Here is a 72,089-nt window from a genome sequence, read left to right on the forward strand (position 1 = left end):
TCCTTACTTTCTTTAATGAGTTCTCATATTGCACTTACTCTATATGGGAGTCTGAGGTCTGTTTGGAATTTTATTTTTTAAAACACGTTTAACTGCTCTTTCTTACTTTTAAGGCTCCCACTTTACCCTTTATTATGAATCCAAAGCTCCTGTTTCCCGTTATTCCTTTTTCTCCCCCTCTCTGTCTATGTGTGTGTGTGAGTGAGTGACGCTGTCGTCTCCCGCCTCTACTCTCTAGGCGCCTCCTCCTCCTCCTCCAAACATGGCGCCGGCCCGCAGCTGTGCTGCCTCCCCGACAGACGACGTAGAGAGGGACAGAGAGAGGAGAAGAAGAAGCGGATAGAAACTCATCCTGAACGTGTTTTAAAAACTTTTTTTTAAAACGAATACAACTTCACGCTCTTTAAGGTGTCCATTGGAGACTTTACGTCCAGCTTGTGGAGACGTTTAAGCGTCAGGCAGTGCGCGTAACGGAGAACCCACCTGTCCGACGAAGGTAGATTTCGCTCCGTTACTTCTAGGATGTGAACCTCCCTGATTTATGTGAAATAACGGGGCAGACCGAGCAGACAGACGGGCAACTTGGGGTCAGAGCTGGCTCTGGTAAAAACATGTGCAGCCCTCTGAGGAGCAGAAACACAGAGGCTGTAGAGGACTGAGTCTTTCCAGGGGAAAAAAAAAAAACAACAACTTTTTCCACTCTTCCACACCGAGAGGATGGATGGAGAACATTCTGCGCTGTCAGGAGTTGAGAGGGAAAGAGAGAAGCTTCCACCAATTTACAACGGCTCCCCTCCTGCTGTAAGAAAACTGAACTTTTTCTTTATTTATTCTCCAGCCAAGTGATTTTCACCCTAATTTCTCTCTTTGTTGCACAGATATATAATTTTCTTTCGTTTTCCAAAATGTGCTGAAAATGCATAGTTCAATGAGCAAGTTCAGGTGTTTTTGAAATAGAAAACATACTGCACCATATGAACTTGAGTTACACAACAGCATTATCAGTCTAAATATTGGCAAAGAAAACAATAGTGCTAAACAACATGAATCCTGACTCAATATATTTCATATTTTTGATGCAGAATAAATAATTTATTTAAATAAATAAATAGATAAATAAATAAATAAATAGGCAAAATGATTTGATCAACTGCAGAAAAACAGGCAACCTTATGTTGATCCTTTTTCAAAATTAGAATAGAAAAAAAATCAACAACAAATCATTTTTGAAAATTAGTATTTCAGAAAACATGAATAATTAAAAATAAAATAAAGGAATAAAACCACATGATAGTATCCCTGACCACACTATAAAAATTTGAATGATACTTATATTTCACCACTGAGAAAAAAAAAAGAGCTCATGATGCCATAATTTTAATTTATTGAATTTGTTTTACAGTTTTACAACATTAAACAACAATACAAATATATAGCCATAGTTCAGCACTACACCTAAGTTGCACATGTATCTCATTTTAATGCACATTTGTAATGCCCAACGCCACTCCCTCACTTGATTCCAAACCATTCTACAACAACATGATGTTCAACAGATCCTGCTGATAACTTCCAGTGTTATAACTATATTGTTTCCAGAGGGAAATCTGTCTTGCAGCTAGGTGAAAACACACAGACTTGAACATAAGATGCACGCCAGTGACTAAATACATTAAACATGAATGACAATAACATGTTAATATGTAAAACATGTAATAAAACCGATCATATGCATAAGATAACGTACAGTTAAGGGACAGTGAACTAAAAAAGAGTGTTGTTTCCTTGCTCTTTGGAAAAAGTGATGCCCCTGTCTTACATAATGACTCCTGACATCAGCTCTCCAGCAGTGTCCGATGATGTAATCATCGTGTTTTTAAATGCAGAGCAGGGAGTTGAGGGTTTAGACTGTTGGCCTTTCTGTTGGTGTGTTTTCGGTTTAGTTCTCAGTGTCACTATAGACCAGACTTTTTGGGTTGTATGGCTGGTTGGTTGATGTCATCTCCATTGTGTCAGGGAGCAGGAATTTGCAGATCAGATGGTTTTGACCAATAAACAGTCTGTCATAGCTCAGACCGACTCTGGTTGTGTCTGGAAATGCCATAAAGTGGCTGCATGCATTCTCTCTCTCTGCAGCTCGTTTCTTTGGGACCTCAGTGAGACTGATTCTCTGATTCCTCCTCAGAAGTCTCCTGGCCCCTCAAACTCAGTGAGATCTGAGGAAATTCAGGCTCACAGTTTGGATAGAAAAGGTTTTAGAGACCATGGGCTGTCATTGTATTGCAGACCAAACAAAGTAGAAGAATTGAAGACAGCTGGTGTGCACTGAAGAGAAAAGTTTTTTTTACCTGGATAGTTTTTAACTAGTGCTGCTCTTTCTGGGGGCTACCATATGACCTACATAAATCCCATAAATCTCATTAAAACAATTTGCTTGATGTGATTTCTCAGATTCTAGAGTTTTCAGATGATGGTCTATTAGATTAGATTAATAGACTTTATTGTGCACAAAAAAATGACAACATGCTCTGGTTCCAGATTTACTGCTTGTTTCACTGTCAATTGAACACCTTTGAGTTTTCAGCTGTTCTGTTCAGTCCTTGTCTTAAAGTTGTTTTGTGTTAGTATTCTTTAATTTATGAAATAGGGAACTGATAAATTTGGGTACAACAGGTGTCTCGGTAAGGTGTTGTTACATCATGAGCCTCCAGAACAGCATTCTAGCGCTATTGCTATAGATTCTCTAAATCTGTGGACACCATTCTTTAAAAAATATATGCTCTCATTTGGTGCTGTCAGTAAATGTTCAGTTTCTGGCTTAAAGACCCATACACAGTGTGACTTTTGCATTGTCAAAAACAGTGCACCTGTAAAGTTTTCTGACTTATTGTATGTTTCTTTGGACTTACTAATAATCTGTCCTCTTGTTTTCCCTGATGCATCCATAAATGAAACAGCATAAGAAGATATCACCAAGTCCAACGTGAGGGCTGTGTAGAGTCAGCTATCTGCTAGGATATATGACTTGTAATCCTGTGGCAAATATATAAAATCACATTAGATAATCTTGACAGTCTTAGCGCTGAATCTCTTGACTATGGGGTTTAAAGGCATTAAACTAGCAGCTAGCCAGCAAAACTGAAGAAACCTCTTTGAGTGGAAAAATGTGTTTGGGTTTAAAATTTTAGTCTACCCTGACTAGTGTCTTGTTCTTTTATTCAGTCTGGTTCTGTTATTCCTTGTCTGTAATTTCTTCTGTATGGTGTTATTCTCTCGTCGCACTTTCACACCCAGGCAGCCAAAGGCACCAACAGTGGCCTAAATCTGTCACGAGTTGTTGCCAGATCCCAGACTTGTTATGAATGATGGACCAAAACCAGCTCAAACCTACTCAGAGCTATCTCTGGCCCAAAGCTGGCCCGAGCTCTGCTAGCGGGAGCTGATTTTATTTTATTTGTTTTTTTTTTTCGGCCTAAATCAACCCAAATCTTCAGACCCAAACCCAAGTCAAATCTGGCAGCCACATATGAGCAAGAGTCAGCTCACATCTGGTCCTCTGGTGCCAGAACTCGACCAAATGTGCAGACACTCAGCCATACTCAGCCTGACTTGATGAGATGTAATGGCTGTGGGTTTAACACAAATTTGACCTGTTCTGAACAGACTGCTGGTCTCAGTAAATACCTGATCATCATGTTCTCACAGACCTGCTCATCAGCTGCAGGTCTGTCTGCCTGTCTGATGATTCATCAACAGCCACTCCGGACAAGAACTTCAGCCAAAATGTTTGACAGATAAAGCAAAGACATTAAGAAACATTTGGGCATGGCAGATGTTAAAATCCCTAGGAAGTTGACAAGACAACCACAAAGATATTCTTAGAAAAAACATTTCTACCATCAGCCATGACTGACACAAACACACACAGTCCCACAATAATCTACAGGATCTGATTAGAGATTAACTGCTGAGACAGAAGAGGAGTGGCAGAGCACAGTGTGTGCGTGTGAGAAAGAGAAAGTCAGAGTTGAGCTCTTCTTGGTGTGGTTTCTCTCTGGATGACAGCATTTCCTCTCAGACTTAATGACTGAGCAGAGTTGGACAGAACTGACATCACAAGACTCACTGAGATAAAAGCTGCTGCTAAAACTGTTAATTGTTGTCAGATGTGAAGCAGGATGCAGTCAGCGTTTGTTTCATCAAGGAAAACTACAATGAGAAATATTGCTTAAATATTGTTTTTTCTCCTCAGTAACAATCAGGTTATCACTGGTTTAGATGTAGTCTGTATTTTGTTGCTTGATCATCATTGTGGTGTCTCTGCTCCTCGTTTCCCAGAGATCACCTATCAATCAGTCGGTGCTGGTGAAGCTGTGACGTTGATAATGAAAGAGTGAGGAGAGAGCAGTGCTTCACTGAGTATAATTATACATGCACACTAAGTGTTAGAATGACACAGGTAACCAACCCCAGATGAATAAGACTAAAATTCTGCGGCCATGTCTGTGAGGCTGTACACCAAATTAATGGATACTTTGGAGCCTGAGCAACGAATTGACCAAACCAATATATCACCTATTAGCCCATTTCAGGTATGGTACTGTGCAAACATTTAGTCGTAAACAAGAAAAAATTAAATCAAATTAGTATTTGCTGTGACTGCCCTTTGCTTTTACAGCAGCACTAATTCTCCAAGGTACAATTGCACCAAGGTACTTGGCAGGTAGGTTGTTCCAAGCATCTTGGAGAATTTGCCAAAGTTCTTCTGTGAATACAGGCTGTTTCATTGTCTTCTGTCTCTTCATGTAATCCCAGAGTGACTCTGTGATGTTGAGATCAGGGATCTGTGGGAGCCAGACCATCTGTTGCAGGACTCCTTGTTCTTCTCAACTGTGAAGATAGTTGTTTATGACTCTGGCTGTCATTCTGGGCTCGTTGTCATCCTGCAGAATTGTTGGGTCTCTCTCTGTAAATATAATAATATAAGGAGTACGGTCTGGTCTAGAACCTGCTCTATATGGAAAGTGCCTTGAGGTAACTTATGGTGTGATTTGGCGCTATATAAATAAAACTGAATTGAACTGAATTGAATTAATTTAGGACCAAACAATCCACTGGAGAGTTTATTTTTCAAAAATTTTTGGCAAGTATATGTTTTGGCTGCAAGTGTTATTGCAGTTGTTGAAGAAAATTAACACCAGCCAGTATATAATCATAAAATTATTTCAACTTTTAACTGTCAGTACTGGCATAAAAAAATAAAAACAAACTGTATTGATTAAGCTGTTGGACATAACTGATAGGACATACATTTTGACCTGATGATGGCGCTGGATGAAAAGACAGTTCATCCTAAGGGGAACATTAATGTCTGTAGCAAATTTCATTCAATCCAATAATTGTGCAGGTATTTTACGTAAAAACCAGAAAGGTCTGGAGATCATCAAAGTCAGCAGGATTCAACCTGTGGGGACCATGAAATGTAATGGCAATGCATCAGATAGTTGTTGAGATATTTCAGTCTTGATTGAAGTGGCGGACTGACCCACCAATGTTGTCGCCTCTAGAGCCATGTCATTAACGCCTGCACATAGAGTCAAATTAAGATTCAATTTGAAATTTCATTAAAAATTATAAGAATCTTCTTCTTCTTGTAAATGTAGGTCATAATAAATGGACCACTGCACTGTAATTGCAGTTGAAATTGTTGCTTTTTTTTAAAAACTTGTCATTGTTTTTAGCTGTGGCATCCAGATGAACTTGATGTATTTCGAGTTGAATTTGCAGGTATTTTTCTTTTAACAAGATCAGTCGACTGAGTTTCTAAAACCTCTCTCTCTATTCATGTATTCACTCTGTTTTGTGTGCAGTTGAAGCAGGGTTATCAAAATCTGTTTGATCTGATCTGAGTGAAGGACCTGTTGTATTTCATTAACGCTCTCGCAGGGAGGTGGAGCTTCTATTCAAAGGGACCGTATGAACGTGCGTGCATGTGTGTGTGTGTGTGTGTGTTGTATGTGTATGTTTGTGTGTATTTTGCGTTACAACTCCTCTGAAGACGTGACCTGTCACTAAGTATCTGAGAACAGTCCCCCTGAGACAAACTGTCCTTTGTTTTGTCTGTCTGCGTTTGAGAGAAAATGATATAATGATATGGAAAAGGTAGAAAAGTGTGTGTGTGTGTGTGTGTGTCTGTGTGTGTGTTAATGTGTGTGGGCCGATGCCAAGACTAAGATTTTGTTCTGATTTTTCCTGTGTGGGTCATTTCTGTGGAAACTGATTCATTTTAAACGGCAGATTAACCATCTTCCTGCTCCTTCTGTTTTGTAGCCCCCTGAATACATAACTCTGTGTGTGTGTGTGTGTGTGAGTGGGTGCGGGTGTGTGTGTGCTGCTGTCAGGAGCGGCTGCTGTGCATCTGTTGATCTCTCATCTCCCTCCACTTCTCATTCCTCCTCTTCTCCTCGTCCTCCTGTGCTCTCTCTCCTCTCAATCTATCCTTTAATTTCTTTTTCTTTCCCCCACTTCCTGTCTTCTTTCTAATACCCTCCTTCCTCCGTCCTCAATGTTTTTCTTTGTCTTTCCCCATTCTATTCCTCAACTTCATTTTGTCTTATCTGCATCAATTTCCTTTCATTTCCCTCTCTTATCCCTCCTTTCCTGCTCTTACTTTCACTTTATTGTCAACTCTCTCACTCTTGCCATTCCTCCCTTCCTTCTTTTCGCCTCCTAATCCTACCCCTCTTGTTTTTTTGTTTCACCCTCATATCCTCTTTTTCTTGCCTCATCTTACTTCATTACTTAACTCTCTCTCTCCTTCTTTTTGTCCTGTAATTTCCGTTTTCTCCTCCCTCCTCTTCTAAATCCCTCCTTCCTCTCCTCTTCACATCTCATTCTGCTTGCACTTGTGGCTCTTCTGCTGTATGCAGAGACCTAAAACTTGTCTCAAAAGGACCAGAAGGTGGTTAATAACAGACCATTTAGAAAATACTGTGGTAACACTAGGTCAGTTCAGTCACTGTCTGTTCATGCAGCTGAAAACCTGGACTGATTTAAGAAATTCCCATTCTGGTGAGAAACCTCAACATCTGAGAATGCAGAGAGTCAGTTTAGTGAATTTCTTAAGTTGTTTGCTTACTTAGTCAGCCACTGGGAAATTTCTAGGTACTTGAGCTACTTGGTGTTTGATATAAGATATACTTCAGGAAAAAGGAAGTATAAGGAACATTTACATATTAGTGTGGTATTCAAAAGGTTACTGGTATTATTTGCTTATCCTGGATATGTCACAGCTGTTGGTGCATTTGTTTGCAGATAAGTAAAAAATAATTACAGTGTAGTAAATTCCATCAGTACATTTCTGTTTACATTTTTCATTTATTGTTACCAAGGGGTGTTCTAATTCTGAAAGTGGGACTGAAACTGCAATACAGACATCTATAATACTGTATCGCCATATGAGAAGATGATAACGCAATATTTAACAACATGGTTACACATGTAATTGACATTATTATTCTGGTTAAAGTTAGATCAAGCTTATATTTTGTTGATATTATACATTACACCTATTTTACTGTCTTCCAACTGTGTGTGTCACATGACTGTTTTGGTCTATTCATGATTGAGTGGTCATGTCTGCAGTAATGGCTACTCTAATTAGCTCAAGATGAATAATATCCCTCAGACTGCAGAGCCCCCGGGCCCATTTAAGTCAGTTGTGTGGGAACATTTTGGTTACCACTACCACCACCACCACTCCCCTCCCCCCAAAAAGCCAAGGTATGAAATGAACCATGGCTGAAAAATTGAGCTGTGGGTTTGAAGAATCGTTACGCCCATAATTGTTACTGTCAAACAATTGTTTAACTGGAAAATACTCTGCACCCAAAATGAAATTGTAAAAAAATTCAAACTACATTTGAATGAAAGAGTTATTCAGAGCAAACAAGTCTGAGAGATTCATGCCTTTTCTGTCAGTTGTATATTTTACTGATAGCTTCATTTTCCCTGGTGTAATTACCTGCTTAGTCACCAACAATATCTGAAACTGGTTGAAGCTTTTCGATGTCTACAACATCCAAAATACATATATATAATACATATGTAGATATACATATAAGCAGAAATTCTACTTCTCTGTTCCTCATGGTGATGATGTCATCTTCCCGTGCCAGGGTTTGGGGCGAGGAGCCAAGCAGCCGTTTCCATCTCTAGGCACCTTCATCTCCACACTGAGCCAGAGGAGGGACGTGGGGGGACGGGGCTTGGCTGGCGGCTTGACGGGCACCCTGAGCAGCACCCTGGGGCTCAGACACGGTGAGGTCATGTCCAGTATTTTGGAAAAAAAAAACCTGACTCCATGAGATTTTGTGCACACAGATTAGCATGGCAGTGAATATAAGAAACACAGATACGCTGTGTGTTTGCAATGTAACTTGTTGCATTTTTTTTTTTGTTGAATTTAACTCATATTGGGCAACAAGCTACATTACAGCATCTTCAGATCTTTATGTAGTCCATTATTTGTACATTCACTTCAAAGCTAATTTTAGTCCCAAAACATCAGCTTGTGTCAGTGTGTTGTGTTCACTGTCTGACTGCCTTTGTTCACTCAGAGACACCATGGTCTCCGTCTCGTCTAGGATGTAATGATGTGTTACTTCCTCTGTTTACAGTACGCTTGATGTATGTGTTCAGACTGTTTATGTTGAGCTGCTAGCAATGACGTTGGAGCAGCAAACTCTTGTCTCCAGAATGGAAGGTTTTCAGGAAGGAGAGGAAAAGCTGGTCGTGTTTTCCAGTTGATGACTGAGCATTTTAAAAATCTCGCCTTGTGCCGAAAATCATAGGATTACACTTCTAATTAGAGAGTTGCAGGCATTTTTATTTGCAGCAATTCAGGTCTCGGTTGACTCACAGTTAAAGCTACTTTTCTCAATTTCCTGCCATTTCATCTTCATGGTTGGAGTAGATTTAAGAGTTGAAATCAATCAGTGAACAATAATTTCAGATTCTGTGTTGAAAGGTGTTTGGATATTCTTCCTACTCTGTAAGGTTCATACAGGAAATGACTCAAAAAATGAGGGTTTACTTATGTTTTATTGAATTTAGTTTCACTGAGGTCTCACGATAAATAACGCATTAGAGGGAGAAATTGAGTGAAATCAAAGTCATGAGTTATGAAACAGTTTCAGAGAAAAAGATGCAAAAGAAGACCAATCAAGGTGCTGAACATGTCTTAAGTTCTTGATGGCGATATTGTGTATCTGTTCGAGAGTGTTTTGACATTGAAGGGAATGCTGCGTCCTGTTAAAGGCGAGGTTATTTCTGATTGCCGTGAGAACGCAGACCCAGTGGAGTGCTCACCAGCCCGCTTTGTCACCACGGCTACTGATGCCAGAATAATTATGCAAACCTCCGCCCCAAATGAAAACCATATGAAAGTAAAAACACTTAACTCACACACACTCACGCATAAGACAGTGTACTATTCCTCAAGCCCGTTTCAGTCGTCCAGCCTGTTGGATAATCACCACAATTTGCTATTTCACCTGTTAAGTATTACAGGAGGTTTGTATTTTCTTTTAATATTGTCAAATATGATTTTCTGTGCAGAACCTGATGTGAGTTTCGTTTCAGGATCAGAAAACACTGATACCTTTTCTAGAAACACTGTCATGATAGTATAGCTTGTTGTGGAAAAATATTCTAAACTTTATTGATCTCAGCAGTGAAACTGGGGCACTGCAGCAGGAAGTAGTTAGTCCACTAAGGCACAACAATATTATTATGAATAGTCTCAGTGCTACACTTGGTATTAACATATGATCTGTATCTGGATGTGTTATCTGGATAATGACATCCAATCCATGCGTCTCTACATTTACACCTAGTATTGTTAGGCTTGCTTGTTGTCTCAAGTCTGCCTGCACATTGATTGGCTCTCAATATGCAAATTAGTCAGGCAAGGTTGGCAGACTTGTAAACAAACATGGCACATCTCTATTCAAGGGGAGCAACACCATGGAGAGCTGTTATTCAGTGACAGGGGAGACTCACCAGCTACTGTTATGACTTGTACATTTTGCAGGGCAGCTTCAGGTAGCAGAAAGAGGTTGAGTTAGGTGACCTCTCATCTCGCTGGATGGATTTTACGCCTGGCTGAGATCTGATCACCATCGCTTACACATTCCATTAACATGAATTTGTCTTTATACAGATAATGTATCCAGATACAGTTGCATTTTAATGCCAGGTGTAAATAAAATAAAATCATCATAATACACTTTCTTCTTGCAGATTGTGTCCTCAACAGCATATGTGTGCCAGTGCTAGAGTGTGGCTGAGTTTTCTGTCCTGCTGTTTTTTTATTTATTTAATAAGCAACCCAAATGGAAAACTCCAGTCTTTTAATAAGTGACCCTAGCTGTGAAATTCTCCCAAATTAAAAGGATTTCTTATCCTGAACATGTTGAATTTTGTAAGAAAAAACTCCTTTCGTTTCCTGTCACGCTGGTTGACCGTACATGGTCATCTTCAGTGTGATGTTTGAGCACTGTTCCATTCATAAAACCTCAGCAGGAACAATATCATGAATTAATGGACAGCATTAGATGACGACACTTGAAGTAGAAAACAAGGCTGTCCTCTTACCCCTCGTCTAAAGACATCAAAGGCTCTGTTGAAGTAAACTTTGATGAAGGAAAGAAGAGGAGGAGGAGAATGTCCTCAGAGGTCTCTAAAATGACTCTTCTGATTAAAGGGTGTCATGACGACCAGGGCATGTTGCTGTCAGGACTAAATTGTGAGACGCACAAGCTGACAAAGCAGTGGTAATTAAGAAGCAGTGAAGTAGGAGCAGGGAGGGCATGGGTGCAAAGGTGGAAGGATGAGGGTTAAGAGTGTTGTTTTCTCCTCGATCCTACTTTGATCGGCTTTTTCCTCCCTTTTGTTTGTGGCAGTATGCTTCAAGCTAAACAGCTAATTAATACGTTACAAGTTTCTATGAAAATTGCTGAATATTTATGATTCACAGTGATTTTGGACTGTTACTCTGCTGTGGCAGTACTATCTGAACAGAAATTTCACTTTGATCCATGACAAGGTGTCAGATAATGGCCAGATTTCACTGAAAACAAAGAAATATTGATAAATGGAAACACATTGAGGCAATGAAACAATTGGTAAATCAAAAACATTGATGTATTGATAAAAAATGTAATAGCAAATAATACAAACACCTGTATTTGAACCTTTGACCTTTCCTCTAGTGCCACTATCAGGCCAGTATTTCTACCCACATATTTACACAAATCAAAATTTCCTGCACACATTCCTGCTCCCCAGAGGATGATGTCTTTTAATTTTAATGGCCCCATGATGTTTTCTCTAGCGCCACATTCGGGATGAACATTACATCTTTGGCTGCTCTGCCTCAGAGAAAATAACATTTGGATTCTGTGATGTAACACCTGGTCACGCTGCCATTTATCCATCTGTCCGCCTCTGTATTTGTGTCGCTTTTATCTCCTGCTTGTACAATCTGCCCACGCCTCCAGAATGAGCATCTACAATGCACCTGGACTGGCCTGCTGCCGGTGACTATTGTTGCTCTGGTGACAGAGACAATAGGAGGCTAATTATAAACAGAATGGATAGATGGTCAAAAGTGTGGGAGGATGGGTGAACATGTCCATGTGTGTGTTTCTGAGCAACTGTGTGTGTGTTTCTGCATCACGGGGAATTGTAGTCATGTAGTGCAGCCTTGCCTCTGTGATTACACACTGATTGGGGTTACAGGTACTGATTGTGCATTTGTGTTTGTAGCAACATCATCAGCGACATCTCTTTCTCAGTCAGACTCTCTTTTGCTGTCTGTCCTCCTTTCTCCCTTTGTCTTGCTGCATATTCGCTGCACCTCTTACATGTTTCCAGAAAGAAACAATAAAACCAGTTCCCATCTCTGTCTTGATTGCAGTACTCTTTTTTTCCCCTTTCTTTGCTTAATCACATCTGCATTTAAAGCTCTTTTGAACTACACATCTGCTATTGGCAGTCCTCCGCAGTTTAATGTTTCTATCAAAGCGCTGACATCTTTAATTGTTTGATTAATTTATAAATCGTTATTCATTCTCCATAACTGTGGTCAGGGTGAAACATGTTGTCACTGGCAAAATCACAAAATATACAGCCACAAATTGCAGTCAACAGACTAAAATAACATTTAGAAAGTTAAAACGAAATCAGACGTCTTTGATTATTATCATGATTTTGATGATTATGAACATTTTGATCCAGTTGAAGTTCTCATCTGAACTGTATATCTTTATTTACATTTATATCTATAAGCTGATGTACATCAGAAAGCTCTCATAGCTTGCTGTATGCTGCTTATGAATCGGGTTTGGCAACAGAGAAGTTTTGGGTTTAAATCTTGTTTGGATCCTAAAATATACTTTCCTGATTGTACAAAAAGTTATTTTTCTGCACAAGAGTCAAGACAAGAACATTTCACAATCCAGTGTGACCCTGGCAGTGTGATTTTAACCTCTGGAAATCCAGCCTTGATTGATTATGAACTTAAAACCAAATAGATTATGAACATTTAATGAAAAAGCCTCTGATTAATATACAGAATCTGAACTTAGAGCTGCGTGAGTCTGGACAAAATGAGAATCAGGATTTCCTTGCTTGGAATTGAGATCAGGATTCTGCACGGGAGAGAGAGGGGGGACAACATTGTACCAAAGGGTCAGCTGGATTTGAACCAGGGCTGCTGCAGTAAGGACTCAGCCATGATATGTGGTACACACACCACCAGGTGAGCACTTTACCTGATACAGGAGGAAATGCAACAAAAAAAGATGCTGTTGTCTGATACAGGATTAGCATGTCAAGTTTGGACAACAGAAAGAGAACACTACTTTTTAGTTGAAATTCAACAGCCTCATGAATCTGACACAGAACATAAATCCAATCACCTTCAGTCTCTTGTCCTTTCTTATTTGCACAACCTTTGAAAGCACTTTTCTGTGCGACTTTTTCATGTAACACTGTCATTCACCATTGTCTCTCACTCGCTCTCACTGGGTTTATCCTCCTTACTGCTGGTTTCTGCTGCTCTGCATCACGTGGTGTAACCCTACATTGTCATTTGTTGAGGAAGAAAGTCGGGGTGCTTGTTCTGATACATTGATGCCCCTAATGAATGTTGTTATTATGTTATTCAGCAACGTTTTTAATATGATTAATCATGCTGCCCTGAACATGACATAATTATTCTCTGTGTGAGAGCCGCTATAGCTCTGCAAGATCTCATATAGTTACTCTGATGGTCAAGAGACAGGTTTGGTAAGAAAGAGGATGTGGGCTCAACATTTATGTAAAGAAGTTTTTTTTTACTTTTTTTCTGAACAGATGATTATAGTTAGTAATAAATGGTTTATTGTCTTTCTCTTCCAGGGAGAGAGCTGCCTCCGATCTGTAGTGATGTTCGTCAGAAGCAGCGCCTCTCCATCGACACTCTCCCTCCAGAGGTCAAAGCTCCGTTCCCCTCCGATCCCATCATCCCCCTGCGTACCAAGACCACCAAGGAGTTTCAGTGAGTCGCCAGTCCCCCAAACTGGGACCCAAAAACATTAAAACTGTTATTAGTTCTGTTCAGCTAAAAAATCCGGAAAATCAAACCCAGCTCACTTTTTTGCCGCACCAAAGCAACTAAAACAAACATTAAGTTCTGAGCCAAGCCTGGTTTGTGTTTTGAGCATTGTGTGTGTGTGTGTGTTTGTGTTGCCAGGGAGGATATGGAGCGTGCCGTCCAATCAGGTGACTGGAGGGAGGTCCGAGAGTTTTACCTGACCACCTTCGACTCCTTCATTGAAATCAACGCTGCCTTCAAGGTAGAATACATAAACACAAACACCCACACACACACAGAGTACACTGTCTGGCTCTCAGCAGAATGCCTGTTGTGAGAAAACTGTTTTGGGTGCTGTTAAAATTTCACCAGACGCCATAACTGTTTTACGATGGGAAAGCATTTTTTTTCCTCTCTCTGCTGTTTTCCTCCTTTTTTCTCATGGCCTCTCCTTCCCTTTCTTTCCTCATTGTGTTCCCTCATGGCTCCCTCCTTTCCCAGCGAGAGGCAAACGGATCGTTTAACACCATAGACGACTCAGGAGTCAACGCCAAGTTTGTCAACACTGTTTATGACGCACTGCTCAGCACAGTAAGTGTACACAGCGAGAGGGCACCTACAAACACACACATACAAAAGGTGTCAATTTGAACCACCAGCGTCAGGCAACAAAGAGCAATGTAATTCATCATGACATCAAGTCTATAACTGAGTTTATAGCCTCTATTTAAGTTTGCGTACATTCTGTAAAACTTAACATACTTGCTGACTTGATGAGCTGCTGTATAATGCTCCAGGCTGTACTTGTAAACACTTCTGTTTTAAGTGACCTTTGATGTAAAAGTTAGAGAAATGTGGTGACCAGTGTTTTAATTTCTCCCTGTGGGTCTCTGACATTCAGGTCTGTTGATTCAACCTTCTGATGATTCTTTCTGTTTTGGACATTAAACGTGTTTTTGTGTGTGTGTGTGTGTGTGTGTGTATGTTTGTGTGTGTGTGTGTGTGTGTGTGTGCTTAGCCTCAGGACATCCAGAAGTCAGTGTTGAAAGGGATCATCAACAGCTTGCTGAGGGAGTGGAAAGGGTGAGAAGACCTTTGTTGCTTCTGTAAACCATTTCCAAACAATGCAAACACAATTCAGATGATTTGATCAGTCAAACTTATGAAGATGGATATGGTTGCGAAGCAGGTTGATGCAATAGAACAGTCGTAGAGGTACTCTCCAGTGTCTTAGGGAATTAACTTGCTAGATGAGAAGCAGTTTCATCTGATTTTTCTTGGTCTTTAAAACTCAAGATAGCACAAATACAGAGCTAGCCTAACTCGACTGTGTTTTGTAGCAGTGAATGTCTGATATGACTGACAGGTTTTGGTTTTGTGTGTTCTGTTCTCAGGCCTCGGACAAAAGATGACCTGCGGGCTTATTTCATTCTGGTTCAGGTGAGACTTGAAAACTTTGAGACAAAGTAAAGTCAGTCCAAGGTGTTCTGTTATATGAAAATAATGGACAAGGTACAGGCATTGGTGTTGACTGTTCTACTCTATCTGGTCTATGGACACTTGCCAGTTGACAAGCTTATTATCTTTCTTTTGAGTGTGTTTGCAATCAGTTTTAATGCCCTGCACACTGTGGACTAATTTAATGTAGTGGTTTCAGGTGTCCTGAATGACCATTTAACAGATAATAAGCACACATTTTCTGTGATCATTTATTATTCTTTTTTATACAATATGTTTAGTGTCCTGTACATACTGTTTCATCAGATGTCCTAATAGTGTGTCTTATAGTGTCCATTAGTGTCCCATAGTGTTTCATAATGCCCTACAGTAACTCTTAAACCCCATATAGTGTCTTATGCAATAATGCAATAGTGCAGTGCTCCATTCAAAATGTGCCTGTCATTAGGCTGACTGCTTGAACCCTCAGAACCATGCACTGAAAAGACTTGGTTTGCTTGCGAAAGGGACAGTAAATACAGTGTTACACAATGAAAGCATGGATCTTTTTGGGCTGTCGCTGCTTAATTCTGCCTTTAAGAAAACCCTGGTATGTGCATGTTATAAAATGTCCGGGTGCTGCCCTGTCCTCCCACCATAGTTCCGCCTTCTTCTTAATGTCAAGTGACATGTAGAAATACGACATTTGAAGCTTTCTCGAGAGCCGCTTATCCAAAAACCTCAGGTCATCAGCAATACACCAGCAGCGTTTGAAGTCCATTGGTTATATAGTTGTCGAGAAAATCAAAAGACAGACAAACAGAAATTCCCCCATTCATACTTGGGTGAACTGATTTTGATGGTATTTACAGTAATAAGAGACAACCCTTTTTCATGCTGTCCTTTTTTCTCCAACACCTTTTCTTCTTCTCCTCTCCTTTTTTATCATCAGCAATCTTTCCCCCATACCTCTCTCTCTCTTTTTCTTATTTCACCCCCAACTTCTGTCTTTTTCTCTTTGTGGGTTCCTATCTTTGATCCTTCTTTGATCCTATTTCTGATCTCTCTTTCTCTCTCTCTCTTCCTCTCTTCCCTCTCTCTTTCTCTTTCCTCTTCTCTCCAGTCTGATTTCCATATATGGTTTTGAGAATTAGAATCAGATAAAGACAGGAATCTACAGTAGTTCCACTGTGGTTCCATGCTCCATCAACACATACACACACACACACACACACACACACCACACACACACACACACACACACGCCTGATTTTGTCCCATTTTACTTTGAGGACTCGCTTCGTCTTCCAACTCTCAGGAGAACACAACCGCACACACACACACACACACACACACACACACACACACACACACACACACACACACACACACACACACACACATACACACACACAGGCTGGGACTGGGTGAGGTCATGTTGGAGTTGAGGACTGCTGGTTTCCTGTCTGATGACGACTCTCCCTCCTTTATAGGTTCTGCTAGCTACACATTCAGCCCATCTCTCTCTCTCTCTCTGTCTCTGTTAAAACCCTGTAGAGACTGAATGGAGCTCTCTGGGATTATCTCACTCATTATGTCATTTGTTATTATTTTTATTGTATCCAAACATCAGTCTAACAGACAGAACTTCATGTTCTCAAAGTCAAAGTGAGTCATGTTTTTTAAGAAAAAATAGAAGAAAAACAACTTTAAAAGCAGCTTCAGTCATCCAGCCAGGCTCCACAGTATTCATGGATGAGAAATGAAGTTGTCTTTTCACTTGAAAAAAATTACAAATCCTCTCCCTGCAGTATAACTCTAGTTGCTAACCAGGTGGTGGCGTTATCAATTTGACAAGCTGATGGCCTACCCTGTGTGTTGAGCATGTCCATAAAGGAAAATTGAACATTTCAAGAACAATTTTGGAATTTTGGTCCATCTTTTCTTTCAGTTAAAACACTATAATCTTCCCTTAATGAGATCTGATTTGTTTTAATACTTTTTTGAAATACTTTATTTTGTTGATTGTTTGAGTGTTTTTTTCATACCACCATACATCTTATAGTGACATTGCCACATTGCTGGATTGAAGGAGTTAACTTGGAGAGTGAAATGTGATTACTGGTTCAAGTGATGGACCAAAACAAACACACAAACAAATAAGTAAAAGAAAATAAGATCCAAATTGTGAAAAACCAGGATTACTTTTTTAAAATCTGTTTTTGAGAGTGGTATCAACACTTTTTGTCCAACAATGCGAAACAGAAATGGAGAGGATCATTTAAAAATTCTGAGCTGTGCTCCATAGACATCATCTGCATGTGTCCCCTTTCAGGAAATGGATCTTCTAAAATGAGATGTTTCTAGACAAAATATGTGAGAGGCTGTCTGTGTCACAACATGACTTATTCTGCTGTGTGTATGTGTGTGTTTGCATAGAACCCCCAGTATTCAAGCACCAGCACTTATGTGATCTACGCTCACCTGCTGAGGCAGATCGCAGCTTTGTCTGAGGCTGATCACCACTTCCTGGTTCACTGGCTCAAGAAGTAAGTCTGAGAGAGAGTTTGTGTGTTTGTGCGTGATCCGTTCACTGATTTCTACATTTCGCAACTGTTTGTTTTCACCAGGTTGCCACAGCTTTCTCTCTTTGTTATTGTCTGTTTTGTTCTTCACACAGAACTTGTAACAGAACTTAACAAGTGAATCAGGCCCTTTTGCAGCAGAGTTCATTTTTTATCTTCATATGGGTATTGATGCAGTGTTTTTCCTCTTTTGAACTGGGTCTGTGGATTTACTTTTGTAGGCTGAACAGATTGTGAAGCCGTCAGGGAGAAATTTGCGATTTGGAGCTCTGTAAATAACTTTTGAGTGTGTAGGCGGATCAGTTCTTGTCCATCTCATCCTTGCAGCAGGGTCAGCAACTGATTGATTGTGAGATGAGAACGTAAATTTGAAGAATTTCCATCTCTGTCTGGAAATATTTTGCTATGACTCACTTTCTCTATGCAAATATCACACACAGCTTTGAGATCTCTTATGTTTCTCTGTGTGTTATATGACACAAACCCCAAATACCAAGAGATTGCAGCAGTTCTATTTGTTTTACCGACCAACTTGTTTTTCATCTTCATCATTGCTTTCCCTCTCTAATCTGAGGAGGAGGAGGCAGAAATACAGGTTTTCATTTACATAAATATCTGTAGTACCTTAGTATCCACTGGCAATTGGACTGTGTGGCAAGTATCAAAGTTTTGAATCCTTATACTAATACATGCTACAGCCCATGCATGCATTGCTCTAAATAAAGCTGGGGAGAATAAGTGTACTAAAATTCTGTATCTGTACTAAAATTGAATTTAGGTATTTTATTGGCACTGGGACTCAAATGATATGCAGCCGTGCAATTAAGAAGACGATATATTCTGATCTAACCATGTTTCTTGTCTGCTGCTGTGTCATGCTGCTCTTAATTTATGCTTTCACTGGAGGATCAAAAGAAAGAGACTCTAAACTATTGTGTGTTTTTAGGTAAAAGCAAATGCTAACAAGGTCAACAGATACTTAATCTATAACACAATATAAGCCCTCCATCTGTCCCATTCTTGTGACCGCAATATGTCAGTAACGCCTTGAGGGAATTTCTTCTAATTTGGTACAAGCGTTTACTTGGAGTCAAAGATGAACTAGTCAGATTTTAGTGCTGGAAGGTCAGAGGTTAAGTTCACTGTGACCTCACTTTAGTGCGAACGCGATATGGCAGGAACACTCAGAGAGAATCTCATTACATCTGGCACAAACATTCACTTGGACAAGGAAGAAATTATCAGAATTTAGTGGTTAAAGGTCAAAGTTCAAGGTCACTGTGACCTCACAAAAAATGTTCTTAGCTAGAGTTTTGGCCTGGTGAATACGATTTCTCAGGAATGCCTTGAGAGAATTTCTTCAAATTTGACACAAACATTCACTTGGACAAAAGTGACTAGAATTTGGTTGGTCAAAGGTCAAATGTCACCGTGATCGCACAAAACATATTTTTGCCCATAACTCAAGAAATCACACACTTATTAACTGCAACTGGACTGGTTGGCGGAGGCATACAACCACAAGTCGGTAATTCTAGTTTCAGGCTGATATATACTAATCTGTGTTGTAACTCTGCTACTGTGTCTCCATGATAATTTATTATGTTATTCCTACAGTATATTTTCAAAAACATTATCCACTTCTGGACGAGTTTATCAACTCTTGTAGCTTTTAAAACTTGACACGCAGCCTACAAGTACAAATGTAAGCCAGCTTCCGAACTCTTTGCCTGAATGAGAAAACCTGAAGAATCCATGGTGTTTATGGTGGTGATTTAAATGCGGGCTGCTTTAAATTACAAGTTCTGTTAAGTTCTGTTCAAACCATTTCTGCATCCAACGCTGCTATTTTTTCCTCTCTTGGAGTGCAAGTGTCTATTTTTGTGCAGATGTATATTTCAGGGTATGTACAGTTTTCACTCTGCCAAGCTGCTGAGGTGAACCAGTGTTAACTTCATATGTATGTGTGTGTGTGTGTGTGTGTGTGTGTGTGTGCGCGCATCAGGCTGTCGGCAAGGCGTTTCAGGCAGTTGGTGGAGCGCCTCCTGCAGTTCATCTCCACCCGCCTGTTTCCTGCAGAACCAGATGAACTTCCTCCTCTGGCCAAGTGCTCCTGGTGGATTCCCTCTGCTACCAAAGTTCTCAGCCTGTTCAGTGAGTTTCTCTCACACACACCCAAACACATATCCCTTTAACAGTGTAGTACAATGACACAAATGTTTTAAATGTTTTATTTGACTTTCCCTCTTCCTTTCCTCCCCTCAGATGCAGCCAACAGCGTCTCTTCTCCTCCCATCATGCCTTTCACTGACTTTTACAACATCACTCTTGAGCACATAGACTTCATGGAGGAGTACAGGACCTGGCAGAACTATGGCAACTCAAATAGGTCAGATAATTGTCCATCTCTTTTTATGTACAGTATAACCATTAAGCTGATTGGCTTTTCCAATTGACTTTTACTAAAATGAGTGTGTCTAGAATGCCTCATTGATGAAAATATTGTTTGATTTTTGGCTGAACAGTTGTTGTTGTTGTTGGCAAGTTATTTTTTTCCACTTGTGAACAAAGTTAGGTTTCAGTTAATTTCAGAAAAAAGAACCATTTGGGCAAGTTTGAGACTGCATCCATAAAAAACTTTATGAGCAAGTCCCAGAGAGCCTTTCAGAGAGATTCGTCCAGTCAGAGAGCTTCAGAAGTAACTCTCACAACTTTGACAAAAGCTGGCAAACACCTGCAGGATAATAACATTCCAAACAGCAAGTTCTAAAATACATCAAAATGACCATCAGTTCCCAATGTGACACATCTGAAACATACTAAGCATTCAATCTTTGTTCTTTATTTCAATCAAATGTTATCACGACAAAATGTTCATATTAGTTGAGACAATAAGAAGTTTGTCTGTAGTCACTCCTTGTGAATGGATAATACATGATGGAACAGTGGAGCGGACAGTGACTAGTGACCTAATGCTAACAGATGTTATAACACATTAGTTTGACTAAGCACTTACCCATGACTGAGAGTGAGGTTAAAGCCGTCTGAAGATTCCTGAAGTCAGGCTGAGTATCTCCTCCCGAACAGAGACGAGGTAACGTTCCCACAGCTGCAGTCTGCTCCAGAACCGTGGAAACCCTGTCAAGAGCCGTGAAGTCTCTTTCACGCTGCGTCACAGCTCGTTAACGTCTGATAAAGGAAATGGATCCAGAGTTTAGAGTTCAAACGATCGGCCTGAAAAGTTCCTGGCTGCTGTGGTGGGGGGATTCAGCTCATTATGGGCTTGGAGGGTGTGGATTTTCAGAACCTGCTCATTTGGGTTAAGCATATAATTTCAAAAACACTTGAGAGTTGGTCAGGAACAAAGTCGTTTTGTTCTGCTGACTTTAAAGAAAATATATTTTTGTAACTGACGGTAGCAAAACACATTAAAGAAATACCTTTTCAGGTTGATTAACTTTTCATATTTCTTCTTGTCATCTCTCAGATTTTCCTTCTGTCAGTTTCCCTTCATTCTGTCAACGGTGGTGAAGAAAGCCATCATCCAGAAAGACTCTGAGCAACAGATGATCAGTCAGGCCAGGGTGAGACACACACATACACACACACACTCACTGTCTTCAGGACGAGACAAAAATGTCTCTAATTTAGAAGGTTAACGATAACACAGACAAATGAAAACAAGAAAACAGACACAATGTGCACAATGGGACTTAATCATGTGTGTTTGTGTTTTACAGCAAAGCCTGGTCAGTAAGGTTTCTCGCAGGCAGAGAGTGGACATGAATCTTCTGTTCCTCAACATTAAAGTACGACGAGCACAGCTCCTCAGCGACTCACTGGATGAGGTTAGTGCACAAACACAACCTTGTACGTACTCGTGTCTGCCTTGTGTTTCAGACCGAAGCACTTTAAAAGCTTAAATACATAACAAGGTCTCATTATATAAGAAAATAATGAGCACGCCTGAGAGGAAGAGTCATGTTTGCTCTGCTGAGAATTCATTATTTTCTGTATCAGGGAGTTCATTCTGTCTCTCTGAGGAAAGATAATGAAAATGGAAAGAAGTCAACAGGCAGATGTCTTGGGTGGAAACTGGAATTTTGTAAAGCAGTGTGAGGGTGGGATGACAAGTGTAAAATCAATTTCTTTGAAATGTGTTTTGTAATCAGAGAAAAACAGGCAAATTTGTGGTGTGGGGACACTGGGAGAGGGCGGTGAAAACACATAACCTCTCATGAGGATTAGCAAATATGCCTTTAATGTTCCACATTCATGTGTCAACCTCAAGCACTTATTCTAGCCCTAAACCTAACTGTAAATCTGATTCGAACCCTAAAATCTAAGTCTAAATTATGTTAAATGTTAGTTTCTTCAGGAAGTGAGGTTCAGCCCAAATGTTTTTGAAGATTGTCAACACAGTTCTGTCCTTAGATATCTGCTCTGCAGAAGTTTAGGAATAAATGATCCCAACATTTTCATACTTATGTTTGAATTTTATGGAAACATTTGTGTTAATTATGTGACAGTTTTTCTTATGAATTATAGTGGAGGTTGAAAATATTTTTTTGCAACATCCCAGGCTTTTTTTTCACATGAATGCAATTAGTTTTAAAACCGTTTGTTTGAAACACACCATAAAAAAACAACAATAAAATTCCATATAAACTGGTTATTATTTTTTTAACCTTTATCTGTCTTGTCTCCCCCTTCTCCCGTAGTTGACGAGGAAGCGGTGCGATCTGAAGAAGAAGCTGCGGGTGACGTTTGTCGGGGAGGCGGGGCTGGACATGGGTGGTCCTGACGAAGGAGTGGTTCCTGCTGCTGGTCCGACAGATCTTCCACACAGATTACGGTGAGACGCATCTTCAGTTCCCAGAAGTCAAAGCCCAGAATGATAAGAATGAGACATCAGCACATCTGCAGTGTAGCACAGAAAACTGTGGTGGTCTTTTTTTTTTTTTTTTTTTTTTTTTTTTTTTACTGTAAACTATGTCCATGAAACTGCCTCGATCAAGTGTGAATAAGGACCAGCAGGTCTGCAGAGAGCAGCTGGCAACAACAGATAATGCTAAGAATCTGGAGGGTGAATCCTGTTTAATGCAAAGTCAATGGAAGGTGAAGCCATACTTTATTGAAAACCAGCGGAAAGAAACTCAGATATTTATTGGATTGAAATGAAAATTTTTATTAGATGGAGGTCTCAGAGGACATAGTCTGCGTTTTCAGGTCAGGGATCTGCAACAGGAATAAGTGTCAGATGGCTGAGAAAAGAGGTCAATGTTGGTTTTGGAAATTCAGCAACAAACTCATCTCAGTCAAGAGTAGTTCTTATTATCACTGTCTTCTTTCACTGTTTCTCTACTCAGTTTGCTCTGGCTGTCACTCAAATTATCTCTGTATCTCATTGTCTCTGGGTCAGTCTGTTGGTGTGCCCTCATCTCTTTCTTTCTCTTACTTTTCTCTTTCAAAAAATTGATCTTTGGACCAGTAGTCCCCCTGCAGTCTTGAAATGTGTCTCTAAAAAGTAAGGATTTTGTAGGGTAGTAAGTGAATTTGAATGCATGTACTGACAATGACCTCTGAACAGATATGAAAAACACCCAGATTTTTACAGTAATATTCACCTCCTCTCTGCATTGACACAATTTATCACAAATGTAACAGCCCCTCTTCTCAGTCAAATCTAAGCACACAGATGTCATAAATTCACTTTTTACAGTGGTTTCCCTGTAGGATAGAGACCCATAAATTTATTTAGAAATCATATTAATAGAAGGTGCTCCTTAAACTTCATCAGATCTTGTCTCATGATAATCAGGTCCAGACTTTTTCTTCAGTTTCTGAGTAATCCAGTTGATCACTGTCTGTACAGTGTGAACAGGAACTACAAGTAACCAAAGCAGCCAGACTTTTCAAGATACAACGTGTCAGAATGTAACAGACTAAGGAGAATATAATATTAAATTAGCCAAATTAGACAATGTTTAACAATGGCTAGTATAAAATACACCCACTGACAGTGTGTGATCAAAATCCAGATATTTCTGTGACAGATACAGATGATTACAATAGATTTAGATTCACAGTGAGGAAAATGTGTCGAAACATCCATAGAAACATCTCAAACCAGTCCTCCGGCTTTTTCTTTTTTATCAGTGCATATGTTCAGTGTGTTCCGACTAACCATTATTTCCAATAACTTATCTAATACATCACTTTGTCTTGCAATGTCACCTCCTTATAGCTCCATAGATCTGCCTGAAGCACTGCAAGGTTATTTGGATCTTACTAAACATGCAGCTCACAGATGGAAAAGTGGTTAATGCTGCAGTTCCTTGATATATTTTTCCTTTTAGTGTGGGTCACCACAGAAATCCATGATATGCTGACTGTCCAGCTGTGCTTACACCTAAACATGACCCTTTTTAAAGGACCACACTGTTATTAAACAGCTATTTCCCATGAAGAAAACAAAACCGAAAATTTGTCATCTCTCAACATCTCACCCTGTCTGTGACGCTCAGCTCCACGATTGATTCCTACTGAACACATACATCTGTAAAAACATCTCACAAATATCTGTGTGTAGTTTCAGTGTTTTAAAAAAAGAACCAGTAATTTCCTAAAACAGCAGGATATGTAGTTTTTTATCAGATGTTAATCAAACAGGAGGAAATATCGCATATGCTGGGGACTATTTTCAGCAGCAGATTAATCCACATTTGGTGCTCTAGTGAGTATTTGGGGCAGCAGGACAGTGTATATGGGACTAAGTCAAAATAAACTACAATGTGTATGTTTGTGGTAATGAAAGAAGATGTCACCCAGTGCTACAGTGTAGCTCACTGCTTTTGGACAATAATGGAGCTCTATGGCACAGGAGAATATATTAGGCTTTGGCACACACACACACACACACACACACACACACACACACACACACACACAATACCTGTTAGGATTAATTAATTGTTGGTTTAGACCTTTTTATGGGATTTCTCAACAGTAACACCAATAATATAACCAGTTTGATCCTATTGCAACCCAACGTCCTGATTTAACATGCTAGTCCCACATTCCAGTTGCTTATATAAGCAGTGTGTCTTTTGTTCACCACTCTGAAATTGGTGGGTCTTTGCAGATGTTTGCTATCTAGTGACTTTTCTCCTCTTAGCCATTGTTTTTCATTGTGTTTTTTCATATTTGGTTGATCAAATCAAAGAAATAAGTTTAGTAACATTCTGAGGCACCAGCTAATATCCATACAAGGAGTGGAGTGGATTCACTCTGCGAGGATGTGTGGGAGCTGGTGGTTGACAGAAACGATTTTGTTCCAAATCAAAATTGAATTTATGTGAAATGTGAGTAAAACATTTCTGTTCAGCAAGTGTGTTTCCATCACCGTTGCTCCAACATTTTCCTTCAACCGCAAGAAACATTCATGTGAGGGTAAAAACCTTTTTTTTTAATATTGATATAGAAATTTCTCCAAGATTTTGCTGTTTCAGTTCAACTTTCTTAAAAAAAAATACTTGAATGGAAACCAAGGAGAGGTCTGTCTGTGCATCTGCCTCTTCTCCTCTCTCTCTCTCTCTCTCTCTCTCTCTCTCTCTCTCTCTCTGTGTGTGTGTCTGTCTGTGTCTCTCTATCCTCTGGTCGAGTTGTTCTTTCCATCGTCTTTCCATCTTTCCGCGGTCGTCTGTGTTTTTGGTGCCAGGAGACATCGGCCCAAAGCAACACACTCAACGAAAGCTGTGTTCCCCTCATTAGCGGCACGGGGGAAAGCCCCGGCCTCGCACACACAGACATACATACTCAGCTGCACACAGGCAGGTGTACACACACACACACACACACACACACACACAGGCTCTTTTATGCATGAAGTGGTGTCAGTTTCTGGTGTTCGGAGATGTGAGCGGTCCAGATGTGTGTCTCCGCTCAGAACAGACTGCTGCTGTTTCTCGCAGTCAGAGCTGGAAAAGCTTCAGCGCTTCGCCATTCTGTCCAGTTTATTCTACTTAACAAGCTGCTCATAATCCTGCTTTTTATCGCGCTGACACTCAGCAAAGACGTCAGCAATTTAACACACTATGAATGTTGACAATGTGTTAACAGATGATGCAAAGAGAAAAACAACTTTGACCAGACTTGTTGACCGTGAAGGAGTGATGTTATTAAAGGTGAAGCAGCAGCTTCTTGTTCAGCTGTGACACAGCAGTTTATAATAGCCTGATTGACCAATCACGATGTAATGTAATAATGTGTGATGTGAATTTTAAGTCATTTACTTCTCTCTTTAATTCAGTCTTTATTTAATACATAACATTGGTATAATATTATGTATCTTTCACCCATCTTCCCTTTGTTTCCTCTTCACCTCTTTTCCTTTCATCCTTGCCTCCATCTTTCCTCCACTCCTTCCCTTGTCATCCATCCCTTTCTACGGAATTGTGCCAAATCTAATCTGAGTAATATGTTTGTTTTATTTTTTCAGGAATGTTCACCTACATGAAGGACTCGCGCTGCCATTGGTTCAGCAGTTGGAAGTGTGACAACTATTCTGAGTTCCAATTGGTTGGGACCGTATCCTTTATCAAAAACAACAACAACAAACAAATTAGGGCGTGCAGATACAACTTAGTTTGTCTCTTGCATGTAATGCATGTTTTTAAGGGACTTTGGGTTCAAAGAGTAATTTTATATTGGTATTTTAGGAGTTTGAAGAGTTTTAGAGTCTGTGGCTTTAATTTGTATTGGAAATGGCCCTCACTCATTTATGAAATGAACAATTATGCATCATTCTTTAGAGGTTCTATTGGGCATATTTAGCTCTTAGCTGTTTACACATCTAGTAATTCCATAGCGAACACTCTGTAGACATATTATTCACTGTATTCACTGTACACTGTTCAGGGGCTTCACTGGATTAACAGTGAGATGGAGTTAGATGTACATTCTGTGTTAAATAAGAGCTAAGAGTGTGCTAGGGGACATATAATCAAGACTGTACATTAAGGTTCTACATTTAGTTTGTTTGTGTAATTCTGATCTTTTTCCATAAAGAGTAGCACGCTTAGCATCTGCACAAACAGACCACATTAGCATTTTAATAGTCTTTCATTAAATCCATTATATTCATAGTTCCTCAGTGGTTTGTTTCCTGTTGACAAAAGGGCAGTGTGTTGTGGATTAGACTTCAGTGTGTGGGCACAAATACACACACACACGTGTGCATTTTCTTTTTTATTCTCCCCTCCTCCCCTCCCTCTCCCTCTCACTCACTATAAGACTCCTCTATTTTAAACCACAGAGGACAAAGAGATACTATAATGTGTGTTTTCAGGCTGTAAATCTGCACTACTAACTAAACTAACTAACTAAATTTCTCATTTTCTGGTCCAATATATGAAATAAAACAAAGTCTTTTAAAAAATAAAAAACAGTCAGCACTGCAGGCTGTATGTGCTGCTGGCAGTGCTTTAATGTGAAGTGAATTTTTGCTGTCGGGCTACAAACAGCCAGTGCGCTGACAGAATACAGATGTTTGGTTAAGCTAGCGAACACCGCTCACTGACTTTGTGTTCATTTGTGTTCATCAGCGTGGAATCAGACTGATTTCAAATCTTACCAAGCTGTTTCCAGCTGTTTCTGTTTTCCTGTAGTTTCTCTCCTTTTTACTCTTTTCTCTATAATTTGAAGCATACTCCTTAATCTTCAGCAGTGAGAAACAGTGCCTAAACCATTCAGCGTTTGGGGTGGTCAATCATGTGTAATAAGTAACTGAAAGCACAAGATCCTAGCTTGTAACGCAAAATACTTAAAACTTTCAAAACATTGTCACATGCTATCTGACAGGCAAACCTTGTCTCCTCGAAATTATGTATATATAATTTGGGTTGATTTTAGAGAAGTGCTTTATTTCTGTGCTGCTTACAAAGTGCAGGACATAGACACCAGAGACTGAGGTTTGTGTCCTGAGCCCTGCATGTGGTTGGATTTAGGCGACAGAAGCACTCTGGCTAAGATCAGGCAAAGACTGTGGCTTTGGTTAAATCTGAATATATTAAACACGTCGTATCTCATGCTTCAAGTCACTTTTGTCTTTTATGGGATTAAACCAAGACCATGATCTTTCTCTAACTAAATGCTGTGAGTGCCCATGCATGGCTACAAAAAAGTTTATTAATGCTTTTTTTTGCTACAAGTGGCTGTTGTTTTGCAAGAACAGACACTGTGTGGAAAACAAATGAAAATATATGAAAAAAAGAAATAATGGAGTACCATTATGGTTCTTTGAAAACAATATTTGCTGTTTCAGATTAGTAGTGTACATATTTAATTTCTTAGCAACGGGGTTGTGTCCAGCGTCCTTCCAACTAAAGACTGCATTATTCCTCAAACAGCTGCTGCACATTTTCCCTCCTCTCGCAGCTTGTTTGAGGAGGAAATGGGCCTATTTTGCCCGACACTTAAAATAACTACACCATGTGTACCTACGTTCAATAGGAAGTCACAGTACGGAATAATCAGAAATGGTAGACAGGTGGGTAGGGGTACAGCATGCTGGTATTATGTACTCCACACAGAGGGTTGTGATTAGTGTTAATTTTTCACTTGCTTGGATGCATCCTCACCATCTGCTTGCATCTCTCCACTGACTTTCTATGCATTCACATCGCCGTCAAAATCCTCTTGGTAACACACCCACGGTCTTGATTAGATTTTGTTCAAAACAGTGCGCAACAACTTTCAGCCATTGGCCAACCTTTGTTGGTGATATAGTTGCTGTTATTGATTCTAAATGAGGTGGACAGAATGATATTTCTTTGATATATGTGGTAATGAATTTCACTTTTGCATAGTAGCTTTGCTGTTGTTCTGTTATTTGTAAAATGTACTTCCAGGACTATGTGCATGTGTGTGTATATCTTACTGTGTGTGTATGTACACTGTATGTGTGTGTAGTATGTGTGTGACTAGAGAACAATCCAGCAATTTAGCCTTCACTAGCCAGCTGGGAACTGTCAAAAGGTTATATAACCTAATAGCTGCCTGTTCTTCGCCAGGTTATTTTGTGTGAGTGTGTGCGTGTGTGTGTTTGGTTTAAGGCTGGAAACAGTGAGTGTGCAAGGAAAAAAGTCTGAGAGAAAGTGAGATAGAGCAAAGGAAAGTAGGAAGTGTGTGTCTTAATGCATGTGTGTGTGCTTCCTGGGTGTCCAGTGCATGTTCCACATGTGTGCTTGCGCTAAGAGCTAATTTATCAATCTCCCTTGTTCCTGTTCAGTCGTCATGGCAGCGTTGCGTCACTATGGAGATGGAGCAGTGGCAAGAGAAGGAGGCTTGAGAGAAAATGTGTAACAGAGAGAGAGAGAGAGAGAGAGAGAAAGTTAGAAAGAGAGAGAGAGAGAGAGAATGAAACCAACAGAGTGAGACAGAGATAAATGAAAAGCAGAAAGAAAGTGGTGCAGTGGGGGTGTAAAATGGAAAGTCATTGTATAAACAGATGTAAACAAAATGGAACAAACACTCATGAGAGGGAGGTATAGCCAGGTTAACCTCATGGGGACACCAGGGGCAAAAATGAGTTGCCTTGAACTACCCTGTTCCCCATGCTCTCTGAGCTGGAGCATTATATAGCCACAGGTTTGCTATGTGGCAATTGGATTAAACACAAATTAATGTGAATTTGCAACATCTGAGCACAGTAACAACTGAATGAAGTAAAACTTTAAATAACAACTAAAGAGTACTAAAAGACAGCAATCTAACTGGTAATGATATGTAATGATATATATATAATGATAATAGTCATGATTTACATTAAGCCTGGGGCTTTTTTTAGGCCCCTGGGCAGTTGCCTGTTTTATTTAATTCAGCTTTGGACAACAAATAAAGGAGCAGCCAGTAATCCAAAGTTTGGTAAAGAAATTACTTACAAATGATTAAGGATGAACAATTGAGGAAATGATTGCAAGGTAATCACCAGAGGTGCAGATGCATACAATTTTTCCATCTTAAGGCACAGGCCTACATACACCTACATCTTAACAAGGTGCCAAGCATGAAATATGAGTATTATGGTCTTAATAACAGGTTTTGGAGTATCGTGCTTATGTTTCACTCATGTAAACATCTTCCTGGTTTCGGAAACCTGGATAAAGGCTTTTTCCCAGTTTTGAGAAAGCTGGATATTTTAACTGGAGTACTCCTTTAGAAACCAGGATGGTGTGGCATGTAAACACTTGACCCAGGTTTCTGAACATTTTTTGCTTGCACAGAACACTGTGGCTAAGATGGTGACAAATCAAGATAGAACTTCCCAAAAATGAGCCTGAACACTGTTATGATCATGTATACAGCAATATGAACAATGAGGTTGCTTATGTTCCTTGTAAACATCATATCCTAAATAAGGCCAAAACCAGGATACAACTCAAAACCAGAATAGTAGTGCACATGTAAACACATTGCAAAGTAAGTGGGATGGACAGGGCTTAATAGGGTAGCATCTCAGTTTTACCTCTGACCACCCTAACAGGTTAATACAGCTTTGATTGTCAGATTAACCTGAATTACTTAAACTGTTGTTTATGTTTTTTTGTAACTTTGATATTTGCTAAATATCATTGCAGAAAAGTTTGTTGTCTGTGGCTTGCCTGCCAATGAAGCAACACTACCAGTCTGGCAAATAGAAGGAAGTGGGTAGAAAAACAGAGACATAATATGAAACAGAGTGGACATGCAGAGAGAGGTGGATAGAGATATAAAGAGAGAGAGAGACAGAGCTTTATTCATGCCTGTCTCATAAAGTGAAGATATATAAACGAGGGCCTCCAAATGTGCTCTCTCTTTGATATCTGTGTGTGTGTGTGTGTGTGTTTGACTTCTTAATGACCTTAATGGTTGTGGTAATTGTGCAGTTTATGTATATTTTCATGTCAATGCCTGTGTGTGTGTGTGTGTGTGCGTGTGTGTGTGCATGCATAGAGGGCGATTTATTTATTTGTGTGTGTGTCACCTACGTACAACCTACGTTCAATCTACACATACAATTACACCACATATGGTCACCACATGTGGCAGCTGAGAACACTTTGTGTGTGTGTGTGTGTGTGTGTGTGTGTGTGTGTGTGTGTGTGTCTGTGTGTCTGTGTGTCTGTGTGTGTCTGTGTGTCCGCATGTGTGTATCCGTGTGTGTTGGGTCACCGCCCCTCGGACATTAATGGAAAAAAAATTGCAGGTGGATGGGATATTCAGTACTTGAACCCGCCATAGCCTGGCCACACACACACACACATACACACACACACGCTGAAATTACACAATGAAGTCATTCATCTACATTAAACTCTGCTGTACAAGAAAAAAGACTGGCACACACACACACACACACACACACAGTGGCTCAGCAGTTTGTCAAATGAAACCTGAGGTCAGATTTTACTCTGCCTTTCAGATTGAACACCACTGGATGAGACGTGTCTTTACTTTAGCTGTTTTCTTATCTGATGTTAACAGTTTTAGCAACTTAAATTGTTCATTTATGCTGAATTTTTAGCTTCATTTTTTTGTAAAGAACCTGTGTCTGCTTCTGTTTCACCAGCTTTTATTTGCTGTATATTTTCACTGAGGATTTCTCCCATCAGATTTTTTTTAATCTGAATCATGTTCCTGAGGTTTTCTCTTCATATTCTGAAATAATCTACTGATGGACAGTTACATCTAAACATTTTGTCATTTTAAACAGGATTAAACAAATATCATATTGTTGCTCTCAATAAACACTGTATGTATCCCATGAGTCATAGCCAGAGGTTTTTGATTTGATTTGATCAACTTTATTGTCCACCTAAGTGGAAATTTGTTTTTGGCTTCTGGCAAAACACAGTAAAAGACTTACATTTGCCATACATAACACATAACACTCCTTAAGAAACATCCATCATACACAATATACAATAGTGCAACAAGCAAATAGCAGCAAATAAGGTGCCCTCTTAAACCTCATCTAACTTGTCTGGTCAACAGTGTGGCTGCCATTGGCCGTATTATATTTTATCTATCTGGATTTGATTGATGGAGGTTGTAGGTTGCAGGCCACTACAGACTCCTGGTGATGGTTTTTGTCAAAAATGTCGTTGTGTTCACCTATGGATACTGTATATTAATGCTTCTGTGTTGACATAGAAACTAAAACATACGTTTAAACACATGAAGAGCACAAATCATCATCAACCTAACTCTATGGTGATATTGATATTTAACTTTCAGGTGTATGCATATACAATGTGTGTGTGTTTGCTCTGCCAGTTGTTACACCCACCTTGACCTGCTTTGTTATCAGCTGATGGGCTTAGCAGTTTACAACAGCATTGCTCTGGACATCCACTTCCCTCTCTACTGTTACAGGTAGGTGTGGCTGTGTGTGTGTGTGTTCCCATTTTTTATACCCTGACTTTCTTCAACAACTGCTGCAATGGATGCTAGGTTGTTCAGAACAGGGCCATATTGTACATAGCAAATGTTGCTGTTAACTACTCTGTCTGCATCACAGCACTTTTCTGTGGCTGCTAAAGCTCGGTCACCTTTAATCACTACTTTCAGACCCTAAGAAATCTGTTGTAAAAATATTTCCGTAATGTTTTCTGAGGTGCTTGTCCGACCTCAAAAGAGAACATTTTGGATAAATGTTATGGAACTAGTAATTTAGTCATTTTTTTTCTGAATGTGTAACCTCCCTCGCAGGAAGCTCCTCACTCCACCTACTGTACCATGTGACCAAAATGCCCTTGTTGGCATGGCAACCGCCACCCTGGACGACCTACAGCAGATCATGCCAGTAGGTATCTCAGCTTCAGTGTAGTAATCAAGAGGCAGTAGAAACTCCAAAACTTAGCAAAAGAAAAGTTGATTCCAAAGGCACTCATTTTATTCACCTGCACACTCTGTATGTATAGCTCTACAAAAATGGAGTCTGAGTTGTATTAAAGTCTGTGACGTTAAACTAAAATTCAGTCTTTAGATGTCTGTCTCTGGCATGCCAATGCCTGCAGATGTCTTGTCTGTCAGTAGAGGGTGCTAGAATAAAACATTTGATCTCTCTCTGCTCACTTTCACCCTCCTAATCCTCTTAATCATCATCGTAGAGTCTAAATTTATCTTCCTGTGTTGCTGTCAGATTGAAGTTAAGTCTACCACTGGATGTTATATTCAGCTTTCAAACCCTTACATGCATTTTTATCATCTGAAACTTTTACTTTTTACTGCTATATTATCATAGTGCATTTTTCCATTGTACATTCTTTTATGCATTTGTTTATTTTTTATTTTTTTAGATAATGTTCAAAGTATATAATGCTCTTTTCCCTGTAGTTAGTGTGCTCACCTTTAGCCATACACACTCACATTTCTGTTTTATACATCACTGTCTTCATCTATGTGAACAAATAATCTCTGAAACGTGAGTTAAAATGCTTTAGTGTCACTGTCTCTGCACAGTCTTTGTTTGGGTAATATTCACATCTAACACTTTGTTGATGTAACAAAGAGTTAGAAAGTTTAGTTTCAGTTGCTGAGTGTTCCCAGATGTGAAGCTTTTTCAGCCACTTTCCTCTGTTTCTCTCCCTGCATCTCTCTCTCTCTCTCTTTCACACACACACACCCTTTAGAAATTCAGCCTTACACACTGCTTACACACACATACATACATTCCGCAGCACTCATGCTTGCCAGTGTATACATCGCTGTTGTACATACTGTACAGACATCATGTTCTTTCTCTGCCTCAGCATCAGGCACAAGCAGAATGATTTTTGATTTGACAGTGAAGCGTCTCTGTGAATACATCCTCTCCTAAGTGTTATTATTCTGTTATGAGTGCAGTTTGAGCCTTTTAAGCAGTTATTTTAACATTATTCATGGTAGGTATGTGAAACTGCAGCATAGAAAACTAGAAGCTATAAGCTGCATGGGCTAAAACAACTGGAGAACATTTTCATTTGAATAAATGGCAAGACCAGGCTGCAAAATGCAACATGAAATTTGAGTAACTACGTTTAATGACCAAGAACAATGTTATAGATGCTGTTGCTAACAAAGACTGACGTGCCTTTCAGCAAGGCATTGAACTCCACACACCTGCTGCCGGGGCTCACAGTTTTATTTTGCAGTTTTGCAAGAAAACAAGTGTGCAACAAAGACACACTGTGTGGCAGGTTACTCCTGCCACACAATTCAGCAGTGTTGTGCTGCGGCAGTGGGAGAAAGATCCTGAACTGTCTCCTGATAGTCTGAGAGTTATCTGACCTACAAACCGCCTCACATCCAAAACCCTCAGCACTGTGGAGGTCAAAAAACTCACACTCACTCACACACACACACACACTGGGGCTGCTATAACTGGACTTCTGGTTGCATAACAGCAGGATATTGGATATGTGGCCTGCAGTTGGTATCAGTACCATGACTCCACAGGAACAAACTCCATTCAAACTTTATACAGCAAATACATTAATCTTATCCATTCATTTTAGAAATACTTCAAATGTTTCACGCTACAGCGACATGGTTTCACAAATGGTGCAGCAAGTCAAACAGGGAATAAACTGTGGATGGTTTAAATGACTGAATGAGAGGATTGTTAGAAAAACTTACTTCAAGCCAAAATATTAAAATGACTTAAAGAAGTAGCATTTTGTTTTGTTTTTGGATAAAGCTATCACTTTTCAGATTCTATTTTTCCCAGTAAAACCAGTAACCTCCTGATCCCGGCTCTTGTTTCATCTGATGTTTTACTGTTTTCAGGAGCTGGCTCATGGTTTGGGAGAGCTGCTGAGCTATGAGGGAAACGTAGAGGAGGACTTCTACCTCACCTTCCAGGTAAAAAGCTACATGTGCAGTAAAGCTCTGCAATGGGTTTCATAATGTGCCACAGTTTGAAATTTGAACTCAGCTATTGGTTAAGTTAAATGGTTTCTTTGCTTGGTGTCATCTCATAAAGGATCCATTTTAGCAGTTCCAGTGTGTATAATAAGAAGTTAATTACATTAATGATGATTACAATGTTGATCACAGTTGTTAATGATGTGAGGAAGACACAGTACATAAAAAGTGCATAAAAATGCATAAAAATTCTTGAAGGGACTGTGTTAGACACACACTCACTCTCTCTCACACACACAAACACACACAACACAGATATCATGATTAAAGTATCCCGGCAGGTCTGACGGTGCTGACGGACAGCTGTGACTGCTGTCACTGCTGTGCAATTTTAATAAAGTTATTTTTAGACCTGAAGGTGATCTGGATCAGTTCCACTGATGTCATTCAGCAGATTAGTCAAATGTCAAAGTCAAAGAACAAATGGTCATTCCTATCAAGATGTATTAGTAAGCATGAGGTGGTTCCAACTAATATGCATACTCTTACAAATGTGTTATATCAAAATTTGTAGTGTCTGTAGCACCAATAGTATCATCAACTGTCATGCACTTAAGCACCCAAGCTGACACCTAATGTCACAATAACAATTTGTTGACTTATTCTTTGCTTAGATAGTCCCTGGTTTAAATCATCACAATCATCATTTTGTGCTGGAATTTTTTCAAGCTAAGTTTTATTTAAATGCTAAAAGTGTTTAGACAACAACTGACATGACTTATTATCAACTCCTGACTATTTCAGGACTGCCCACCATCTGTTCACTTTTACCTGTGTAAAATAAAAAAATAAAAAATCCTTCACGAATCAAAATACATACAGTATGATGATTATTATGTTATTTATTTACCATAAACTTAATCTGCTAATTATTATGATACATTGTCAGCAAACAACTCAAAGAAGTTGCAAATTTCATCATATGTCATAAAGGCTGCTGCAGAAGTCTGTCCCTCTGGTCCATTGTAATCATCTAAAACATGTTCCTCATACTACTCGTGTTCCTCATAATTTTACATTACATCAGCATGATTTATGAAAAAGGCTGGTCAGACCAGGCTGCTCTCTGCTACTGAGTAACCAGATATAATGGAATACTTTCTGGTTCAGCTGGGCTTGTGTGAGGCAGGAACATATGAGGAAAGAAACATTATGTAAAAGTCTGAGTGGAGGTGCTATTTGAGGTGACAGTGTGAGCTGACTGTGAGCTATAGGCTGTTCACAGTCACACCAGTGTGGTACAGATGAACTCACCAACCTGCAGAACACTATGTCTCTCTCTCTCTGTATATATACTATAGGTCACACTTTGGGGGGGGCTTGCAGGAGCTATTTCTTGTTTGTGGCAGAAGTGACTCTGGGAAGTCACAGAGGAATAAATACATTTTCTTTTAGAATTAATATCGTCTAGATTTGCACTTTGCAGTAATTACTATATTCTTTGAAGACATTTTCAACGCTCTTCATATATGGGTCATTAAATATGTTGCACACAGTAGATCCATGCACCAGAACCACCCACATGACATTATATTTTGTGTGTTGTGTGTGTGTGTGTGCTGCAGGTGTTCCAGGAGGAGATGGGTGTAGTCAAATCCTACAACCTGAAACCTGGAGGAGACAAAATCCCTGTCACCAAGCAGAACAGGAAGGGTGAGTCTGCACTGAGAGTCACAGCAGGAGCTTCATACTTTGACAGTGAATGACCTCCGAGTCATTCACTGTCAAAGTGTGACAGTGTTAAAAGCTCAACTATCATCAAGGTCATCAAAAGTGGCAGTTTTTGATGACACACACACACACACACACACACCCTCCTCGTTGCCTACCTTGAGACATGGCTAGTGTTGTATTTGCTTTGGAAACAACCCCTTAACAGCCATCATTCTTTACTGAACTTAATACTAAGCACTTTGGTGCTACACGCATTAGGGGCAGACAGTAAAAACATTGTGTGTTTTAACAACCTGAAGGTTGTAATCCACGGTCAGTTTTTAAATGCAGCTCCTGTGCTGTTGAACATAGAGTAAGCAGCGACACAGAAAGCTGGCTCTGCCCAAAAGCTTCTTTGTTCCTTTGAAGAGGATGAGGTAGAGCTGAGAAAGTTAACTTTATTTCCCTTATTAAATCTTATTTTCCAGTTTCCAGTTTTTGTTGCCATCCAGGTCCAGCTCTCTGCCAGTGTCCCTCTGTGTGTGTTAAATAGAGGAGCCAAGACTGCAGGGTAAATGGGTAAAAGTCTGTAATGGAATATTGAAAATCATTCTGTTCTTACTTCTCTGTCCACAGAGTATGTCCAGCTCTACGTCGACTTCCTGCTGAATAAATCCATTTATAAACAGTTTGCTGCCTTCTACCATGGCTTCCACAGTGTGTGTGCTTCTGATGCACTCATGGTGAGTCCACTGTGTGTGTGTGTGTGTGTGTGTGTGTGTGTGTGTGTGTGTGTATGTGTGTGTGTGTGTGTGTGTGTGTGTGTGTGTGGGTATGTGTCCCAAGGGTCAGCTGTAAAACAAAGAATTGTATCTTTTTGGACTGACCTCTTCTTGGGCATCTCTGTCATTAGCTTCCAGACTGTGCAGTTAGCAGGCCAGGAAGTTGAATGAATAATTCTGGTCAGTGGCATGCATTTGTGCACATTGCCTGGCATTCAATAAGCAAGTTCAATGACCTCCATTTAGCCCTGAGGTCCATGCAGGAAAGCATCACAAACAGTACGTATTACATGGCATAACCAAGGCTGGCTGGGTGAACCTGACATCAGCCCAGGCCATTCTCCACTCATTCAGAATACTGGTATCATTTTTTCTGCTTGCTGTTTAGTGACATATCTTTTAGTTTTATTTCTGCACACAAAACCTGCTTCAAAAGAGAGAACAGAAAAGAGTGGGGGGAAGGAACACACAAAAAACAAGTGTCTCTTGTTTTAAAAGATTGTTAATTGCACTTGTGTAATTAAGGCAACAGGAAGAAATATTCATTTATTATTTTATCTTTTCTACCTGGCATTTCCACAGCACTCTGGTAACTTGGAGTATCTAGGGCTACTTTCACCTGACAGAGTATCATTTCCATGATTAGTGTTGATACCATTTTTATTTTCATCAAATTTTTATTATCTTTTTTTTAAAAAAAAAATCAACTCAGGAAGAGTGGTTGTAATATTTCCCTCTCCCCTTTTAACACACTCCTTCTCAGATCCAGAATTTTCAAAACAACTTTTTGTTTTGCTTGTTTTGAATTCAAGAAAAGGATGATTTAGCCTTTTCAAATGTGGATCGAGACTATCTGAGACTGACAGTACTCTAATTTGACAGGATTTGATATTCATAGTATCAAATGTGACACTCTTCATTCTATCAACATCAGTGCCAGGTAGTAAAACTGCTGAAATCTTGGTAAAGTGATTTTAGAGCTTAGTATTTTATCAGTTTGACGATGAAGAGATGTCATTACATTTCATCTTAACGCCTGCTGACTCAGAGCAGATATGACACAGCTGAACGGATGCCGGATGTAAGTGTTCTTAGGAAAAATTTATATGTCAGTCAGCTTCCTCTGAGCTAAACCCCAGCTCCTCACTCCCATAGACTTAACAACAGCTCTAACAGCAGTGGCCTTACTCAGACTAGTAGGCAGATCTAAATTTCCAGGAACAATATTTAGCATTAACATGCCAGTGATGTAGAACTAATCACTTGCTCTGCAGCAAGAGTGAAACTTAAATGCGGAACTACTGTTGTGTTTTAGTAGGAAATTCAAGATGAGAGCAAAACACACATTTGTGAACTGACCCTCTGAGACTTTCCTCCCTCTTCTCCATCATGGATAGAGAAATTTGTCCAACAAATGGAGCCAAGGCTCCACTCTAAATTCTGTTTACCCTCATCCCTAGTCAAATATTTGAGCTGATAAAAAAGCCGCTGACTCAAATCTCATCATGTTGTTGTTTGTTGAACTCTGGGGACCCTGAAGAAGAGGAGCTCTGAGGCCCCCGAGCGACTCAACACAACAACACATCTAACCTGCAAATATCAATGTCTATCTTTTAAATGTTTAGATACTTTTTTTTCATGTGAATAATTATGGATTCACATTGAATGATTGTTGATATTATAATATTGAGAATCTCCCTCATGGATCAGTTGTCTGTTCATCCATCTATCTATCCATTTGTAATAATGGTGAAAATAAACACAATATACCACAAAAAGTAACTAAAAATCTTAACATAGAAAGAATTTCTTGCACTTCAGCCCCTTCACAAACGGTGGTCGGTTCTCTCAGAATAGGACAGTATACTGAAAACAGTCAATGGTCTACTTCTCAATGACTGAATCCATATAAAATACTGGAGCAACTTCAACTACATTAACCATAAATAAAAACTCATGTTTGTTTCTGCTGTCTTCTAACTGCTAAAAAAGACAGTTCAGTTTCTAAGAGGTTGTGACATTGTGGATTAATATTACAGCAGTATCACATGGAAGTGCTGTTAGTTTATGTACGACCTCAGGCCACTGACCTTCTGGGTCCCGACCCACACAGTGTATCGGTTATGGTCAGGGCTCACATCAGTCAGTATGTATGATCATGTGTGTGTGTGTGTATGAGTGCAGGAATTTCTCTTGGAGTCACACCTTTGATCTGTTCACCAGCAAAGTGAACACACTGAAAATAACTGTCTGACCACAGATAAGACGGACAGATGAACAGTCTGACTGTGGTTTATCAGTTAAGAGCCTGAATGTGGGTCAGAGAGGAGACAGGCTTCCAAACCGTGAAGACTGAAACAACGGGAACAAGCCTCAGCTGTCCAAATAACGGCTACCTCGTAACCTGCTTTGGCCTGCTTCCTCTGGTTTCCCACAGTTCATGAAAACAACTTTCAGAAGATTGTAGCATCTTTTTTAATTTAAAGAGCAACTCTTCTCTACACCTGATCATCCAAGTACAGTGAAAGGTCTGAAGTCCTCCTTGCAGCCCCCAAAGGTTGTAATGTAAATAACAACTCATAATATAAATGTATTGGACAGAATAAACAATCATTCTGCTTATTGGTACAGATGATTTGGCTATTTTTAGAGCCCTGCCAGTGGAGCTAAACATGTAAAGTTCATCCTTATAGTGGTGTTAGTGGAGAGGTCTTTGGCTTTCCAATGGGAAGCACAGTTTGCTCAGTGAATATCTTGGGTATCTCTAGATTTTCTTGTGTAGATGTGGAAATTTTAGTCTGATGCCTGTGCTAAAGGAAAGGTGATGGGTTCACATCCTCCAGCTGTTAGTGAGGCAGTAGGTTACTCATGATGTTCAGATTTTAGACATCAAATCTCTGGTGTTGCCTCATATCTAAAAGAGCTAAGACATGTAACACACACTTGTGCGCTGCTTTAAATAATGGTGATCATTTTATTGTCACACTTTTGATATGAAAAAGGTATCAAGTGAAGAGCAACTCTTAAAAGCTGCATGAACTGGTCCAGACCTGGCCTGTCTCACACTCTGTTTAACTTACATCTTTCTGTTATTTCTTCTGCCTCTGTCTGTCTGCCTGTCAATCTGTCTGTCTCCTCTGTTTGTGTTCGATCTTTCAGTCACGTCCACATTATTACGTCGGCGGATGTGATGAGGCAGGCCTGTGGTTGTTGTGTGGGTGTGTTTGTGGTTTAGTGTTGGTGTGTTGATGTGTCAGTTTCAGGCTGGGTGTTTTGGGGATGTGAGAGTGAGGTGTGGAGGTTCTGGTTTTTTGGTCACTAAAGAGTCAGTGAGCAATATCAGTGTCGAACACCTGGCACCATAGTGTTTTATTAAGCTTTTTAAAATTATTATCTGTGTCTTCCTGTCAGTGCAACTACTGAACCAGTGAAGAAACAGTGAACTTTTTTCTATTCAAATTATGCTTAATGATTCGTGTGTTACATTTATTAATTTAGTTATTTCTTTAAACTTCTCTAATCTACCTATATAATTTGATGTTTTGATGTTTGACTCTGCAAGTCACTAATGTAGGTCACAGATTCCTCCTGTGTGCAGACTTGCCCAACAAGCAAGACACTAGATTGTAAATTGTGTGAGTGTTGTGGACATAAAATGTATTATGCAATTCCACTTTTACATGGTTGTTAATAAGACTTTTACTACTGTAAACCCCCATAATAGTTTGACACATTTTCTTTTATCAGCTACTCTGTTGAGTCAGAACTTCCTGTTTCCTGATTTACTGGTTGTGTTGCTTTTCCATCGCTCAAGCAGCGGAAACGATTGTTGCACTGGACCACTGTCATATTTTTGGTGGAAATTCTGCAGAAAGGCTGCTATTGCGTTTGCAGCTGTTTTCAGGAAGTGCTACCCCGTGGTTGCTATGCAGTGGGCTGAGCCAGGCACTGACGCTGCCAGTGAACTAACAACACAGGTCCTTTGGTTACAGTTATAATCCTTAAGAATTTCATGAGCTCATGAACCCCCTTGATACTGTTTATAGCCAGCATTGTTTCAGCAATAGCCATTAATGTTTTAAAAATATCTAATTTATATATTGCAATATTGCATTATTAATTTTCATGTTAGGAGCAGACTGCACATGAGAAATTTTCAGGGAATGATGCATGAGTTCAATTATACACCAAACCTGAATTACATATCATGCCATTCAGTATTTTTCTCTTGTTTTTGCAGTTGCTGCGGCCAGAGGAGGTGGAGATGTTGGTGTGCGGCAGCCCGGAGCTCGACATGAGCGCCCTGCAGAAAGCCGCTCAGTATGAAGGATACAGCAAGACCGACACCACAGTACGGTAAGGCACCTCCGCTTCCTCTTTTACTGAGACTGACCAATCCTGCTATGCAGGAAGTCCACGCATGCTGCACACTCACCGCTCGTACGTTGACTCAAACTGCCTGGCATTTCCTTTTCACTGATTGACCCCATTTTTTTTACCCATCCAGTGTTTATGTTCATAGACTGATGCCACTGTGTGGTAGTGAAGTTGCTGTCTGACACTGGCTTGTTTTAGTTATTTAAACAAAGAATCGGTACTTAATCTGCTGAGGACAGTCTCCTTATTATAAATATGTATCTAATAAAATAATACAAAACAAAAGCACAGCTGGTTTGAGTTGTGTTGCTGCTTGGAAAATAGAATTGTCGCCCATTGGTTTCCTCTCAGCTCAACGAGAAGCAAAGTTTTTTGTAAGCACTGAATGCCAAAGTTTTTTTGAGAGATGGTGACTAATGGTTTGCAGCATGGGTAGATTGCATGCAAGGCATCAATGTAACACATTTTCTCTCTCTCTCTTTCACTCACACACACACACACAGACACACACACAGAGAGAGAGAGAAGTCCTCCAGTCCTTGTGTTTCACACAGCAGGGGAGGAAAACGAGTCGACATTTGTCAACCTCAGATAATGTAACTCAGCACGGTGCTGACAGCTGACAACAAGCAGCTGCAGGCCTGTTACACAACTTCAATACTGTCTGTCTGACTGTGTAACAATCAACTGTCTATTTCTCATAGAGGGATTTCCATGCTGGCAAACATCATAGAAAAAATAAAGACTCATTTTATTAATCACAGCTTGGTTCTTATTTGATGTTTTTGTCCCTAATTCCTGTCAGTTCTGATGAATCTTATCATATACTCACAAAATAATTGTCTGTTAATCTGTTGACATGGCAGCATCACTCCATCAAAACTGAATGGGGACAGAAAAGAACAGACTCCTTGTGTGATACATGATATGATTGAGTCACACATTAAGCACTTCACTGTGTGGCCCCACCACTCATCTCAAAAATACTCATCTGAGTAATACCGTACATAGTTGTGGTGTGACAGTAGCATTCGTGTGTTGCACCAGGTGTTTCTGGGACGTGGTGTTGGCCTTCCCTCTGGAGCTGCAGAAGAAGCTCCTCCACTTCGCCACAGGAAGCGACCGCGTTCCTGTCGGAGGAATGGCCGACCTCAACTTCAAAATCTCCAAGATCGACGTTCCAACTGACTGGTAGGTTCCAAAAAAAAAAACTGACCAAACAGAGCCCACTTCACAGATTGGTCATTGAAAAACCTGTATATATACACATGAAGAACCTGGTGAGATTGCGGGAGAAATGTTTATATTGCTGCAAGTTCTCCCAGAACACCCCAAATACACTTTGCTGAATCCCTAATGGCATTTATATGTTAAACCAAAAGACTCTAGGTCTTAGACCTGATTTTTAATATATTTTTTTTATATACTGACACATTAACCCCAATCCACCTGAAATTTAATCTCAGTCAAATTAGTTCTCAGTTTATTTTATAGATTTTTAAGCCATTGGCTTCACAATACAGATGCTAACAGAATTTATTTTGACAGAATTTTTCTGGAGACCAAAAGCCTCAACAGATTCAGAGAGAAAGACTAACCATCTGTATTCCCTCTTTGTAATTACATTATCTACAGTGTTTGAGTTGCTTAACAGGTAGGTGAAGTATTAACACTGTACCTGTCATCTCTCTTCTCTGTGGATTGTACTGAAGTGACTATAATCATTAGCTGTGGTGTGAACTGTACTGCAGGAGATAAGACGCTGTGTTTAACAGAAAAAAACCCAGAAACTGGGTCAGAAAATGAAGCACACACACACACACAGCTGGTTTTTTCTAGTTGTTCCATACTGACAATAACAATAATTCTAACAATAATTGTAACAATACAATTACAAAATGATATTGAGGAGGATAAATCCTTGTAGCTTAACAAAAGTTGACAACTTGTTTAAAAAACTTTCCACCTTACAAAAAGAAAATGGATGATCAGCATAACTTATATTTCTCCTCTCTTTCCCTGTCTTTGTCAGGTTGCCGATCTCTCACACCTGTTTTAATCAGATCTGTCTGCCTCCGTACAGAACCAGGAAAGAGCTCAAACACAAACTCACTATCGCCATCTCCAATGCTGAGGGCTTCGGCCTGGAGTGACCAACCTACACACACACACACACACTCACACACACTAATAGCAATGCTAGCTATCTGTCCGCCACAGCTACCACAATGCGCCTTATGTATCTCTGTGGTCACGGATCAGACTATAAAGGGAACAAGTTTCTCAACAGGAGCGTTCTGATGTCAAACAATATTATGACAGACTGTAATACAGTTTGTATAGTTAAACTGGGGTTGGACTTGTCAGTTTGCCAACTTCTTAAATGTTTAGCAGATAACATGGAAGCTTCCTCCTGACACTAGACACACTAGAAATTCTGTGATTTGCACATGGACTGTGTTAGTTTTATATATCAGTATATGTCTCATAAAAAAGAGGTAACTGTGTCAGCCTTCCAAAAACTTTACGGGTCAAATTCTAGTTACAGTTCATAAATATTTCAGATATTTCTGGTCTCGTACCACTGAAAACATATCACTCATACTATATCAGGTTATTTCCCCAGTGTTCTCTAGAAACCTTATATCACAAAATAACAGACTTCTTATAAATTATGAAAAGGTTGCTAGTTTGTTCAGGAAATTATCAATAATCCTATTTTTCAAACAGGACACCAGGTATTTGCCCTCCACTGACATATCATTTCATGACTCTATCCAGAGTAAACTGATTTAGCAGAGAATCAGTTAAAAATGCTCAAATTGCAACATTTTAGTAGGCAACATTTCATCCTTGAGTATTCAGCATGAATTAGATTTAAGTGTGAGGTGAAGAAATAATTTTTTAAGGCAGCAGAAGTGAAATGAATTGAAATATAAGACTTCTGGAGGGCACTCAAGTTTTGAGATGTATGGGTTTGATATTTGTTGTTTTGTGTTGACTCTGACTCCACTGCTTTGGTGACTTTTTAAATATATTTTTATGAAGGCATAGTAAATGTGTTTTATATAATTTTTGCTTTGTTTGCAGCACACTGTCAGGATATAAAGCTTTGCTGGGAGAAGAATGCTATTGTGTATCGTGAGATGTAGATTGTTGTTTTTTTGTGTGTGTGTTTTTTTTTTTGACATTGCTGCCTGTTTTCTCGAACAAAAGGCCGCAGCATAAATGTTTTAATTTTGTTTTAAATGTTGTGATATTATGACACAGCTGAACCAGAGCTGTTGATTGACAGTTCAGTGTTTGTTTTTGTTCTTTTTTTCATGTTGTATCATTGAAAAATGACCAGCAGCCTGCAGACAGACGCTGGTAGATGTTAACTGTTAGTTGAGTGCTGAACAGATGATGAAGCAGGATGGGAAAAGAAACCATCTTCTGAATGTCCTGTTCTGTTATTAACATGTTTGCAGTCATTATTGAGATGTCTTGAGCAATTGTGACCAAGCATTCACAGATTATTACGTCATACTAATCACACCTCTGCATGCAGCTTGAATTAAGCATTTTCTTAACCACTGGCATTCAGTGCCTGCAAATTTCCTTACTGGAACAATCTTTGAAATACAAACCCGCTGCATGTCCTCAGAAAATCCAAAATAACATATCACTTTTTCCTCATTTAACAGTTGGACATCTGCTTTAAAGGTTCTGTGCTTTACCTCGAGATTTTCAAATTCCTCTTCTTTCAAGTGGGTACTTACTTTCAAGATTCAGTTAAGGCACTTTATGAACAGATATGAGTGCTTCTGGGTTTAGTTTTTTTGTTTGTGGAAAGCTTTCACTCGCTGTGTTTACATGCACTTATATAACCAGGTTACTGTGGGAAACTAGGTTACACAGGTAAATGGAGAGATTGTCCAGGAGAGATCCAGCAGGGGAAACTAGGTTTTTCCAATCCCCGATGAAGATTACAGAAACCAGGTTTCTTATTTACACAATGTGTAAGAAGTCAGCTCACTGGAGAAACCTGACTGTAACCCGAGTGCTAAATACATGTAAACTTGTTAACATGTTAATTTGTGGACAAAATGCTATGGAGACATCAACTCCCTGGAAAACTTTGTGATCTTATCCTTGAGTGGAGAGTGTGGACATACAATGTACTGCATAAAGCCATCACAGTTCTCATCACAAATATCCTGTTTGTCAGATCAAAGTGCCCCTCTATATCTGTCCTATAGATGTTATTTCACTGGGACCTTAAGTCAATATAACTTTCAAACATTGGGTCAGGACAGTACTGTATAAAGACAGACATGTACCACAAAATGCTGGTGGGGTCCTAGCTCTCTTCCTCTAGTGTAGCTGTCTATAACTTTTTTTCTTTGCCACTGCTGTCTCATGTCCAAAGCTGAGCAGTTCTGGTTTTAAATACTCAGCACTGTCTTATGTAAAGGTTGCCATGGCAAGATGTCTAAAGTCCTAAAGACGAACTGGCAAAAAACCCAGAGGTAACCAAGCAACAGCCAAGCAGCTTGTATGGCTGCACCATTCAAACTTACATCAGTCTAATCTGGGTCAGTTATTCACCCAGTCTCACTGAGGATCTATATGGTCTGAAAAAGCTCCTTATTCAACAATGGGTCTTTTCTATCATTTTACAACAAGTCCAAAGCAGCAGCAGCAGGAGCCAGAAGCAGCTCCTCTCCAAGCATCTGGGTGAGAAGGACCTCATGCCACATTCACAATGCATTGGACTTGCTGTAAAAACAAGCTTCCGACTGGAAAAAATATCACCACCCTTGTGCTTAATACCAAAAGGACGCATTTTATGGCCTTGAAGTGGGAGATGTTGGAGGAGGAACTCATGCTTGGACAAATGGGATAATGTAATGTCAGAAAAGTGTTGCTTTTTTATGTTGATCTGACCCAGGTCTGTTAAATGTTAATGGGACCAAACTGTGTCAGGTTATACAGTGGGATGGCAGTTTAAAGACCTTGTTGAAAATCTGTTTGAAAATAGTTCAAATGGATTCAAAGTATTTGATGAGATGTAATTATTTTCACATGTCAGATGTTTGAAGTGATTGAAATGTGCAGACGGCACGTAAAAGTAGGTAAAAGTCATGTACTTCTCATGTTTTTGTTATTTAACAGTTGTAAACTTGGTTCATCAGTATCTGTCAAATGTTGTGTACACATGTTCTTGTGGGTTTTAACATGAGCTGACCATGCACCCATTTTTCGAAACCTATTATGCTTCTGTTGCCCAAGTCTTATATAATGTACTGTATGTTCTGCCGTGTTTCCACAAGTATTTACAGTAAAAGGTGTCGAGGGGTCACTCCTCTCTACAAAAGGATTTGCTGACTGTGTCTTTTAAATTATAATTTTAGATCCATACCTTGCTTTGAGAACTGCCTTAGTCTTCTACGGTTTGAATGAATGAATTATACTGGTTTATGGATGGAAGTGGGGTTTAGTTGTTCATGAATGTGTCGACGACCACAATGTTAGAATCACAGTGTTATCTGACATTTCATATTATCTTTATCAACATTAACAAAAAAAAAAACATACATAGAGAAACTGTAGGAGAATAGATTTGTTCAAATAATTTGGCTAACATTGTTAGAAGAAATTTTTGCAAGTTACAAGACATTACATGAGAATATCACTGACAAACTACTTCTTCCATTCATGCATCAGTCAGTAACAAACTGATTGTGGACCTCCATAACTGAAGAACTAGTTCATTGTGAGCACATGAGGCCCAGAAAGGTCTGAGCAGGTTCAAAGCCTGACAGCAGTAAGCTGGTTTCTGTAGTTTTCAATAACTTCAATAACTTCATAAAGGTCACACATTGACCTTTATGTGAAATGAATGGTAACTACTTGCTGATGGGACAGAAAACTATATCTGAAATCAACAAAAACAAGCCTGAAACAGTGGAAACAGTAACACAGCATTGTATATAATGCAGTGTTACAGTGAGATGCTACATCATAGAGTGAACAGAAGGAACAATGTCTTGTGTGTTTGGTTTGTCAATAGTAAGGGCTCTGCAACATACTTTCAATAATTAAGCTGAAACTAAAGCAGAGGTACCAAGTTTTGCTTAAGTTTCACTTTGGGTCAGTCACCTTTACACCGCTCATACACAAACACACATTCACTCTTATTCTGTATTTATTTGTCATTTGTTGCAGACACCAATTAATGCCCAACAATGCTTTTTCTCATTCTTACTTTCTTTTTTCCTCTCTGTCTGTCTCCCTGTGGTGGGGAGGTGTCCTACTTTAATGCCGGGAGCGAGGGATCTTATCGTTTATTAAACAAACAGAAATATGTAGGCCATGGCCAGCGCCTCTTTGTCACTCAGTAACCCACCAACAGTCCACCATTATCTTTCTTAATAGGAGAGGAGCAGACTGGCTGACTCAGCTATTTCACCCTATTAAATTTCAAAAAATAATCACACAATAGTGCCAAATGTTGGGACAATGACCTTAAGTTTTTTTTTTACTTGCTGGTGTTGTTTCAGTGTGGTGTCACACAGAGGCCTTTGTAATCCCCTCATCAAATCAAAAGACATTTCACCCTCTTATTGATTAGTTACCGTCATATGTGCACATCGCAAGGAGGGGTGGGAGTGGCACTGTAGTTATTGGTGGCTTTTTATTGTCACTTTAGTTAATATAAACCCACAAACCCATTTTTTAAAGTCTCTTCTGTTTTTGTTTTATTATAGTGGGGTCAGTTTTCTACCTCAGTATCCCAACATGTCTGTGCCTTACCTCAGCTTTGAGTTTAGAGGAGTTGCTAAATATAACTGGCCATAGCAAATAAACGGTACAGAACATAATATAGGTTCATACAATTCTATGATACAACGTCCTCATATGAAATAGCCATAAACCTACTAAAGTAAATAGGCTATAAGGGAAAAGAGACACAGTATCATCATCATGAGATTGAGGCTTCATGTTATCTTTCTTCCACAGGAGCATTTATGCAAAATGCACACTGGTTTTTACATTGCCTGGTAGCTTTTCTGCTGTAAATCTACTATTTTTTATTTTATTTTATTGAAACAGAAACTCTGTGTCATCTTATGCATACACGCACGCACAGCTAGAAAATGTACTGTCAGTTATTTATTATGGACATTAATAGGTGGTCACATATATTCACATACCCAGGGCAGCCATTGTTACTGTAATATATATACAGAACAGTCATTGCTTTCTACATATATGAGTTGAGCAATGCACTTCAATGTTGATAAAAAGATCATTTGGTTCATTCAGAATGTCCCTGCTTAACTTTGTGTGCATGTGAAGATTAAATACAGGTGAAGGGCTTGGAAACATGTCACTATGTTATGTCACAATTGTACTGCAGTGATCACTCATTTTTGTCAGTATATTTTTAGGTCTAAAAATGCAGATGATGTGGCTCTTTTTACTTTGTTTGGGTCCTGACCTTCAGCATGCACTGGGATGGTTTGTAGGCACTGGCTCTTCTCTTCTCTTGCTCTCTTCAGGTTGGGACAGAGTTTCTGCCCTTAGTAAAGATGTTTAAGTATGTAGGGGTCTTGTTAAGGAATGACAGTAGCGAGAACTAAGCCAGAACACAAAGCTGGCCTCAGGGTAAGGAGCTCTGACATCCAGGGGGAGCTCAGAGTAGAGCCACTGCTACTTGACGTTGAAAGGAGCCAGTTGAGGTGGTGCGGGCACCGGATTAAGATGGCTCCTTTCCTCTTATTGGAGTTACTCCAGGCATATACAACTAGTACCTAGAGATCCTCTAGGAAGGGCTAAAAAAAGGTTGGTGGGATGTTTGGACTGCTACTGACCTCAGATAATTGGCAGAAAATGGATGGAAGGATGGATGGATGGACATTTTTAGAGCCTTTTAAAGCCTCATAGGATCTATAGATGAATGTTTACTTAACACTTGGACTTTTATCTTTGTTAAAATGATGAGATGCTCACATTTTACTGTCCAGTACAGCAGTACTGTAGAGCATCATTTATCTCAGCATATAGACAGAAACACTCAGCAACATGTTTCAGCTTTTTGGAAAGACTTATGAAACAGGTCCTCTATCTAACTAAGGCCAGAGGAACAGAGGTTAGCTTAAAAATGAGGCACAACCATGACTCCATGTTCTTAGCTGTATACAGATTAGATAACTAGCTATCAACAAATATGGCGGATAAGTATGGTATCACAGAAAACTTTGGTAACATAAAAAAACATTTCACCTTTCAACTAAATCTAACACAGTTTTTACCTTCGTCACATCGGCATGTTTTCACCAACAAAATATTGATATTGTGTCCAGACAAAGTCGCCATCAGCTCTGGTCAAAGGGAATATAACCTTTGTAAATAAACTTATCCAAACATATGTGGATAAACAGGGGAAAGGTAAAATTGTCACTGTTGAAATTCAAAAAACACTGGCCTCTAGTTTTCTGCTCTTGGACAGTGACTGCTCCATATGTGTATTATGGTCGTTATGCCTTGCTCAAGTGCTTTTTACTTATACTTATGTATTGATTCTGGTTTCCTTGATTTCATCGTAATGCAGATATATAGATATAGATATAGATATAGATATAGATATAGATATACAGTTGCAATCAAAATTATTCAACCCCCACTGCAAATTAGGTTTGTTGGCAAAATGTACAAACTAGCAGCTGTTTGCAAGAAACAAATCAAACAATAACAATTTAAAAAGCTCAACACAACTACTTTTACAAGTGGTTTCTCCAAATTCAACCCAAAATGCCACTTTTAATGACTACTGCAGTTTTAAAATTATTCAGCCCCTTCATGACAAGCATCTTTAGTACTTAGCAGAGCACCCTTTTGCTGTTATAACCTGCTGCAAACATGATGCATAGCTAGCAAAGGCCTCCAGTTCACTGCTATACTTGGGTTTGCATGCTGAAACTGCCTTTTTCAAATCCCACCAGAGATTTTCAATGGGATTCAAGTCAGACGACTGTGATGGCCACTCTAGTATCTTCTAGGACTTCTTCTGAAACCAAGCCTTTGTGGACTTTGAGGTATGCTTGGGATCATTGTCCTGTTGGAAGGTCCAATGACGCCCAAGCTTCAACTTCCTCACAGACAGCACAACATTTTCTCTCCAGATTTCCTGATACTTGATTGAATTCATCTTGCCCTCCACACGCTACAGGTTTCCAGTGCCAGAGGAAGCAAAGCAGCCTCAGAGCATTACTGAGCCACTGCCATGCTTCACTGTAGGCAGGGTGTTTTTTTCAGCATGTGCTTCATTCTTCCTCCTCCAGACATACCGCTGATCAAGAGGCCCGAAAAGTTCCAGTTTTGTTTCATCAGTCCACAGAGCAGAATCCCAAAACCTCTTTGGCTTATTTATATAGTTTTGGGCAAATTGGAGCCGACTTTTTTTGTGTGCTTTTGGGTCAGTAGTGGTGTACATGTTGGAGTTTGAGCATGGAGCCCTTCAGTGTTTATTATTTATTTATTACAGTATTGATAGCTTCCTATTTTTGTATATCCAGGAACATTCAGTGCCTTAACTATCTTTTTGTATTCTTTTCCTTGTTTGTGCAAGTCAATGATCTATTCTCTGAACTTTCTGGACAATTCTCTTGACTTAGCCATATTTCTAACATGCAATCAAATGTCACTGTCAACAGTCCAGGTATTTGAGGTGTTTTATCTCAATGTGTATATATATATATATATATATATGTGTGTGTGTGTGTGTGTGTGTGTGTGGGTGTGCGTGCATGTGTGTGCATGCATACATGTTTGTGCATAAGAATGTGTGTGTGTATCTAAAGTTCATGGATTGTTAACATTGGTGGGCTTCCAGCGGAGCTGACATAATAATTGTGTAACTGAACTTATTTCATCATATTTTATTTATTTGTCCCACCGGAGTGCAACAAGATTTCTGAAGTAAGGGTATTTTATTTAAATTATCATTATATATTTACATTTGATATATTTGGCCATAGTTGATGAACAGTATATATGTATATACAGTATCTTTTAACAAAAGATTTAAAGTATTAGGCAATGGGTCATATTGAAGACTCGCACAGTCAGGGTTAACATTCATATTGACTTGTTGCCTCTTGTGTCTGAGTGGGGTTTATTGTCAACACTGGCACAAATTTCAATCTCCAAACACAAGATTTTATGCAACTTTCATCCCAACTGGCTCAAATGTCATAAGGTAAATCAATGAGGACCATGACTGAAATGAAAACTCTCAGGCACTCCTGTCATTGTCCGGAGTAACACACCTCATGCCTTGTTAAACAAACCATAAAAAAATAAAATAAAAAAAATCTCAACCCAGCTTGACTCAGATGTTGAACCCAGACAGAGCTGGCAGACAAACAATTGAGGTGACTGAAAACTTGTAGCATAACATTTGAATTTCCCATAATCCTGATGACTCAGCTCAACTCTTACTGTCACAACAATATCTCAGACTGTGTGATGTGTAAGTCATCACTTCCTGTAAAGGTATCCTGGTATCAAGATTGGGAGACCTGCCAACAGGTGTGCACATTATCTGATTGCCAAATATGGTCCTTTATTTTGTCTTCATAATACAGTTGTTGTTTGTCTAAAGCTATGTCTTTTCAGCAGTAGAGTGAATGCAGCTCTCCCTGGCCAACAAGTCCTCTGGCCTAGATGGCAATATAAGCTGTTTGTCCCCACCCTCTCATACCATAGAAGCGTGCTGGACCTTTGTCATCATGGTAACAAAAGCAAACACATTATTAAGGTAATGGAATCATCATGCACAAAAGAAAGAACATGGCCCTGTTTCACAAGGAAAAGCAGTTTCCTGTGTTAAAGTTGACCCCTCCATCCACCCCAACCTCCTGCTCATGCTAACTTTGTCGCTCTATATACTACGTCGCCTTCTTTGCTTCCAGAGTAATCACATAGCACCACTACAGGTTACCTAACAACATAACTTTTGGGAAGGACAGTCATACAGACCCTGAGCATTTCCACATGCTAGGGGGAGAACAAAAAATGTTTTCAACAAGTGCATTCAATGTCCTATATATTCATGGAGATGAATAAATTCAGTAATTTATCCTTATACATTTAATGGTACATGTGCCTTCTTTCATGGCTCTGTGATGTTTACATAATAGGTTATTAAGCATTTATCAGAGGTGTGTAAAGTCAGGTAGAAACAGACCAAAGGGTTTAAACTGTATAAAAGCAGAGTACTGCTGCCATGGAAATTAGACTGAGCCTCAAATGACATGAAATAGCAAATTACCACTTATCGGTTACCACAGTATTTTGGATGATATGCATTGTGTGTTTAGTTATGGTAACAGCTGCGGCACCTTCACCGACTCCCACATTTTGAGCTGAGGTGTGGCCAAGTTACAGTTGATGTTATTGTAAGTTCACTTTCCCACAGTTGTAATAGAAGTAACAGGTGATGATGATATGTTGTGGATACAAAACCTCACAAAAGTATTCTGGTTTATTGTGACATGGAGGTTAATTGGTCAATCTATGAAATGAAATAGACCTCCCAGCAAGGGGAGTTGAGGGGGTTGGGAATAAAAAGGCAAATTTTATTAAACTTGATTTGTCTTATAGAGTATAGAGATAAAACCTGATAATTAGATTTTTTTCCCATCCTGCTTGTGCCTATAAGAGATATAATCATAAACTCTGAGTCTGACACAAATTCTGCTTGTTTCCACTCAGTTATCAGCTGTATAAAGGGCCAGTGCTGTTGGCCTAAAAGTGAAACACTTTCCTTACCAGCGGCCATAAACTCCACACTACTGATCCCTCCCATCTGTAACGTTGCAATAAATATTCCTTCTGTGGTTAAATCCTCCTGCAGGCTCTTGTCCTCAGTTGACCCCTGCGGCTGCTTTCTTCAATCTTGGCTCCAAAAAGCAGGTGTGTCGGCCAAAACAATACAGACTGTTACTAACATACAAAGGATAAAACTCACACTGATATAAACAGCAGTCTACACACTTGCATCATAGGGATACGTGCAGAAAGCCACATAGAAATTGAGATTGTCATTGGTATTGATATATGCAATATGATGGCTTTTTGTAATTTTTGTAAGCTCTTGTACATTTTTCTTAGATGGCAATTGTTATTATTTATACTGGAAAAATACTTTTACACATTTAAAGATACATCCTGAATTATTTGAGCTGTTGAATAAATAACGTTTATGAAAAAATTGCCAAAATATATGAGACTCAGTGTGACTTGAACAACTATTGAAATTTGTGCATTGTTAAATGTAACTATAATTAGAGGGAACCTAACATTTATTCAGAGTTTCACAAGAACTCAGTCATTCAAAAAATCCTCCCTAAAATAAAGATTCCCTCTTATTTGTGCACTGTGCTCTTTCTTTCCCTCATGTTAAAATCTGTCTTTCAAACACAGACACATGCCCACAGCCCTACAAGTTCTTGTTGTTTGTGCTCCAGATGTGAAGAAGCAGCCTTTGTGTGCAGCAGAGTTTCAGCCCAATCCGCGGTTTGGAAGTGTTTCAGAGTCTGACATGACAGATTTATAGACTTTAACAACCTGGTTTGGTGGAGGAAAAAAACGACTTGGCAGAGTGTGAGAACTGTTACACAAGCAGCTTTTTTAGCTTTGTCACTGTTCGCTCATCAAGCTGAAGGGAGAGAGGAAAGTAATGCAAATGTCTGCTCCACTGAGGAATGGAGTTTATTGTCACTTTTCCATCTCCTCATCCTTTGCATTCCCCACACATACATTTTCTCTTTTAGTCCAGTGAATCAGGAGAAAATTATGTTGGAAGACAAATTAGTCAGTCTACATGATATGAGCTCATGAGATGAACGTTTCAATTTGTGTTTTGATCTCTATGACCCCTGTGATGGACTAGAGATCTGTCCAGGGTGTACCCGGCCTGTGGCCCAATGTAAGCTGGGATAGACTCCAGCACCCCCGCGACCCACAAGGGATAAGCAGTATAGATAATGGATGGATGGATGGATGGACCTCTATGACACCGTGAAAGACTAATGTGTGACTTGGGATGTGTTGTTGCAATTATAGTGCCATGCCATAGATAGTACACAATTTATGCTACAAGCTAAACTGTTATTTCCTTGACCCTCGATTTGTGCTTTTATTTTCTGAATGCAAACCACATCACAGAGCTTTACAGTGTACTTTTTAGAAGTGTATGTCTCATATTTCCTTTTGTGTTGTGTTGTTAGGTCAAATTGCAGCTCATAGTATGGGTGCTCTTCCCTGACAGCTTTAATGATGGTTAGACTTTGGGTTTTTGTTTGACCTGTCCATACTTAAAACAAGAAGAGGGAAAAGAAGCAAGTCTATTTACTCCATTAAAACCTCTGGGTCTTGGTCTACAGCACAAATTTACGTATGTACATATGTTATGTCAGATTTACACAAAGGTGAACTTGAAACCAAGCTGTCAGTGATGTTAAAATGAAACAGAACAAGAGCTTGTGTGTCCTCTACAAGGTCATCCAGCAGTGTTTCCCTCCAAATCTTACTCAGTTATACACTGCAAAATGTAGGGTGTCAGTGTGGCAATGTGGTCATTTCCTTTAATCATACTACTGTCTGAAGTAATGATTTATTTTTATGACACATGTAGCAGCTTTAAAAAGGCACATTATAACCTGAGAAAGCCTGTCAAATATCATCAAAGCCTCATAATGGGCATGGCTCATAATTCATGCTAAAATTGGCTGCAGTCTCAACTTTTTGCCCAGGCTCTCATGAAACCCTGCCTCTATTTGTAAAAATAAGATAGAAAGATAAGATAAAATCTCCTCTTTGAACAGATCTCTGTGAAGTTGATGGACCTGGAATAATTTGGAGTAGAGGCATTATTTGAGCTGATTACCCCTTAACCCAAATTCTCTTTTTCCGGCTTATCACCACCCAATCTCCCCAACTGGACACCAAACCCTCCCTGTCTGTCCTCAAGTGGATATCTGGTATCTTTAGTATGTCCATTTGATGCCAGGGGAAAGTCATCTGACTCATCTCCTTGCACATAAACAACATAATGCACATGCCAAATATCCAAGAGTAAACATAACCTGTCCTGAAGTTGGGTGCACAGACTCACTGGGGGTGTGGAGTATACAGAAAAAGGACCTCTGCATGTAGAGTAAGGTTTAAATTTTGGCCACAAACTTAGAGACTGCCCTCCCAAGAAGAAAATGTAAGAATTAGTCATTTCAGTAAATGCCTGTTTACGGTAAATTCAAGTAATAGAACCCTCTAGAGGCTGTAGCAATTATGATTCTTGTCTATCAGTGGACAAGGAGGAAGTCAGGTGATTCTATAATGGAGCAAGAGTCTGCAAAGGGAGGAGGTCAGGGTTGGATGCATGTTGACAACCATTTCTCCATTTCCTACCAAGGGATGAATCATGACCATGATCATTCCGAAGCCTATCCTTCTAGTTATTACTGTAACCACAACAAACTTCCATCTTTATGTTGAGTTTATAATTGAAGCTATAAAATTCAGTAGCACACAAGTACATGCCACAGTGTAATTGTTAATAAAGTCACTATGGGACTAACTGAACCATTTGGCATATTTATGATGGTGTTTTTTTAATGCATATGGGGTCAGTATGCATATATGTGTCGTTTATATTTACTTGCAATTGCACAATGTACTGAAGATGTATCACAAAGGCCACACCTAGAAGAATAAGCAGAAAATTGTATGGAACAAGAACAAGAATAGGTTTTGTTTTAGGCTCATGTTACTTTATAATGTCTCAAAATTGTTGGAGATTCTAAGAAATGTTTAGGAGGGACAGAGCAACAGTTAACAGTTATACATTTTTTCCAAAGTTACACCCCAAAATGTAGAATGTGTTACAAAAAGCCACATGTCAGCACCATCAGTATCAAAATGAATCACATTTTCACTTTCCAACAATGAAACATTCCACCAAATTCCAATGAAATCAGCCCTCATCTGGGTGGTGCCAACTGTAACTGCATATATTAAAAAAATCTATTGTGACATCAAAAGGAAACAAAATGTGAGGCAACTACAGAAAAGTGACTGCAAGTGCTCGTGGGTAGAAGGAGATGTTGAAAGATGACAGCTAGTAATTCTTCAGTACTGGAAGGTAGTGCATGTTCACATCAAACTATGTCACCAAGTTTTTTGGAATGACCAGCAGAGGAGATAAAGTTACAGGGACTGGGTGAATATCAAAGTCCTGAACTGAGCGTACTGATGCATCAGGTTATATCCTCTCTATGACCTCCTCACCAACATCAGAAAGTACAATCTAAAGTAATTCAGATGACATGACCGTGTTGAGAAGCAGCTCACGCTCTGTGACTAGCATACATTTGCAGGGTCAGTCACTCTGGTCAGATCAAACAGAGACTTGGTGTGCGTCCATATGGACTTCATGTTCTTCAGTGATATCCTACAAATGTGTTTTTATTTTGTTCCTCCATCAGCTGATAGAAACTGACTGACAGTGGTTAGTATGTCCGCTGACATTTAAGAAGAGAATAAAGTTTTAAATAGCAGCACTGTGGACATCTGTGGACCTGAGGATTAAGATCAAAATAAAGACACATACACAAACACTTTTAAAGGGAATTGTAACATAAGACAATGAATGTGTTTACATGGACTTGAGTATTCTGGTTATAATCAAATTTTTGAAGTTATCCATTTTTTGTGTTTGTGCATGTAAACATCATATCTTGATTTGAGAAAACTGGATAAACCCTTATCCTGGTTTTGAGAAACCAGATTACACTAGCTGGAGTACTCCAAAAGAAAACAAACTGCCTGCACAGGCTGCGGCTTCTGTCAAATGACACAACAGAAAAACACGAACAGTGACAAGAGAAACGAAAGCACCTTACTTCTGTAGTTCTGTAGTTTCTGGAGAAAGAGTTTTCTAAGATGCTCAGGGGTGAGGCCATTTGAAATAATTCTGCTATGTTAAAGGAATTTGTGATGTCTCTGAGTTGAGACACACAGGAGATAATGGAAAAGGAGAAGTGAAAGAATTTAAACTTTTGACATTAAATTTACCATTCACCTCCCCATTCTTACATTCTCTGTCTGTGTCACAGTGTCACAGTGATTTTCTTTCTTTCTTTCTTTTTGATTTTCAAATTAATTAAACTACTGTTTGGTTCACGATTGCCCTCACCCTCTAACGGGACAAGAAGGAATTGACCTGGACATGTTCCTGTAAAGTCTGTAAAGACGCACTGAGGCATTTTAAACTTGCATCACAGAGATGTTTGTAATTTAAGAGAAAAAACATTGCAACAAAACATTCAGCTCTATTTCCTTAGATGCTTTGTCATTATAATACACTGATCCACTGAGACCATTGTCATCCAGTTCTGGACACTTTACAGCTTCACTAAAACCAGGCTGCATTTTCAAGCTCAGGATGTATCCATCCATGTGTCCTACATTCTTTGTAGGGCATACAGACATGTGGACATTCCTTATAGAGTCTCTCTCTGACAAACAACTTCTGAGGCATACTGGCAGCTAAAATAAACCTCTATACGCACACAGAGACACACGTATACATCATCTCTATAAGGCTTCACAGTTCACAGTTCGACATGTTGTGCGTTCAGAGATGCTCTTCTGCATACCTTGGTTGTAATGAGTGGTTATTTGAGTCACTGTTGCCTCCCTATCAGTCTGGTCATTTTCCTCTGACCTCTGGTCTCAAAGTATTTTTGTCCAGAGAACTGCCACTCACTGGATATTTTCTCTTTTTCAGACCATTCTCTGTAAACCCTTGAGATGGTTGTGCGGAAAAAAACCAGTATATCAGCATTTTTTGAAATAATCAGTCCAGCCCGTCTGGCACCAACAACCATGCCACGTTCAAGGTAATTTAAATCACCTTCCCATTCTAATGCTCGGTTTGAACTTCAGCAGGTCATGTTGACCATGTCTACATGCCTAAATGCATTGAGTTGGTGCCACATGCAGTGGAACAGGTGTACCTAATGAAGTGGCCGGTGAGTGTATGTTCTAATTCTGCTGTCATTTCAGGCTCTAACACTCTCTCCCACCCCCCCCTGCCTGCCCTTCCCTCCAGGACAAATCTTCTTCCCATTCACCTGCTGTACTTTCCCTCATTAACTCCCCAGAGTATATATAATAGTCCATTTCTACTTGTTCTCTGCTAGGTTGTCCTTGTGCCATGTGCCATACCTTTCCAGTGTTCTGTACTATGTGTGCCTGTGCTGCTCGTGCTTTTGACCTTGCTCTTGTTTTTTGGTCGTTGCCTCAGCTTGACCCTTTGTACTTTGCCTGCTTGTTTTATGGATATTATTGATGATTGCTCTTTGTTGTTGTTATTGGTTTTTTTTTAATACATAGAGACTTTTACTTCTACACCAACCTCCTTGGGTCCCTTTTCTGAGGATGGTAACAACTTTTATACATAGACAAATAATTATTTATAATACATCTGGACTTAAAAGTGGTGCTGAGCACAGTGGTCGAAATCAGTCTTTCAGAGTTGTGCAAGCACATCAAAATTTGACTTGTTAATCTTACTTCATTTTTCCATGTGTTATTACTCCTCATGTCCATGCTGACAGATTTCTTTGTGATGAACCTCATATTTTAATATCTAACTCGCTGTGGTAAACGGTTGTCATGGAAAATATTTGCTTCTGTGTTTTCCATTCTTTGTGATGTTAATAACTGATGCCTACAGATTAGACCACTGTATTTGCATTTTTTATTGAGCAAAGAGTGAATTGGAAGGTGCAACAGGTGAAACTCAAACTCAAGCCAAGAGCTCAGTTTAAGGTTACAATGTCAGTTTCACTACTTGGCCTACATTTTTCATTACAACTCACCTTCATGCTTGATTTTTGTTGTTCTATAATCTGTGTTTTTGACAAAGACACCATGTGAGGGAGGGAGAAAGTATCACACTCTGACTTATCTTACTGTCACAGAGGTTTATGTTGACTTGTGTCTTTTCTTGCTTTGTTTGCACCTGGAGTTCCACCAGTGCAAAGACTGCTTTGTACCGACAAAACCAATAAAAAACACATTTATTGAGACATTGAGAACACATTTGAGATTGAACATGTTTGTTCGCTCTTCTCTCTCGATGCTGAGAAACACCTACCGTCACCACCCATCCCTGACAGTTAAACATTGCAACACCCAAACAAACGTGTGCAATTTCTGCTTTATGGTTAAACAGGACTTGACATGATCAAATTAGGTGAGGATATGAAACAAACCCTTGGCAGCAGCTACCAACTGCGGCAGACTGCCCACCAGATTCTTATCATAGTCTGTCTGATGAAATTCTATTCACACATTTTGAGTAATACAGTGCATTCATTTCACACTTAACATCCACAAGCTGAATGTGATGGTTAATGTTAATTTGTGCTTCTACTTTAACCCTGTGTTAGCATCACTGGTAGTAAGTTGACCAGAAAACTCCAAATGAATGGATCATATTCTGTGCTCTATTAGGAGGAGTACTGCTGCTCAGGGATGATTATAAAATCCAAAACAGTATTTTTTCTACTTGTGGACAAAATGTGAGCCTGAAGAAAGTGGGAACAGAGAAATATTTACACCAATGGAAGCACCCAGTGTCTTCAACAGTTATTATTAAAGCACATTTACTCATTTTCTGAGATTGTTTTCAGCTGTCCATTTACTGGAGAATGTAGAGCTGTTTGGATGTGATATATCAGAATCAAAATTACTGCTTAATGCAACAAGTAAACTTTCAGGATTTTGTCACTGTTCTCTGAAATTTCACTTTCTCTTTTGAAGAATTAAGAAATGACAAAATCTGAGAAGGATAGAAGGTCAGACATGGGGTCACTCATAGTGCTCTGAAATGATGTTTTTCCTTTATTTCTTCTTACTATTTATCCATAAAAAAAGTTAGAAGACCAGATGCATAACTACACTTCAAAGTTGTAGTTACATTAGTTATCATTTCTGGCATGTCATCAAAATTCGGCAAAATGCAGCTCTGGTGTACAGCTGATGTTTGATGCTTACAAAAATACATTTTAGTCTTTGTGGAGAAGATGCATTCAAGTATTTGAATGTTGGTCTTATAGCTCATAAACACAAAATCATGTTCTCACTGTCCTCACAGTAGATTAATATTGTTTTAATACAGGAGAACACTATACCAGTCCAAAAGTCAGTATCATTGGAATGCCAGGAATGAGGTTATCAGTAAGTAGTTTATTGTGATGATGAGACCACTGTATCACTGATGACTACGACATGACTTTACATGCTGAAAGATGATTTGTCTTTCTCCTGTCATGCCTATGCTCAAAGAAACAGAGTCTGTTTCATCTGCAGGTGAGTAAGGTGGAATCAGCTACATTATCATTCAGATGATCAGTGTGTGGGCATCTGACAGAATGTGTGTGTTTCTGTGTTGTGCAATTACCGTTAGACTGAATATCTTACATTACAGGCTGTGTCTTGCCCCACTTCAGTGGGACAGGTTAATCAAAATGTTGATTCTGAACTGAGACTTTTTGAATGTGGCGTAAGATTTGGTTACAGATTTTCTGTCATTACGGAGTCTTTCCAGCAGCAGCAGATCTGCTTCCACATTCTGCCAAAGCTGTTGGATAAGGCAGCAACATGCCAGCGTGTCACAACCTGTCTAAAGCTGTGCTGCCAGTTGTCCAGCCTAAACTGGTCCGAGCAGTGATGTGTGCAATGCTCAACTCAACTCAACTTAGCTTTATTTATAAAGCACTTTAAAAACAATGCTGTAGTGAGTCTTTAATGAGAGCCCATCAATCACTGCTTTTTGTTTGGTTACAACTTCCAGTCTGACAGGGTTTTGTCCAAGTCTGACTCTCTCAATAGGATTGTTGGTGATACCAGAGCACGCACTGTGGGAACTGGCAACAGTGGTATACTTATTGTGTCATATCAGCATGTTCATGGTGAGGCAAGATACGCAATTGCTAAAACCTGGGTGGTGGAAGCAGCAACACAAAAGCAGGTTTAAAGATTTTAGTTTTAAACTGCACTTCACCACATATTTTGAGTTGTAGTTTTTTTCTTCTCCCTCCTTTAGTTATATTTATGAAATCATCTTTTAGTTATCTAAAAACAGATGATGTTACTTTAGAACATTTTTGCCATGACTACAAAACTGCATAACTTGGTTGTCCAAAATACAACATAAAAAAATAAAACATAAAATAATGACTCAACTGTCTCAGCTGCAATTGTGACACCTCTGTAAGTAACAGCCTAAAAATAACCATAAAAATACATAAACCATAAATCCCCTGTACTGACATAAATGACAATATGTAGTGGGACATTCTTTGGTTAATAAAATAACATTTGTTTGTGATTTTTTTTTTTAAATTAAAATCCAATTCCTCATCTTAAGTAGTCCCTGTAGTGAGAAGTCTGTCTACATTTTTACACAGTTTCCGTAATTTCTGTCCGCAGTGTTTACAAAATGTGTGTTTGTACATAGCTCTTTCTTTTTCCTGTTCTGTATTTCAAATTGCATTTCCTCTACCTAAATATTGATAAAAAGGAAAGATGTGTTAACAATATTGATCCCTCTGCTCTTGTTTCAGCATGATCAAATGGCAAGTGAATGTGTGTCTGTGTGTAGCCTGAGGTCCCATTAAGCCATATTGTTGGACAGGAGCCCACACAGTGTTCACAGTTCAGCTGCAGCTAATCAGCTTCCATCCTGGTGACTACATACCATGATACACTATGAACTATGGTTATTGTTTCTTTAAGATTTTGCTTTCTTTGCATATGACTGGTGTAGCTATTTTAATCCATGTGGTTCCCCAGGTTTCACCGGTGAAAGGCTTTATGAAAGAGTGTTTAAACAAACTCCTGAAAGTTTTTATTAAATTAAGTATTGCACTTATTAATATAAATTATGATTTTTTTTGGAAAGTATGAAGAGTATTGAGTATTTGCTAATGAAACTTTTACATTTTTATTTTCATGACACTGGATTTGCAGGTTTTGAACCAGATGTTGTCCCTCTGTCACCCTCTGCCCCCTTCTATCTATGTGTGTGTATGTGAGTTTGTGTCCTCTGGTTACAGCAGAACATTCAGGGTCGGCTGAGGGCTTGGCTGTGGTCCAGCACTCTGGATGTCCTGAACCGTCTGGGATTTATCTGTCTGTTCCCAATTCTTTCACCCAGTACATCTGTCTGCCCAAACTGTTTCTCCCACTTACCACTCATTATCTTATACTGTTTCCTTTCACCCTGTTTCATCTTCAATCCCACCCCTTTCTGTTTTATTCTCCTATTTTTTCTTCACCTTACCCCATCTGCAGTGTTATATATGGTGTTAGGCATGTGACTACATGGTCTTTATTCCTGCTCACATGTTCTGTGACACTTGCCAACTATATCATGTCCACCTGACTGAGCTGTCTGAACTATCTGAACCTTTACTCTATCACCTCTTGACAGTAAATACATTCTGTACTCAGTGTGTACATTTAATGTTTTAGAGCAGTATGTTGCAACATTATTTAATAATTTATTCAGTTTTACTTGAGTGAAAATACAGGGAACCACATGTCACATGATGAATTTAGTGAACAAATTTCATATTTGGTAATTAAGATATAATAGAACATTTAGGCCACGGTTACCATATGATTTGTTGAGTCAAAAGGCAGTTTTGTGATATCTTTGTGGACAGATTGCAACCTAAACACTTTTTTGTGTAACAAAACGTCTACAAAGCTGCAGCTATAATCAATACTGCCACGGTGGACACTCCCTGAAGCCAAGTCGAATCAGGTCTCCACTACAGCACAGAAATAAAATCCTTTGAAAATATTTTTTTTCTATCACCCTCTGTTGGAAATAATGAATAATAATAAACATTCATTGTTATAAATGAATAGACAGATAGCCTGATAAGATGGAAAATGGCCCCTAAGAGTGACCTAATCCTAAGAGCTGGTCTTGACGAATGAAAAATAAACTTTGTCAACCAGATTAAATGTTATAGGTAAGTGCTGAAAGGAAGCAATGAGAATCATTTAGATCTTAAATGAATTAAACTTATTTTTATTGGCTGAAACTGATTGAAAGGTATTTGTTCCACCTGCATGCTATGTGTGGCTTCCTGTTACATTTTGTCCTGCACTTGTGTGTCAGCACTGTGTTGTGTTACTTTCAACACCACTTAATCAAGTCAGCCTGATTCTGCACCAGCTGCACTCATGAATAGAAACCCCCAACAATGACAATGAAGTGAATGCCCTCTCTCCATTCAAATGTTCACCTGTTTAACATGATTATGAAACAATCCTCCATGCCGTCCCGGTTGCAATATGTCGGAAACTTTGCAGATGATGACGTCAGTGGCAGCGGTGACTGTGGTTCAGTGCTGAAAATCATTCAAACTACAGCCGTGCTTCCTGTTTTTGATCAATGCTAAGCTAAACACGTCACAGAAATATATCTCTAGGGGATGCATGGAGGCATTCATTCTACAGTACCTGGAAAATTTCCTAGAATATTGTCTAAAGTTTGATAATGGTGGTGTGTAGTGCTGATGAACACAAACAAGGGACAGTAGCATTAATAGAGGGTTAACCTCACACAGATTCATATGCACCAATGGGCCTCACAGCAGCCTCATTAGTTCACACATTGTGAGTACAAGGTCAAAGGGACCTCTGATCTCCTCGTCCTTTTCGTTACCTCATTTGGCATTTAACCTCTTACCTCTGTGAATTTTTTCTTCTGCTCCAGATAAATTGTGAAGAGATGAATGACAGTGGCTTCAGAGACAATAAGCATTTTCTTACACTGTGTGTGTGTGTGTGTGTGTGTGTGTGTGTGTATGTGGTCCTGTGATGGTCAAGTGGAAGTAAAGATGGAGGACAACTGTTCACCCCTCATGTAAGTCTCCATGTGTGTGTGTTTGTTTGGACTCGTGAGGGGACGTACAGTGTCTATTAATGTGTGTGTTCATGCGTCGAGAGCGTGTGTGAATATATAAATGTTTCACTGCTTGTTAGGAGAGGGTGTGCTTTGTGTGTGTGTGTGTGTGTGTGTGTGTGTGTGTGTGTAGTTTGATGAGGCCACTGCTCCCTTTGTCTCCTCTGTGTCCAGCTAGAAAGAGTCTCTGTGTTGTTCAGGCTCACATGGACTCTGATTCTTTTCAGTCTCTCCTCATCACATTTCTCTGACAGCAGATACAACAACACCCCTCTCTCCTCTCTCAGGCGAAAAACAACAGCGCTCCCTTCACATGCATTGGCTTACTAGTGCTGATGGATGCATTTCCATAGTCAGGGGGATATTTAATAATGTCCCAACATTTATTCCAGTTTGGCCTCCAAAGCAGGCTGCAAACCTAGATCCTCTCTTCTGAGCCTATTTCATTCAGTAAAAGCATGTTGGATATATTTTTATGCACTTTAATGTTCTCATAATGAAAGAGTTGTTGGATCTGATATTGCAAGCCTGTAGTGTGTTAAACTACAGCCTATAAAGAGCTATTTAAAAGGCTATTTACATCCTCTTATGCCCTTAAAGGAAAGATTCACAATTTTCTGAGTGTGTCTTAAAACAATAGTCAGGTGCCCATATGATCACTGAAAAAGTTTTTGCTAGATGTAATCATTCTCCCTGTTCATACTGGTCTTTTGATGGAGGTGATGCATTTTGTCCAAAAATGTGTTCAAAAGTTTATCTCAATACTTAAAAAGTTGTGAATCTCATGTGTGAAAAACATATGGCCTGTGAAAAAAACAAAAAACAAAAACTGAACCACTGCTTTACATGATGCTTTACATGGAAAATTATGGTTTTGTTAACACACAAGTCTCGTTGAATGGGTTGAATAAGGTCTAGTTGAGGTCAGGGTTCTGAAAAGCTTTTAAGTTCTGCGTCACCATCTCTCTCTCCTGACTCTCTGCCTCTCCTTATATTTCCTTTCTCCTCCCCTTTACCTCTCTCTCCTTCCCCTCTCTCTTTCTGCCATCCTTCACCACATTCCCTCCTCCACCTCCCTCCCTCCCCTCTTTCTAGCTGATCACGCTCTCACACCGTGCACCCAGCATGGGAGCATTAGCAGGGAATCGCATTACAGTAATGCACTCCTGCGGCAAACCCCATACGCAGCCGCTGCTCTACAGAAATAGCTGCTCTTTATCCTTAAACGTGACCCCAGCTGCCATGTAGAGAGGTGCGTCATGCTGAAAATGCATGCTGCACATGAGGATGTGCAGAAACTGCTGGTGATAGTTATGTTTCATTTAATCCTGAGAGTGACAGTCACGTGTTCAGGTCTATGTTTAAATGGGATCATGTGCAACAAGTTCATATGAAGGAGTCAATGCAGAGACACAGTAACTAACAGTAACTAACAAAACAGAGACAACTGACCAACAGGATTTTATAGACTATATTGAAATGAGCACAAATTTTGTAATGCAGATTATCTTTGTAAAAAGAAAAAAAACATTTGTGCAATTACAATTACTAGTCTGCAAAAATTACTGCCTATTTCAGTCATATACTAAATGTATTAACTGACATTTCTCACTTCTCATGTAATGTCTTCCACTCAAAAATAAAATATTTTGGGCCAAAACATTTAAGGAAAACTACTAGAAACTACACAGTGCTATATGTTGTTACCTCTGTGTAGAAATGTGTTTTTTTTAAAGCTGAATGGGAGCATAGCAACTGTACACTGTTATCAGATTTACCTTGTACCTGAGGGCCATATAGAAGAGAGGTGAGGGGCGTGGATAGAAATTACTCTTTTACGTTCTACTGTAAAGTAGGTGCATGACCCCATCAGTTATTATCATCATCAATACGTTGACCTGCAATAGATAAGACTAAAATGATTGATAGAAACTGTGTGAACTCTTTTTAGCTATGATGTGGAGAAACGTCTGTAGCTGCGAAATTATCTTTCTCAGTGTTTCCACCCACTGTGGAGAGCTTTTTTATCTGGTAAGCTTTACTTATCGACTCCTTGCAAACAGTCTCTCTAGCTCTTATCATCTGTAATTGCTGTCTTTAGCCATGCTGTGACCCAAAATAACCACAGTTTATCTGACTCTGATGGGGAGAGCATTAGTTTTGCCAGTATTTGGTCATGAGTTAAAGTATTAGACATGTTATAACTTTGACAATCCATCACAGCGAATATCTTAATAGCCTTACATCTGTAAATCTATTTATGTTACGTTATCATTGTGTGGTAATGCAGTCGGCATGCCTTTCTCCTGCTTTTAGAGGAAGGTCAGGGTTAATGTAAAGTTGTTGTGGTGTGTAATAAGATGGAAAAATACTAATATGGCTCTTGAAATATGACATGCAGTCACTGTGCACAGTGAAAGCACAGCTGGGAAATAGGTTCTGCTTAGCTTTGTTTACATGAGGTACACAAACACACACACACACACACACACACACACACACACACACAGACACACACACATATTCCACGGAAGAATGTGATCTTCTGCTTTTTGAGTTCAGAGGGTGAAATATGTTAGTGCTGTTTCTGACCTTCAATATGCACATATGACACAAACACAGCCAGATTTCTGTCTATGGTAAAACCTAGTTAGATTATGACATCATTAACTAAGCAGTCTAGACACTGTTTATCATCAAACAACACTGCAGCTAAGCATCGCCATTACCAAACAGATGAAGAGGAAATCTCACCCTCCCCACCTTCCTCATCCTAATATTGATTTTTCTAATTAGAGTTTAAAAGATAAGTACTTTCACCTGTAAGTAACCCTGACCCTGACTTTGACCCCTGACCTTGGCCTTCAGGCTGCTTCGTTTGATTGACAGGTGGAGGCACAGTAGGCACAGCTGAACTGAGCTGAGCTGAAGCAAAGAAGAAGAAAACATCAAAGAGGAGGTCGGCCATTGCTGTTTTATCTCTACCTGCAATTCATTTTATTCAAGTGTTACTACAACGTTATTACAACTTAAAATATGTGTTTCTGATTGGCTGGCAGTTGTCTGTTGCAATCATTCATTAGTTAAGGTCAGCAGTTTACAATATGGTGACCAACAACTGCAGAAGCAGAGTTATGTCTGTTAGTTAAGTCCGGTCACCACACAACAAGCACTGAAGGATAGCGCTGAACCTGAGTGTACATGCCTGACACTCCAGGGGCACGCTGGTGATGAGATGGAGCCTGATGTTGGAACTGCCATTGCTGAATATCTGCTGTACCTGGAGGTGATCGAGAGGGACCTGGCCTTTGGTCCGGTGAGAGCAGTGACAGATGGGAGGAAACTCCTGCAAACTCAGGATATTAGATTTGCAGAAGTGAGCAACAATAAATAAAATTGTCACATTGTTTTCACATTGTCACATTGATACATTGATATTGAAAGAAAATTTATTTTAGCCGCTTCAAGAACAATAAACCATGTTTCCTGATGCTTTCTCCTCTCATATCTGTAGGCTCAGATAAATAGCAGAAAATGACTTGCTGTTGCTGACAACACAGTAAATCTATTTTATGTTCAATCACATTTAACACAGCTGTGTTTAGGTTGCATGACACAGCACTGTCGGCTTGTAAACTTGAACACAACAATAGTTACTATGTATAGCATAATTATGCTTACAGTGATTGGTGACCTTAATAAATGTACAATGCAAAATCTGCATGTGCATATCTGCTTTTGTGCTGTTTAGATCAGATACCAGTCCTTAGACAGAAAGTGTTTCTGCTGCTGCAGAACCAAAAGCAGCAGGAATAAACAACTCCCAGGCAGTGCGCGTCTGTTTATTCCATTTGATAAAGTGCTGCTGAATGGCTGACGGGACGGAAAGCTTTATTAAACACAGGATGCCATTACACATTCTTTTTACAGCATTATGTAACTGAACTTTTGTAAAGAAGCTCTTTGAGGAGCAGCTCGCTACTGGGCAACAATCACCCACTCCGCTTTCATCTGGGGCAGAAATGGACTGAGCTAAAAGGCTTGCATCAGATGTAATGGCTGATAAAGTTGGGTGAGGCAGTTTTCATCAAGCTCTAAATGGATCATAATGTATTCACATTTGCAGGAGCAAACAAAGCTACTTCTGTGAAACAAAGCAGTTCCCACTGATCCTTGTTAAAGTCAGAACCAATCGCAACTCCCCACAAACCAAATGCATAACTCTTTTACAATGTGTGATACGCTACAGTATAGCCAGGAAAACTCTTAGTCTGAAACTCACAGCACATATAAAACTCTGACACAGGGCTTGCTCTCACTTGCACCAGAGGCACATTTAGTTCTGCAGAGCTAATCTGGTAACTGAAACATCACTTTGTACCCAAATTTGGTGTGGTGGTCAATACCACAACCCACATATAGTCCTACAAATCTGCCTTAGGATCCCAGTCTGAAACTTCTCTCCTGTTTCATGACCTCCTCTGCCTTCCTGCTGTCTCTTGAAAGCAAAAGATTTCAAACTTGAGGCAATACCTAATTCAGATATCAGTACCCAACAGTTGTTAATGTGCTGGTGTGAGTAAAGCCATGACGTTTAGGCCCAGAAAACACCCATGCAGGTTCTGCAATGAAACCAGCAGTGTCAGGATGGAAACAAGTAGGTCTTTGTTGTTGTTTGCTGTTTTTTTTTTTTTTTTTTTTAAGTATTCCCACCTGAACACCATAGACAGAGACTACTGTATTTGTGTGTAGTTCACACTGGAGAATGATTTGGATCATGACATAAATCATGGTTCCCCAAGGATATGCATCTGAGAATTCTGATAAGTCTCTTTATATTGGTTGCGCCACCATCAGGTCAAAATTTGCTCTTGAATTAGTCCATTACATTGTAGCCTAAAACTATTTACTGTGCATATTCATGGTCCCCAGAAGATTAATCTGTGTTAATCACACATAAGTGTTAATCTTGATGATTAACACAGCCATGTCTTTTACAGTAACAAATGAACGTTAAATTATTTTCCTTACATTATCTTACAGCACCATATAACAGCTAATGGATATCATGAGTCAGACATGACTCGTGAATCACGTCCCAGTGCTACATATAATATCTGCTCTATGTGCGTGTGTGTGTGTGTGTGTATTTCTGACTCATTATGCCTCCTTACATACATACATGTCTGTCTCATGTACAGGCAGCCCTCAAAACTGCCTTCCAGCTCAGACACAGATCTTCTGTTACATCGAGCAGCTCACAAACTATTTCCATCCTGGTTAACCACCGTTACACTCCTCCTTCTCACAACAGACCAGAACATTTGTGCCGAGACAGAGCAGAGCAAAGACTATAAGACTGTAAGAAAATCTCTGTAAAACTCTAAATGCACCTCTGCTGGTGGACTGTTTCCCAGACAAATCCATATTTCAGTGTTTCATCTATGTATATCATTTTACACACAGTAAACTGAAGATCTCACATGTTGCATAACCAGCATCAGTGCTGCAGGATTTTCCCTATACGTATTATGATTGATCATTTTTGACCTAAATCCACATTTTTCTTACTTCACCATTCCAGCGATTGAAAAATTATGCACACATTCTTCAAAACTTTTTTTTTCTTTAAATCTTATGTGTTACTTCACAAAAGTGTTGGGTTTATATGCTCTGGCAGTGATGGATATTATTGTGTTTGATAACATAACTGATGTACGTCTGATGTCCTTATCCTTTACTGTCACTGTTAGGGATGGAAACTACAAATGTGATCACTGTACTCAATGCATTTACACATCATTGCAGGACATTCAATCATCCACACACAAGCCTTGACATTAAGACCCAAGATGCCATTACTTGTAATATAAATCACGTGGTATGTCTCGTTAGGTGTCCGTGTGGCCTTGCCTATGTTAGCAAAACATCCCACTATTCAGACTCAGTATCAGACATGTTATATCAGACATATGATATTAAAAATGCCTAAATTATGCAGTTCATAAAGGCAGAACACAATTGTGTACTGCAGCTGTGTACTAGTACTATGAGATATGTAGGCACTGATTCAGTTGCAACTCCCTCTCCCCTTTCATTTGTGCAAATCCACTTCTACTGGTGTAAGACAACCTGGGATCCACAGGTTACATATATAGACAGGTGACAAATTAAAGGAAAAAATCTGAATAAATGAGTGGAGAAATATAGCAAATATAGATGCCTCCACATGACACACAAGGGGTCACTGAATGGGTTGATGAGTATGATGTGAATCATGTGCTATGGCCTTCACAATCACCAGATTCCTATCCAGTTGCGACATTTTGGACCAACATGTTCACAACGATCATCAAAATAGCAGAGTTCCAGAGAATTGTAGAGTCTGTTCCAAGACACTGAAGCTGTTCTGGCAGCTCATGGCATGTCACCTGTCTGTATATATTAAAATTAAGTCAAAAGCAACATTTGTGCTCCTTCTTTTCTTTTTCTGGCTTTTTTGTTTTTTGGAGTAAACAAGGCTGAAAAAAAAAATCTCCATATCTAGCTTATTGCTACATAACTATGATCTGCTGGGTAGGTGTATTAACATGTTACTCTGTTTGGAAGGCAATTATACTACAGCAAGTATTTATTATTTTCCAGGTGTGGAGTTGCACATAACAGGAAAACAATGAGAGCCTCACCCACTGTCACTCAGGATAAAATCATCATGTGAATGTTGAACGGCAGGAAAAATTTTTCTAGTCATTCTTTTGATTCAATTCTTTGTGCAGTCATGCAGCTGTGCTTTTGTGTGGATGGCTGCCTGGGCTTTGGTGTGTATGTGTTCACATGTACATTTAAGCATGTGGAGAAGTGTTTGATTTCATACACGTGTATATGACCTCCCAGTGAAACCCCCCCAATGATCAATACAGGACAATCAATAAAGCTAGTAAAACACAATGAATACACAAACAATGGCACACACAAACACACACTCAAAATAATACCACCTGTCCCACATGGTTCCTTATCTATGTGGCCATGTGCCAGAGAAAGATCCTCTTTGACCCTTCAACTTAGCACAAGCCATATACATGTACATGTACATGTACACACACATACGCACACACAGTTAAAAAGAACATCAATAGTAAGTTCATTTGTACAAGTACACTCACACACAGACACACACATTTATGTACCTCAATATCAAGTACAAATGTTAAGTCCTGTCAAAACAAACAAGGGCAACACACCAACATCAACCTGGTCACGTGGTTTTCCTTTTTTCTCTCTCTCTGTCTTTGTGCTAAAAACACATTGCTGTCGGTTTTATTTGTTTTTTTGGGGGAGAGAACATCTGTTCATTCAGTTCGGACCCTCTGATGTGTTGTTTTCATGTCAATAAGCACGTTGTGTCTCTGCTGAGGCTTGTCTGTCCCCCATGTTAGTGAACTTACTGAACACAACAATTCTTTTATATTATAATTTATATATAAGTAAAGGTGCTCTGTATACATTTCACATCAATAATCTATCACCACATTAATTTTTCAGTGTTAATATAATCTTTTTGGTTGGCACTATTTAACACAGTAAAAACAGACTGTTTTCCCAGTAGTTTCTCAAATAACTTT

At 39.4% G+C, this 72,089-nt stretch overlaps 1 protein-coding gene and 1 long non-coding RNA gene across 2 annotated transcripts; both read left to right on the top strand.

The window, feature by feature from the left end:
- Nucleotides 1-226: 226 nt before the first annotated feature.
- hectd2 (HECT domain containing 2) lies at nucleotides 227-46,782 on the top strand. The gene is given in 23 exon segments (XM_018660793.2): nucleotides 227-801; nucleotides 8,178-8,319; nucleotides 13,465-13,603; nucleotides 13,799-13,901; nucleotides 14,141-14,230; nucleotides 14,658-14,722; nucleotides 15,034-15,079; nucleotides 17,516-17,625; nucleotides 19,667-19,815; nucleotides 19,927-20,050; nucleotides 21,149-21,245; nucleotides 21,402-21,509; nucleotides 22,383-22,460; nucleotides 22,462-22,516; nucleotides 26,162-26,250; nucleotides 32,012-32,076; nucleotides 32,413-32,506; nucleotides 34,471-34,545; nucleotides 36,174-36,261; nucleotides 36,898-37,004; nucleotides 41,284-41,399; nucleotides 42,468-42,611; nucleotides 43,453-46,782. Coding segments are annotated over 23 exon segments (2,289 nt in total). The 5' UTR covers nucleotides 227-717; the 3' UTR covers nucleotides 43,574-46,782.
- A 15,333-nt stretch (nucleotides 46,783-62,115) lies between these two features.
- LOC127143422 (uncharacterized) lies at nucleotides 62,116-68,181 on the top strand. Its single transcript, XR_007814808.1, has 2 exons — nucleotides 62,116-62,262; nucleotides 67,333-68,181. It is a non-coding gene; the product is annotated as an uncharacterized LOC127143422 (long non-coding RNA).
- Nucleotides 68,182-72,089: the final 3,908 nt, after the last annotated feature.

This window comes from Lates calcarifer, linkage group LG16_LG22, assembly GCF_001640805.2.
Source record: "Lates calcarifer isolate ASB-BC8 linkage group LG16_LG22, TLL_Latcal_v3, whole genome shotgun sequence".
In the NCBI taxonomy this organism is placed as follows: Eukaryota; Metazoa; Chordata; class Actinopteri; family Centropomidae; genus Lates; species Lates calcarifer.